The 70,836-nt window shown below is 35.3% G+C and overlaps 6 protein-coding genes and 1 long non-coding RNA gene across 10 annotated transcripts; 1 reads left to right on the forward strand and 6 right to left on the reverse strand.

The window, feature by feature from the left end:
- Positions 1-11,750: 11,750 nt before the first annotated feature.
- LOC120191996 (protein PHR1-LIKE 3-like) lies at positions 11,751-14,455 on the reverse strand. Of its 2 annotated transcripts, none has more exons than XM_039194844.1 (6): positions 14,095-14,455; positions 13,266-13,342; positions 12,825-12,879; positions 12,475-12,535; positions 12,324-12,393; positions 11,751-12,189 (listed from the first exon to the last, which is right to left on the reverse strand). In XM_039194844.1, exons 1-6 carry the CDS (start codon positions 14,282-14,284, stop codon positions 11,797-11,799), a joined length of 846 nt encoding a protein of 281 aa, XP_039050775.1. In that variant the 5' UTR covers positions 14,285-14,455; the 3' UTR covers positions 11,751-11,796. The 2 variants fall into 2 exon arrangements, with proteins under 2 accessions (XP_039050775.1, XP_039050774.1); XM_039194843.1 differs by having other exon boundaries at positions 12,475-12,550; positions 14,095-14,284.
- A 3,355-nt stretch (positions 14,456-17,810) lies between these two features.
- Positions 17,811-31,907, forward strand: LOC120192000. Its single transcript, XR_005522749.1, has 3 exons — positions 17,811-17,821; positions 19,101-19,105; positions 31,671-31,907. It is a non-coding gene; the product is annotated as an uncharacterized LOC120192000 (long non-coding RNA).
- LOC120191995 (probable pectinesterase 29) lies at positions 18,897-20,328 on the reverse strand. 2 transcript variants are annotated; one of them, XM_039194842.1, is made up of 5 exons: positions 20,111-20,328; positions 19,857-20,010; positions 19,558-19,764; positions 19,217-19,464; positions 18,897-19,130 (listed from the first exon to the last, which is right to left on the reverse strand). In XM_039194842.1, the coding sequence occupies exons 1-5, from the start codon at positions 20,272-20,274 to the stop codon at positions 18,962-18,964; spliced, it is 942 nt and encodes a 313-aa protein (XP_039050773.1). In that variant the 5' UTR covers positions 20,275-20,328; the 3' UTR covers positions 18,897-18,961. The 2 variants fall into 2 exon arrangements, with proteins under 2 accessions (XP_039050773.1, XP_039050772.1); XM_039194841.1 differs by having other exon boundaries at positions 20,078-20,328.
- On the reverse strand, positions 23,090-40,188 carry LOC120191999 (60S ribosomal protein L13a-4-like). The gene is made up of 6 exons (XM_039194848.1): positions 40,183-40,188; positions 30,735-30,739; positions 24,502-24,775; positions 24,025-24,141; positions 23,830-23,917; positions 23,090-23,278 (listed from the first exon to the last, which is right to left on the reverse strand). Exons 3-6 carry the CDS (start codon positions 24,771-24,773, stop codon positions 23,135-23,137), a joined length of 621 nt encoding a protein of 206 aa, XP_039050779.1. The 5' UTR covers positions 24,774-24,775; positions 30,735-30,739; positions 40,183-40,188; the 3' UTR covers positions 23,090-23,134.
- LOC120191994 (26S proteasome non-ATPase regulatory subunit 1 homolog A-like) lies at positions 25,489-31,630 on the reverse strand. Its single transcript, XM_039194840.1, has 13 exons — positions 31,461-31,630; positions 30,670-30,739; positions 30,051-30,156; positions 29,733-29,844; positions 29,483-29,651; positions 28,832-29,295; positions 28,585-28,720; positions 28,248-28,493; positions 27,799-28,019; positions 27,453-27,711; positions 27,064-27,296; positions 26,438-26,957; positions 25,489-26,067 (listed from the first exon to the last, which is right to left on the reverse strand). The coding sequence occupies exons 1-13, from the start codon at positions 31,613-31,615 to the stop codon at positions 25,738-25,740; spliced, it is 3,021 nt and encodes a 1,006-aa protein (XP_039050771.1). The 5' UTR covers positions 31,616-31,630; the 3' UTR covers positions 25,489-25,737.
- On the reverse strand, positions 34,108-41,719 carry LOC120191997 (cyclin-dependent kinase inhibitor 5-like). Of its 2 annotated transcripts, none has more exons than XM_039194846.1 (4): positions 41,155-41,719; positions 39,183-39,386; positions 38,989-39,065; positions 34,108-34,454 (listed from the first exon to the last, which is right to left on the reverse strand). In XM_039194846.1, the coding sequence occupies exons 1-3, from the start codon at positions 41,685-41,687 to the stop codon at positions 38,996-38,998; spliced, it is 807 nt and encodes a 268-aa protein (XP_039050777.1). In that variant the 5' UTR covers positions 41,688-41,719; the 3' UTR covers positions 34,108-34,454; positions 38,989-38,995. The 2 variants fall into 2 exon arrangements, with proteins under 2 accessions (XP_039050777.1, XP_039050776.1); XM_039194845.1 differs by lacking the exon at positions 34,108-34,454 and adding an exon at positions 35,655-35,666 and having other exon boundaries at positions 38,968-39,065; positions 41,155-41,717.
- On the reverse strand, positions 34,307-36,395 carry LOC120191998 (cyclin-dependent kinase inhibitor 5-like). The gene is made up of 3 exons (XM_039194847.1): positions 35,871-36,395; positions 34,676-34,888; positions 34,307-34,552 (listed from the first exon to the last, which is right to left on the reverse strand). The coding sequence occupies exons 1-3, from the start codon at positions 36,338-36,340 to the stop codon at positions 34,483-34,485; spliced, it is 753 nt and encodes a 250-aa protein (XP_039050778.1). The 5' UTR covers positions 36,341-36,395; the 3' UTR covers positions 34,307-34,482.
- Positions 41,720-70,836: the final 29,117 nt, after the last annotated feature.

Raw genomic sequence — 70,836 nt, forward strand, 5'->3', positions numbered from 1 at the left:
GTTTCAACAGCGTCGCAAAATCAGGGAGCCAAACGGTTAACAATGCCAACGACCGGCCGATAATCCCGGGACTGACCCATCCCAGGACGACCGGCTTCACAACGGCCACGATTCCCTTCATCTCGGGGCTAAATAACAACCACACCGAAGCTATAAAAGCCCTCGGTGAGAACGCTGGAGGGGGAACCATACCGAGGTACCACCACACCGATCACCAGAAACGGAGAAAACTACACAGAAATCACAAAGACAAAAGAACCATCGACCAACAGCAAAGATCGAGCCACAGTGAACACTAACCCCACAAAAAAACAACATATAGCCACGAACACAAAACAAATACAGTCGAAGAACAAAAAATCCAAACACAAGAAAACCAACAGATCTTTCGAAACCAACAAAAGCAAAAGCAAAGCAAAGAAAAATCATCGGAGCACGTATCGAAGAGGTTACCGAAAAAGCGAGGGGCCGCCGGAAAAGTAAAACCCGAAAGGGTTTTCGTTAGATCTACACTTCTTGGGGCATTTTTTTATAAATTTGGCTTCGAAATCGGGTTTGAGGTGTAGATGGAAGTGTTTGGTTAAATTTTGGGTCCTCCCGGCCACCGGCGGTGACGGCCGGAGCGGCATGAGACCATCGACGCGGTTGCCGAAAATCGCCTGTGGAGAGAGAAGAGAGATTTTTTTTCTTCTCTCATATGAGGAGAGAGAGGACGATTTGAACAAATGAGAGATGTGAGGGTTATGGGCCGATTTAGGTAAATATATACCCTCCCCGAAACTACGTCGTTTTGGGGAGGGATCTTCCCGTAATTTCGTGCATGGGTGTAAGTTGTATATTTTTCATGTTGGTCACTAAATTTAATTTTCAGCATTGCAATTTGGAATCCGAATTTAATATGTTTTTATTTTGGCCTCTAATTTATGCTTCATTCGAAAATGGCCCCGAAATGTCTTGCATGTTTTAATTGAGTCACTACTTGTTTTTCCTTTTTCTGATTTAACTACGGTTATTGCAAATTTTACATTTTGATCCCTTTTTTATTTTTATTCATTTTTCAGTTTCTTTATTTATAATTTTCTTAACATTTTCCATTTTTTCAAAATATTTAACCTCTTTTATTTTTTTAATAATTTTATTTTCTTTTGATTTTATTTCTATTCTTATTCTTTTTACTAAATTTTATTTTCTATTTTATTCATTTTTTTATTTTATGAATTATATTTTTTCTATTTTTATTTATTCCTTTGACTTATTATTTTATGTTTTTTCTTTTTTAAATTTTTTTCTTTTTCTCTTTAATTGATTTAATATTCGTTTTTTTCTCTCCCTTTGATTTATTATTATTATATTAATTTCTTTTTCTCTTTTATTTAATATATCTTCTTCTTTATTTCTAACATTTTTAGAAGAATTTCCAACCAATCAAAGGTAAGCAATTCGAATCAAAATTTTAAATTTAAATTCTTAATTTTCGCAATTAAAGACAACCGAAAAATTAATTGGTACCGAAAGGGCGGTTCAAGAGTGCTAATCCTTCCTTGACCGTAACCGACTCCCGAACCCGATACGTTTCTAGTACAACGCAGATCAGGTAAGATGGTATCCGACCTACCTAAATTTAGTTTAAAGTGGTTGGTGGCGACTCCAATCCGTTTAATCCAAGTCGAAGCCCAATTCCGGAGCCTAATCGAAAGACGGTTCCGACAACTTGGCGACTCTGCTGGGGACAGGTGAGTGAGTCATACCAGAATTAATTTTTGGTTGTTTTTTTATGCAAAAATGGTAAATTTAAATTTATTTATTCGATTCCAATTATTTATCTTTGATTCTTTTTTTTTCAAATAAATAGTTGTATTGACATTTTTTTACTGGTTTCAGATTTTTCAAAGTTTTCATCTCTAGCTCTATACCCTAGCTCCGAACCCTTTTAAGTGAGGGTGAAAGCGACGCCTTCGTGTGAATTTATTCACCGTGCGGGCCTAGCAAGAAACCTTCAGGATTCATGTACCTTATGTCTTCGTGTGAATTTATTCACCGTGCTGGCATAAGGGAATGTATCCTCTCGAGTTTAACTTAGTCCACACAAGCTTGTAATGGGCTTAGGACTAAGGGTCTGGCAAGCCCAATGAGGCACCGGTAAGGAGAACTCGAGTACCCTCTTTAGAACCTAAACCGGGAGAATACAAGGAATTAGAGCCTACCCCAAAACCTCATTCCAAACCCTAGGCTGCTTTGTTTCATGCTTTACTTTCATGTTCAAAGCATATGAACTATAAATGTATGCGGTTAGAACTTATTCAAAATCAACTTGCGGGGTAGAGATCATGTTCGGGTAGGAATAATAAGCATGTGGGGTAGACATCATGTGGGGTAGGACTTTTATTTTTCATGATTATTTTTTATTATTTTTACCTCACTAACTCTTTTTATTTTTTCTCTTTCATTTTATTTTCATCACTTGAATCATTTAAACGAGGTGTTGATCCACTAAAAACGTGTTTGTTAAACATGGATAGTTTATATTAATGGACAAAGGGGTTATAATACAAAGAGATAAAAAGCTCAGAAGTCCATCCGTGGTCAAAGAATACTCAGAGGCAAAGGTTCCAGGGGCAAGACGAGGAAAATGTCGCTGACCCAGACGCTCCTTTTGAAAACTAAGATAACAAGATGGTGAAACCCTAGCTAAGCTGGAGACCATTATTGACGAATTCCAGAAATAAGTCGATAAGCTTTGGATAAAGGGCTCCAATGGCGCTTTCGTTTGTATCAAGCTCGACATAGAGTGAAAGCCGGAGATGCAGTCATTCGAGACCTCTTTTGGGGTAAGCAGACCATCACCTGCACAAGTTTAGCCAAAGGAGCCGGAATGGTTCGACAGGATATTCAACCAGTGAAAAAGGCAGAAGACGAATCAACTTGTCAGAAGCTGTGTGAGATCTATACCATTAAAAAGTTTTTTGTCTCTTCAGACGTAACACTTTTGTCCCCAATAAGGATTATTCAGAATAACAAGTATATTTTTTGGATCAATGCCTCGGATATTCCATGCATCATGCATTTAGACATTTTGTATTTTGTTATTTTCTTTGCATTCACATTAACTAACGGAAACATGTCTCATCGAAAAGGAACAAATACTGGAGATACCACCTCAAGCTCAGGACACGTCCCATCCGCATAATACCTGCCTGAAAAAGAAGAATATGGAAGCAAGAATGGAGAAAATCGAGGAGAACATGGCAAAATTGCAGAAAGAACTTGAAGACAAGATAAACCAGAGTAGTCTGAGTACTCTGAATACAATCATGAAGAACCAAGAGTCTTTGGTTGATCAGATCGTTGCCAAGTTAGTTGGCTTACAACAGACTAGTGCGCCTGGGGCAGGTTCACCGGAAGGGGTAAATATACCACCTACCCCATAAGTAGTTGTCTCACCTGAAATCTTACCGGAACTTCGAGGGGACTCATATGCTAGAAAAGTGAAGCCCTCAATCTCTTTATTTAACCTTGAGAACAATTCGAGTTATTACCATATCTCGGATTCAGACGAAGATGACAAATCAAGGAAGATGGAGGAGAAAATCAAGAAATTAGAGGATCAAATGAAGGTAGTTAAAGGAGACCATGACTACCATGAAATTGATGTTGTGGAACTCAGTCTAGTCCCAGACTTAGTTCTTCCTCCAAAATTCAAGTCCCCGGAATTTGAGAAGTTTGACGGGAACAGTTGCCCATCCACTCACATAATCATGTTCTGCCGGAAAATGACATGATATATGGAAAATGACCAACTCCTGATCCACTGCTTCCATGAGAGTATGTCGGGCTCAGCAATCCGGTGGTACAACTAACTAAGTCGATCCCATATCAAGACTTGGAAGGACTTGGCCAAGTCATTTCTAGAATAGTACAAGCACAACAATGACATGAGGCCAGATCGAGTTATGCTACAAAGCATGAAAAAGAAGCATAACGAGAGTTTCAGGTAATACGCACAAAAATGGAGGGTTTGGTTGTATAAGTTCATCCGCCCTTGGATAAAAATAAAACCCGAAAGCTCTTCGTACAGACTCTGAAGGCTCCATATTTTGGGCACCTAGTTCTGATCACATCAGGAAGCTTTTCAGACTTGGTTATGGCAGGAGAAATGATCGAGTCGGCCATAAAGCAAGACAAAATTAAGGATGGGGAGGCCAGAAGGAAAACTCCTATGCGAGAGCGGGATGGAGAAATTAACAACATCAAACACATCAATAAAGGTGTTACAATCTCCGGCCTAAAATCAAATGCAGCTGTACCGTCAGGTACTTCTAAACAAGATTCCAAAGAACCCAAGAAGGAAAGGGAACATTTCGACCCTACTCCGATGACATACAAGGAACTCTATCAACAACTTCTTGACACCCACGTGGTGTCACCATATCTGGTGGAACCCATGAAGCCCCCATACCCCAAGTGGTATGATGAGGTGCTCATTGTGAATATCACAGCGGTGTCCCAGGGCACACTATTGAAAACTGTTACGCATTCAAGAGAGTCGTACAGAAGATGCGTAACCAGAACTGCATCGAATTTAACAACTTGGGGGCATCTAAGTGAGGAAGATCATTTCATCATTTGAGGCATTCTGTTTGAATTTGTTTTTTTTCCATTTTTTCTCAAGCTTTTGTAAGGACTTTTTAAAGAAATTTATGTTACTTTAAAGATGTTAAGCAATGAATCACATCTGCAAACTTGCAATTCTTTGAATATCATTTGAATTAAGAAACTCTGTAAATGGTTCAAAGTTACAGATCTATGACAAAGTAACATGATTTAAAATAATGACTTTTTACCTTACCCAGAATATACACTCTGCTCTTGCAATTAACCAATGTAACATTTTCCTTTCATAAGGTGCGGACAACATGGGGCATCATTTGCATATGACAATTACTATACTTTTTATTTAAGACATTCAGTGATGATAATGATCTTCACAGATGGAATAGTCGAGTAAGTGAATCTAGTGTCAGTTGCTTGAAAATTGAACTCTAAAGATAAAATTTTTGACTTTCAACAACACCTAGACTATAATAGTTTCTTCTTAACAATCTTAAGAAATTAAACCCGTAAAGCTGAACTATTCCACTAAGGTAATTGGTTATAGAGGAAACTTGAAAGCCCTGGCCTTATGAGTAGATTACGTTCAAACCATGACATTGCTCGAACACTTGGCAATTCGGTGTTTGCTCCATTGCTATTGTTCGGTCGAAGACTTTGTGATGAGATGAACCATTAAGTGAACTTGATAAAACTGATTATAATGTTAAGTTGTCCCTTTAAAGCAATTGGTTAAACGACTTTATGGATTCAGCTAGCCAGATAACGACAAATTAAATCAAATTTATCTAAGCAATAAATTTTCGGTAATGATGGACTAAGAGAGTTAAGGAACACCTGTTATAGTCAACTACACACGAGCACTCAAGAATTTCATTTTTAGACCGATATTTTTTGCACTGCCTTTGTTAAAGGAGCCTACAAGACTTGAACAAATGGAAGATTTCAGAGAACCGAAATAGAAGGTCTAGTAATTACTCAGGCTAGTTGCGTCATTTTGTCCGCATCCAATTAAAATGTCTGTTGCAATAACCGAAAAATGACCCTTTTATGGTTGAAACCTTAGGTCAACCTAAAGGCAACTCATCCATTCGAACATTTGTCAAAGAACTATAACTCTGAAAGCATTAAAAGAGTTATTGATTCCTTTGATATACTTTGAACTCATGTTTATAATTTGATTCAATTACGAGCATGAATTAAGGAGCAATATTTTATAACATTTTTTTATGCTTTTCCCTCCTAAAACAAGAAAAATATTTTCAAACAGAACAGTCTCAGATTTGAAAGGTCTGTAAAGCCAAAGCTCGAAAGAAGAATAGAACATGATCGATTTCAAGGACCAGATTGGCAGACAAAGCACGAGACTCAATCCAGAAGATAACACATAATTCATTCATGTTGCATGCATCTTAGACATACTTAGGTGCACCACATTCATCATTTTAGTATACATGATTTTTTGCAGCTTTTAGAGTCAAGTTTTGACTTCAGGATGAAGGATACTCAATTCGCAAGCGCCTTTAAAGAACGATGGTGGTTGCTTAACTCAGCAGTGAGAAGCTACACCTCAACCGACATGACATATCTACAGATCTCAGAATCAATTTCAGATAGGTTTGAGAACCAATACAGATCAAATTCGATTCAGCTTAACTCAACAATGAAAAACATGTTTCCAGTTAATGTCTTCAAACTAGATTTTAATTCCACGACGGAAGATATCTGACTGACGAAATTTATCAACGGACTTTCCTATGAAGGGAAGTCATCCAAAAATCATATTACTTGGTTCAGACCCGCTCAGAGGAACCACCTGAAGAACTATGATCAGCTTAGACTTGTGAAGGGAAGCCATTTTTTTTAAAAAGACATCATTTGCAGCATAACTCAAAGCTAGAAGGGTTATATGCCAACAAATACCTTCGAGTTCGACTACCCTCAACTCCAAGTAGGTATGGCAAATGGGTAGGTCGGGTGCGGATACCCCCTCCCCCATCCCCATACCCACCTAATATTTTTCAATCCACCACCCGCCCACCACCCATGATGGGTACAAATTTTCAAATCCACACCCGCCCACGCGGGTACATTTTCAAATCCATCCCCACACCCACTACCCACTAGTGACATACCCATCTAGACTCGCCTGACAGTAAACTAATGGGATGTTAGAGTTGGTTCCCAGACAGTTCGTGATGGGGTAGCAGCGCATGCTTCAATTTGTCAGGGGAGTGGCTCTACGAATGCTATGGAGACAGATTGTAGGGAGCATGTAGTCGCAAAGCTGGATTGTTGAGTTGCTTTCGATGTTAATGCTCATAGTGCACCTAATATGGGTTTTGAGGGGCTAAAGAACATGGAAACTGTTGCTTTTGATGTTAATGCTTATAGTACGGCTAATTTGTGTTTGGATGGGCAGCATGGGCTAAAGAACATAGAAAGTGATGTGGTTAGTGAGATTATGGGTTTAATCAAAGAGCCAAATATTTTTCTAATTAAAGACCAGATTAAAGACTAAATATCCTTAATATTTGGTTAAATTATATGTTATATATTATACAATATTAAAATTTATAAATTAGTCTCTAAAATTACACCTAAATTCATTATGGTCCAAAATTTAATAGATATTTAGCTGGGCGGGCGGATGTGGGGCGGATGCGGGGCAGGTAATGTCTCAAACCCATTACCCGCCCACCACCCACGATGGGTACCACTTTATAAATCCACACCCGCTCACTACCCACTAAAATTATACCCATCTCCGCTCCAATTGGAGCGGATGCGGTGCGGAATCCACGAAACTGTACCCGTTTGCCATCCCTAGCTCCAAGGCACATCATTTACAACATAGCTCAAGGAAAGAGGGTTATTTACCAACAAAAGACCTTCGAGTTCGACTACGCTCAACTCCAAGGCACATTATTTGCAGCATAACTTAAGTCGAGAAGGGTTATTTGCCGAAGACCCTCGAGTTTGATTACACTCAGCTTCGAGGGCACATCATTTACAGCATAACTCAAGGCTAGAAGGGTTATCTGTAACCAAAAGACCTTCGAGTTCGACTACGCTCAGCTCTAAGGCATATCATTTGCAGCATAACTTAAGTCGAGAAGGGTTATCTGCCAACCAAAGATCTTCGAGTTCGACTACGCTCAGCTCCAAGGCATATCATTTGCAGCATAGCTTAAGTTGAGAAGGGCTATCTGCCAAAGACCCTTGAGTTTCATTACACTCAGCTTTGAGGGCACATCATTTACAGCATAACTCAAGGCTAGAAGGGTTATCTGTCTCCAAAAGACCTTCGAGTTAGACTACGCTCAGCTCCAAGGCATATCATTTGCAGCATAGCTTAAGTCGAGAAGGGCTATCTGCCAAAGACCCTCGAGTTCGATTACACTCAGCTTCTAGGGCACATCATTTACAACATAACTCAAGGCTAGAAGAGTTATCTATCACCAAAAGACCTTCGAGTTCGACTACGCTCAGCTCCAAGGCACATCATTTGCAGCATAGCTTAAGTCGAGAAGGGTTATCTGCTAAAGACCCTCGAGTTCGATTACATTCAGCTTCGAGTGCACATCATTTACAGTATAACTCAAGGCTAGAAGGGTTATCTGTCACAAAAAGGCCTTCGAGTTTGACTACGCTCAGCTCTAAGGCATATAATTTGCAGCATAACTTAAGTCGATAAGGGTTATCTGCCAACCAAATACCCTTGAGTTTGACTACGCTCAGCTTCGAGGGCACATCATTTACGGTATAGCTCAAGGCTAGAAAGGATATCTACCAAAGACCTTCGAGTTCGACTACGCTCAGCTCCAAGGCAAATCATTTACAGCATAGCCTAAGGCAAGAAAGGCTATTTGTAAATAAAATTGTCAAGTTCAATTCCACTCAGCTCGATGACACGTCAATCGAACTACTGTCTGGTCGCAATCGAGGTTTTCAAGTCAAGAAGAATACATGGGTTAATTGTGCCTTAGTGACAAAAAAAACCGCCATCTGTCGACGAGGACCTTTCGAGTTCGATTTCATTAAGCTCAAAGGCCTATCAACTATACGTTGGAGTCAAGGAACTACTTTCCAGTCGAATTTTTAACCAAGGTCTTTAAACCGAGAAGAAGACCAAGGTTGACTACAATTGGGCAACAAGAAGCCGCATTCCGATTCAAATTTTGAATTACAGTTTCAATTCCATATCATTTCAAGATGGACTCAACTTCGCGACAGAGGAGCCATTCGCAACTCAATTCGACAGGGAGTTATTCTTCAACTCCACTGAACGAAAATTTGTATCTTTTTATCTTTGTCCTATTTTTCGTTCCACGAAAAAGGACAAACGAAAAATAGGACAAAGAGGGGCAGCTGTAGACACTCATTTTCGTCCCTTTTATATATATATATACATATATAAATACAGTATATAGTTTGAAAATATTTTTAAAATACATATATATAATATATAGTTTTGAAAAACATGTTTGAAAACATTTATATATTATATAGTTTTTAAAATATTTTGAAAATTAATATAATATAGTTTTAAAACATTTTTGAAAAAATATATATACAGTTTTTAAAACATTTTGAAAATATATATATATAGTTTTTTTAAACATTTTAAAAATAAATATAATATATAGTTTTTAAAATATTTTTGAAAATATATATATTATATAGTTTTTAAAACATTTTGAAAATAAATATAATATATAGTTTTTAAAACATTTGAAAAACATATATATATTATATAATTTTTAAAACGTTTTGAAATATATATATAATATATAAGTTTTTAAAACAATTTTTGAAAATATAAATTATATAGTTTTGAAAATTATTTTTTAAACATATATATTATATAGTTTTATTAATTAGTATATTATTATTTTATTTATTTGTTTTATTAATTAATTTTTTTTCTGAAAATTTTTTCCAGGTCCAAAATAGGGTCCAAAGGGAGTCCGAAAATTAGGCTTAACCCAGCCCGTAACCAACAACCAAAGACTAGGGTTTCTACAGTTTCAACAGCGCCGCAAAGTCAGGGAGCCAAACGATCAACAATGCCAACGACCGGCCGATAATCCCGAGACTGACCCATCTATGGACGACCGGCCTCACAACGGCCACGATTCCCTTCATCTCGAGGCTAAATAACAACCACACCGAGGCTATAAAAGCCCCCGGTGAGAACACTGTAGGGGGAACCATACCGAGGTACCACCACACCGATCACCAGAAACGGAGAGAACCACACAGAAATCACATAGACAAAAGAACCATCGACCAACAGCAAAGATCAAGCCACAGTGAATATTAACCCCACAAAAAAACAACATATAGCCACGAACACACAACAAATACAGTCAAAGAACAAAAAATCCAAACACAAGAAAACCAACAGATCTTTCGAAACCGACAAAAGCAAAAGCAGAGCAAAGAAAAATCATAGAAGCACGTATCGAAGAGGCCACCGGAAAAGTGAGGGGCCACCGGAAAGGTAAAACTCGAAAGGGTTTTCGTGAGATCTACACTTCTTGGGGCAATTTTTTGTAATTTTGGCTTCGAAATCAGGTTTGAGGTGTAAAGGGGAGTGTTTGGTTAAATTTTGGGTCCTCTCAGCCGCCGATGGTGGCGGCCGAAGCGGCATGAGACCACAGTGCGATTGCCGAAAATCGCCTGTGGAGAGAGAAGAGAGAATTTTGTTTTCTCTCTCATATGAGGAGAGAGAGGGCGACTTGAACAAATGAGAGATGGGAGGGGTTCTGGGCCGATTTAGGTAAATATATATCCTCCCCGAAACTACGTCGTTTTGGGGAGGGATCTTCCCGTAATTTCGTGCATGGAAAAACCTTTACCTAGTCCCTGTAAGTTGTATACTTTTCATGTTGGTCACTAAATTTAATTTTCAGCATTGCAATTTGGAATCCGAATTTAATATGTTTTTATTTTGGCCTCTAATTTATGCTTCATTCGAAAATGGCCCCGAAATGTCTTGCATGTTTTAATTTAGTCACTACTTGTTTTTCCTTTTTCTGATTTAACGACGGTTATTTCAAATTTTACATTTTGATCCCTTTTTTATTTTTATTAATTTTTCAGTTTCTTTATTTATAATTTTCTTAACATTTTCCATTTTTTGAAAATATTTAACCTCTTTTATTTTTTTAATAATTTTATTTTATTTTATTTTATTTTATTTATATTCTTATTCTTTTTACTAAATTTTATTTTCTATTTTATTAATTATATTTTTTCGATTTTTATTTATTCCTTTGACGTATTATTTTATGTTTTTTCTTTTTTAATTTTTTTTTCTTTTTCTCTTTAATTTATTTAATATTCATTTTTTCTCCTTGATTTATTATATATTAATTTTTCTTTTCTCTTTTATTTAATATATCTTCTTCTTTATTTCTAACATTTTTAGAAGAATTTCCAACCAATTAAAGGTAAGCAATTCGAATCAAAATTTTAAATTTAAATTTAAATTCTTAATTTTCACAATTAAAGACAACCGACAAATTAATTAGTATCGAAAGGGCGATTTAAGGGTGCTAATCCTTCCTTGACCGTAACCGACTCCCGAACCCGAGATGTTTCTGGTACAACACAAATCAGGTAAGATGGTATCCGACCCACCTAAATTTGGTTTAAAGTGGTCGGTGGTTACTCCAATCCGTTTAATCCAAGTCGAAGCCCAATTCCGGGGTCTAACCGAAAGACGGTTCCGACAAATTGATAATTTAAATTATTAATAAAAAAACTTACATTGATATTTTTACTAACATGAAATGTTTAAACCCGACATGTTTCTGGTACAACACAAATCAGGTAAGATGGTATCCGACCCACCTAAATTAATATTAATAAAAAACTTACATTGATATTTTTACTAACATGAAATGTTTAATAGATTAGAGTCGATCAAGCTTGTTTACCTAGTAAAAGATAAACTTGGTTCTCATTAGTTCGGATTAAGATTTTTCAATGCTAATTAAAAATAAAAATACCTACTCAAACTCCCAAGTTACTACAATCATCGGTTTCCGATCAATCAACCGATTCGATATTTTCGACACCGGTACGGGGGAATGGTTGTAACCCCACATTCAAAAGGATATGGGTGCAGTTGATAAAAGAGAAAAGGTAGCATTTCTAAGATGGAAATGTCCTTCAAATTTAACTAATATTAGGCATCACCCACTCTATTTCTGCCCTTAATTTGCCATCCAAAGGCAAAGGGTCACCATTACCAAACAAGGGTCTTTGCCTCTTCTTCAAGCAGCTTTCGACGGAGCAGTCGCCGAGTCGGGCCGGCGTATTGGAAGTAGTAGCTTTGTTCTCTAAAACCGCAGCCAGTTCGGGTAAGGAAGGCAATTTTATGTTATCGGGAGGGACCATCCCTTGATAATCGTTGGAAACCTTGATCGCCAGTTCAGAGAGCTCTTCTCTGGCAGCTTCAAGACTGGCGGAAGCAGCAGCCTGATCGTTCAGAGATTTACAGGCTTTCTCGAGTACTGACTGTAGATATTTTCTTTGAGCTTCAATCCGAAGTTGAAGACGACGTTGTACCTGCAAAGTGAAACCACAAGAATACGGAGAAATCATACATTACAAAAAAATTCCCAGACAGGAAACAGTCAACAATATACATGTCGATGATTAACCGTACAACGAACTACTGAGAAAATGCAACTGTAACCGACCTCTAACTGTTCATGTAGTCTTCGTTGCACTTCCATTTGTACTCTAAGAGCTTCCGTAATCTGGTAACCACTGTGCGGAAGATGAATTTCGGCATTAATCAAAAGCCGGAGAAAGTAATGAGATCGTGAAATGAGAGAAGAAATTACATACTCATTCAACTCTTGAGCTATCATTTTCGACAATATTGTCGATGAACTGGTGTCCTGACTTTCTGCAACACAAGAAGCTGAAACACCGATAAATCATCTGGTTATCAGTTAACTAAGAACACGATAACTACTATATCGGCATCTATTAGTTAACAACAGAATCCTCAGGACCTCCACCAAGAACCGTACGTAAGACATAAATGTGGCAGAAAGGAAAAACAATTGAGAAGAGGTTAAATGCAAAGTAAGATAGAAAAAAATTGGTAATTTGGTGCTCGACCATGACTCGTAAGTGCGTCAAAGGCATGAACTCTGAAGTAAATCATAATTTAAAGAGACAAAGAAGCTTACCATCCTTAGAATTATCGGTTGATTCCTTGCAAGATTGCTTCCCCAGCCGGTATTTCTGCAAGTAAATGGCATGTTAAGTCCATTCCTTCGAACACAAACGCATGCATATGTTAATGATGCATGGTAAAAACGCATTAAGGTTGTTAATTCTGGTCTATGTTGTTCCGACTCTTCATTATTCTTGAAATACCTGTTCCCGAACATATTTGGGCATATACGTATTAGGATATGATCCAAGGACCCTCCAAACACATAGGGAAAAACTTGGAAAGTTTGAACATACTCGTATGCGACATTCACACCAGTCCAAGTGACTTTGATTCTGGTAAATCTTGTTGCAACCTAATATCATTTTCGACTTACAAAGAGAAAGGCTTAAGACATGACAGCATGGAAAAACTTAGGTTAACAATCAATAAAGACATGACAACGATTACAAACCTGAAGATGTGATTTCACGTGATAGAGGGTAAGGGCTTTTACTCCCATTGTTCTCATGATAGTCTTCGGAGTTGCTTCTGCAATGCATATCAAAACAAAACAAGTGAGAAACATACAGGGGGCACGTAAATTCGAATATTACCAGAGAATTGTATAACCAGAAAGCAGTATTAGAAGATTAAAATGAAACAAAGAGCTCGATGACTGAGCTAAGTCAATGTCTATTCATTTATGCAATACATATGTTATGCATATGAAGGAAGTCCCTTCCGATCAAATCGTAAACTAAGATTAAAAGAATATAGGATTGGCTGATATCTTCTCAAGAGAAATGAGATAAAATTCCTAGATGCCACGATCGATTTTCAACTGATGTTTGACAGCATCAATAATCGAACATGGCCAGAGGTAGTACTAAACTGCGGCTGCAACGTAGCAAAACGTCAACATCGAAACACTTTTCAAGGTCACCATGACACCATCACCGGCTCAGGGCATCTGCAATTTAAAAACTTAGTTATATTTAGGAAAGAAGTCATGTCTTAACGTCCACAACATCCATAATAACGACACCGCAGCCTTTAGTACTATCGGTCAGAGACCAAATCTCATCACTCTTATATAGCATAATCTTAAGAACTAAAGCAAAAATTCAAGAAAAGGCGATCCACATTTTAAGAACTAAAAGCATTAGTGTGTGAAAAATCGACCCAGCATTCAAAAATTCACTAAAAAACACTTCGAAAACTTCAATTAACATCAAAACAATTCATTATTATCCAATCAAAACAAGCTCAGTATTTAGATAACCCAGAAAAGAAAAACTCACTGTCAGGGCCACCGAGTTGAACAACGGCATCGACGAAGCGTTCATGGAGCTCAGCCGTCCATCGGAGTCGGGGCTTCGGATCCTTTGTTAGGACCAAACAAGCATCGCCGGGCAAGTTGGTGGCATCAAACGACCCTTGATAATCTCCCACACTTCCATCCAACGGTAACGACCGAACACCAGAGTTCATTTTCTTCTCAAACTGCTTCTCTTTTTTCCCAGGAAAGTGATGGAAAATGCAAGGCCGACGATCAATAGGGGGCAAATGAAAGTTGGGTTTTCTTCGCTTTTCGGGTCGGGGCACGGAGCCCGAAATTTGAGACAGAGATTATAAAAGCCAAGTGAGTGAATTTAGAAGCATTCCAGAGGTTCAGACAGCGATGTCTTGCGTGTCTCTGTCTTTCACTTTCCAACTCTCTGTGTTTGGGTAAACGATAAATCTGGTTCCTAAACTTTTAGAAAACTTACATTATGGTCATTAAATGTTTAAAACTTATATTAAAATCATTACACTTTTAATTCACTTTCATTACTATCACTAGATTAAACTTGATGGATACTTTCTTTAGTTACAAGAGAAAAGTAAAACGGAAGCGGAACGTAATTCACTGTGAAGCTTTTAGGGTTTGGAAAGCCCCTGATATTAGGTCCAAGTGAGGGAAAATCTTCGTCGGCAGAGTGAGTCGAAGATCACTAGCTCCTCATCAATATTACATCTTATTTTCAAGAGAATGACCACTCGAACATCCTTCTCATACTCAATGTCTAGGTTATCATTAACCAAGTTTTAGTTGTATTGGTATGATATAAATTCTAGATAAACCATTATTTATAAAAGCTCTTGACATGATTAAAGAGATCGAATTGATTGGATCATTGATTTTCGATTTAATTCGGATTTGAAATCCATGGCCTCGACAGCTCTAAGGAAAGGAGATGAACATGTTTTACAGGTGAAGTGAAGCAGATTTTTTTCCCCAATAATAGAGAGAGTGTGTGTGGGGTTGCATTTGTTGTTGTAATGTGTGTGGTGTGTTGGACAATGACAACCTTTGTGTTTGATTGCAGTGTACTATGAAATGACATCACAACAAATATTACAACTTTCACTGTTTCGGCTTTCTGCATTTATCGAAGAAGTATAAAGAGCCATAAATTAATTTAAGATTAAAAAATAAAGAATTTAATGTAATTGAAAATGTGATAAAAATCATTATATTTTAAGTTAAATGTAATATAAAATATTATTTTTTAATATTTTAGGTTGAATTGAAAAGTATTAATAAAAAGATAATATTTTAGGTTATTTTAACTTAAAATATTATAATTTTTATCATATTTTTAGTTGCGTCCCAAAATCGTCGTTTTTAACCTTTAATTAGTATGTCACATGGCAATATCATCTGCATTTATCATGAAAATTTTAAAATACAACTTATTAATATAAAGTTAAAAAAAGTATAGAAATCAATTGTACTAAAAAATTATTAAGAGTATCATTTTTTTTAGGTTAAATAGAATAATATTTTTTATTGCAATCATAAATATTATCTTTTCATAATATTTTTAAGGGTAAAGTATAGTAATGGTCACTGAATTTTTTTAAAGCTTTCATTTAGGTCCCTAACTTTTAAAACTTATAATACAATACTACAATATTTATTCCGTTTGCAATATGGTCCACGACGTTACACTGCCGTTAGTACGTTTGCAATATGATCACTGAACTTTTCAAGCGCATGCATTTAGGTCCCCAACTTTTAAAACTTGCAACACAATCCTCAATTTCATTCTAAACCCCAAATTCCTTTTCGATATCAAATTTTCTTTAGAAAATAAATATGAAAATTTTATCTTAAATATATATAACCTACAAAACTTATTATAAGAGAAATAAAAGAGAGAATAAACTTTATAAATTCATATACTAAATAAAAAACCATGAAATTCCTTCCAAATAAAGTCAATAAGTTAATGAATAAAATAACAATTTCATTATGATAATCCCTAATAATTAATTAAGGATTATAGATATTTATACTTAATGCGTACATGTTCATAATTAATTAAGGATTATAAAACTTTAGTATGTACCTATTTGATTTGAAATATGCTACTCTTTGTACTTGTGTAAGTATGATAATCCCTGATAATTAATTAAGGATTATAGATCTTTATACTTAATGTGTACATGTTCATATTTGACTTGCATGTTTATGTATGTGAACCTCATAAAATAGTATAGAATAAATGTATACTATTGAATTTTATAAGCTAAACGTCCAGATTGCTTTTGTGTGCATGTTACAAGTTTCTTTATTCGCGATACGATATCAACATTAATGGAAGAGTCTCGATGAATCATTCGAGTACGATAAATGATTACTTAAGTGGGCATATAAATATTGAAATATTTTAGTTAAGTTTGTAAATTTATTTGTATATTTGTTTTCTTTCAAAAATAAAGGAGCTTCGTTTTTTGTATAAACAATTTTTTAACTTGAATTTTTTACGGATGTTTAACATATTTCATCATATTTCATTCAACGGGTTAGTGTCTGGTTCAAAAGACCATTACTTTTTTTTTAATATAAAGAGACAAGTTTGAACATACGAATAATAATGTGATCATTATGTAAGTTTTAATAGTTGGAGACTTGATAGAACAAAACTCTTAAGACATCATTTTGTAACTTTTAATAGTTGGTGAGACTTTATAAAATAATATCATGTAATTAAATGTCATTTATATATTTTAAGCATTTTTTAATTGACTTGTAAACTAGAAGTATTTTATATAAACAAAAACGATAAAATAAGTAAATGCACCTTGAATAGATCTATCTCCTTTGATTAAAGAACTTTTATAAAGGAAATTTGAAATCGAAAAGGAATTTGGGGTTTAGAATGAAATTAAGAATTGTGTTGCAAGTTTTAAAAGTTGGGGGACCTAAATGCAAGCGCCTGAAAAGTTTAGTGACCATATTGCAAACGTACTAACGACAGTGCAACGTCGGGGACCATATTGCAAACGGAATAAATGTTAGAGGACTGTATTACAATTTTTAAAAGTTGAGGGACCTAAATAAAAGCTTTAGAAAAGCTTAGTGACTGTTACTATATTTTACCCTATTTTTAATTGTAAGCCCTAAACTCCTTGCGGTATAATTTTCGATTGTAATCGAAATGTCATATTCTTCATACCATTTTAAGTTATAAGTTATAATCCCTTGTGATGTAACTTTTCAATTGCAAAAAAATGATATAAATTTATATAACTTTTTAGATTAAAAAAATTTTAGATTAATAATCTCGTTGTGATCCGTGAAAAATAACATATTATATATCAAATTCAAAATTTTATCTAAAAAAAGTGTTTAATTATTTTTATTCAGATTGATAGATTAACATGCAGAATATATAGAGTCAAATAAAGGCAAACTCCTTTGATTATTTCTTTTTTTTCTAGTGGCTGAAAAGTTGTAACTTGTAAGAAACAAATATCTCTCACTAACTCCACCCCTTCCTTATAATTTATTCTGAATTTCTAATAGGAGTGGGCCAAAATTATGGATTATATTATAATTAAAATATATATAATATGAAAAATATTAATATATAATCATGTCAATATATGACACGATTTTTTATAATATATATAATATTTTATATAAAAAAGTTAAATCATGATTAGAGTCTTATATGAAAAATAATTTATTTTTCAGAAGTAATCAACCGTAAACAGAATAATTAAGTAGGAAAAATTCGAAACCAACCATAGCTTATTTGGGTAACACTTACAAAATATATACAAATCATTTGTTTCTTTTATTATGATTAATAGTAAAACAATGCATGTAGGGTTGATTAGGTATGCCCAACCTCCACCACCTTTATTGGAAAATTGTCTAAAAACACATTAATGTGGATAGGGACAATTTTTTTTTAATATTTTGAGATGATTGTAGTATAGTATTTAGAATTTTAAAAAAAAATTGACAATATACATATTTTACAGATGTAGATGTTCAAACCCAAAATATCTAAAGAAAACAATATTCCTTGTTAAGATTAAGGACACTTGATAGTAATATATTTTGTACATTAAAAAATTCGTGTTATAATAATAATTGGGTAATTCTAAAAGTTGAGGTTAAAGTGAAAATATCATAGAACTGAAATATAAATGTTCTCTAAAAAGGTCGCTAGTTATAAATTGAACGATCGTTGATCAGTGTTTAAATGAGAAAGAGAATAGACTATCATAAGAAAGGAGAAAGTGGGTTGGCTAGTTTTGAGAGTATCATCCTTTTTTTAGTCTTGATTGAGAGCATTTACGTTGATATTTAGTCTATATGTTAGTCGCAAGATCATCATGATTATTTGTAGTTCTACCAATTAGATAAATTTAGTTGTCAAATTGAATTTCACTCTATTAAGACATATCATGGGTCTTGTCTAAATCTTATCTATCCATAGTAGTTAACTTGAGATCTTGTGTTAAGGAGTGCAAGCTTATTAAAGGCTTTGATAGGAATAGTGATTTGTATGAAAACCGATTGTTGATGAAGTTTTATAGATCTAATATGAGAGGTTTGAAATTTTTGGAAAATGTCTCAGAAGATATAACAAATATTATTTAAAAATATATTATACTAGCATTTAATTTTTAAAATGTCGACGCCACAATCTAAATTTTATAACTCGTTCAAGTGTATATATATACATAAAATTAAGTATTTTCTAAAGATTCTAAAATAGAAAGAGAGAATCAAGTGAAAATACTACAAAGTTGTGTGATATTACAAAAGATTACCGTATAGCTTCAATGAGAGAAACGGAGAAATAATCCATCAGAAAAGAAACCCTAAAAATACCGAGCAGGCATGCTTTGGAACCAGCCGTCAGTGTCGACGAACGACATGCTGGTTAGCTTCGCCACCGTCGGAGCATCCAGCTTCTTCACCCATTTCACCCTCTTGGACGTGTCTGCTCCAGGTCCATAGTTATTGTACTCGGCAAAAGTTAAGTGTTCCCTACACCATGATACCACAAATTTTAATATTACCATGTTTAAGATTCTAATCCCTAGACGTTTCGAGTGGAAGAAATCGAGGCTTACTCTTTGCCGACGTAGTTCCAAGCATCCCAACCACTAGGATGGATGATGTCGGAAAACTTGCAATTATAGAACAAGACCCTGGAAAAATCTCTCCATGGCCTGCCCAAGAACGTCGTCCCTTTGCCGTAGATGTCACAGTTCTTGAAAACGAATCCGTTCGATTCATACGGGTTGTTTCTTCCTTGTGCCGTGATGAAACCGGCAAGCCCCGGCTCCAACATCTCCCCAAGAAAATGTATAGAACAATCCTACAAAAACATAATCAACGGCACTCGTGTTCACATAATTACAAGACCAGGGACGAACGTATGATTTTAAATGGCTGAACACGATAAGATTACCTCATAGATAGATTGGCCGTTACCGAAAATGAAGTCCACAGCACCTTCGATGTGGCATTCCTTGAAGTAATGACGGCCGGTAGCATCCCACAAAGTATCTTGAACACTCGAGAATCCGCATCGGTAGAAGAAACTCTTGTCGCCGTTAACCATGGCGGACACGGCCGGAACCCTACTATTTTTGCTGTTTGGACCGTTGTATGAATTCTATTCATTTTCATACAAGATAAAAGGACATTCAATATTTTTAAAATCCATGGAAAAACAAAGGGAAAAATGAAAGTGATCAACTTACTTACCACGAAACTCATGGACTTGACAATGATATTATCAGCTAAAGAACTAAAAGTTGGGGATTGCAGATAGGGTTCATTCCAGACCACTATGGTTTTTCTTTGGCCGGAACCTTTGAGAATGATGTATGGCTTATCATATGGGATTTTCACCTTCTCCCTACACACATACATACATACACATAAACATACATACAATTTATATGTATTATGAATGTTATATTTACCTGTAAGTACCAGGATGAACATTGATGCAATACCAGAACTCATTGTTTGATGGAACGGAGTTTATAGCCGATTGAATAGTGGAAAAATCTCCATGGCCGGATTGATCAACCGTCACCGTTTTGCATTTTGCTGATATTTGATCCAAACTCAGCAAGAAAGCAATGAGTAGAGTGTAAAAGCAGTGGACCAGTGTCATCTTCTTCAAGCTTTAGTTGGTGTAAAAAAAAATCACTGATTAAAGAGAAGAAGATGAATGGTGAGGAAGAAATTGAAGAAGCGTTGGTAATATATAACGAAAATTTTGAAGGATGAAACTGATGATTGATTGGAGGGAAACTGAAAAGACAAATATAATAAATTAAATTAAATTAATATTTAATAATTTTAATATAATAAATATTAATATTTAATAAATTTGTACTTTGAAAAAAAATCATGTTTTCTGTTTTTTACATTTTTCAAATATAAAATATTAAATAATAGGTTGCATATTTCATAAGGATATGTTAATACTTTCTATTATTAATACATTTTGAGTCATAGAGCAAAATATCCAAAATAATAAAAAAAAATAAGAGAAATAAGTAAACAAGGTTGATGAGGGCAAATTAAATAAGATATTTTATATTAGTTTTAATTTTATGTTTAATCAATCATGGAGAATCTTGTGTACGTATGCAACCCAATTTACAAGGAAAAAAAATTAATAATATTTTATTCCCCATTTTTTTAAATCAAAAATAAAATAAAATTTTGAGTTAATTGTGTTACAATTCTCCCAACTATAACTTATTTTCTATATTAGTTCCTAAACTTTTGTGTATTCTAATTTCATCTCCAAAATCACGACTTTTATTTTGAATGTTCCAATTTCATCCCTAAACTTTTGAATGATTCTGGGGAATGTTATTGGAAGTTTAAAAGTTTGGGGACCAATTTAGAATGAGATTCATTTTTAGGGATGTATTTAAAATGTTAAAAAGATTGGGATGACTTTAAAATGAGGGTCATAGTTTGTGGATGAAATTAGAATATTAAAAAATAGCTATCACTTTAAAATGATAGTTATAGTTTAGGGATATGTTATACAATTAACTCAGAAAAATATGAACATTATATATTGTTGAGTGTATTTGACCTTTTAAAAAATTCGAATCAAACGACCTTAGTGGTTAAAAGACTGATTGGTATCCCTAGAGATCATGAGTTTGAATTGACGCTTGTAAAGTTGTTTGAGCGTTTATTTTTAAATGGTTAAGAATCTCCTATAAAATTATTTGGAAAAAAATAGTGTATTTGACGATTTATAATTTTATATTTTTTATACTATTTTTATCTCATATGTTACGATTTCACCTACCATCAATAACTATTATCTCAATTTTTCTCAACTACTATAACTAAATAAATGAATAAAGTCCAACTTTTTGGACCCAACAATTTCTATCTGCCCTTTATTTTATTTATTTTATCTTTTTTTTTTCTCAACATATTTGATCTCACGTGGTGCTATAAGTTTACGTTAGTTCACCATAACCTACATATGATTCTAGGGTTTTCTCTTATTAAAATTGACTTCCTATTCAAGTAGGTTTTTTTAATTATTTTAAGTTCGAAATTCTCTATTTTTAATATATTTGTTATTTTGTTAGATAATTTATGTTATTAGATTATCATTATTATAACTGTATAATAATTATTTTTAAAAAAATAATTGTATCAGGCATCTTTAATATAATGCCCAAGTTTCAAATTTAATCTTTAAAAAATGAATGATGAAAAATTAAAAGGATTAAAAAAACTAAAATGTTGGAAAATACATTTTTCTGATAGTAAAATTTTAAAAAATTAAAAAAATATATAAAAATTAATTTTCTGTAAATTGATACCTATCACTATATATATACAGAAATATTTTTAAAACCCCATCCACTTTGAATCGAAGAAATATTTTTAAATTAAATTTATTTTTATATTTTAGTTGCTAGTAATATTTTTTATTTTTCTTATGATTTTCTAAGGCTAGTAATACAAGATTCCTTTTATCAGGGGGAAAAAACCATCTCTATTTTAAGAGACGCTAAATTAATTAATTGTTATCATTTTAACATGTTAACGATTAATGAAAATTGTCATGTCAATCCCTAGATATTGTTATCTGTAATCAAGGCATTTTTTATTTAAAAACTTATTTGATCGTAAATTCTCAAATAAAGGCCAATTTGATATATATAATTTTTATACAAATATTTGACACACTTTCAAAAAAAAATTTAAAAATATGATACTTTAAATGATAAAAAAAAATTGTATTATTTATTTCAATTTTACAATTCATATTTAGAATTTTTGATTATTTATTCCAACAACACTATTTCTAATATTGAATATGTGTTCTTTTGATTCTTAAGAATATAGTTTAAATCAAACGACCTCAATAATTGAGAAATTTATTATTATTTCGAGCATTGCCTATGCTAAAAATAAAAACGTTTATTATTAAAAGGTTGAAAATCTTTGAACAGGTACTAATTATATTCGGCCCATATCTATCCAAATAAAAAAGGGTAAACCAGCCATTTCACACCCCCACTTTTTTAAACTTAATCACCAATTTACTTGTACATCAATAAATTTCATAAAAAGATTTGCAAATATTTTTCAGTTTTATAATTTTTAATTGAAGGACCGATTTACAAATTTTTTAAAATTAATTAAGGTCCAAGGAAAATCCTCACCAATTTTTCATTCGATTTATTTGAGTTGTAAAGTTCAACTAAAAAATAACCCAATTCAAAATGTTAGATAACTCAATCAACGAAATAAAAAAGATCAAACCCTAAAAACATTAAACATTCAAAAAGGAACTAGAAACCAGGAAGTATCTCTCAAGCAAAGATGAAAAAAAATAAAAACTCCGAGTAACATACGATGGTATATAGCATAACATCTACTTGAAACGATTACGGTAATAAAATTATGAGCGATCGAGCTGCTGGAAAGGCGATGTATCGAAATGCATCAAACTTAACCCGAACATATCAACTGCCCTCGAATCAGTATTTGATAGGAGCAATGACTTCCAACTGGGCACCAAGTTTCTCCTCAGCAACCTTCTCAGCTTTAACCCTAAGTTTTGTAAGTTGCTTCCTTCTCTCGTATGCCACTTGAGCTCTCTCCTTCCTCTTCTTCTCGAGTTCCTGGAAAAATCGTGCAGCCCAAAGTTAAAAGCTGTTGTAAACTTGAAGTGTAAAGGTGTATATAGTTGTATATATTACCCAAAAAAAAGGTGGAAAACAGTTCAAAATTGCATAACAAACAGGAATTCAAAGGAATATCGACACACACATCTGTCACATACGTGTGTTGAGCCAAACATTTCTTACCAGAGCACAAAACAATACTCTAGAGAGTACAAAACATGTAAAATGATGCCACTTTGTCCTCGATGAAAGATTTTATTTTCATAATAACATTTACGGAGTTTTATTAGGCACTAAAACTATATTGTTCTACACAGAGACCACAGTAAATATTGTGACCAAGTTAATCCACAGATTAAAGTGTTCAGCAAGTAAGCTCTTAACTTATAGTGATGCAAGTACTCATAAATTTTAAACAAAAAACGAGCGAGGCATTGAAATAAATAATGCATATATCCACACACATATAAACAATTCCGAAGAGTCGAGTGAAGAGCATCAAAACACAGGTCGTATTCGAAAACTTGAAAAGGGTAGCCGATTTTCACCTTGATAGTGTCATAGTGGTTCCATCCGACCTCGGATGAGAGCTTGCCCAACAAGCAGTACTTGTGCCCTTTCTGAAGCCTCAAAACCCTAATTTAAACCCAAAAGAACAAAATAAAAAACATTAACTAGCCATTGAAGCAACAAAATCCAAATTCCACCAAAACAATAAAGTTGCAAACCGTTTCGAAACTCACTTGAGGGCATCTGGAATAACCATCCGCTTCGTCTTATCATAAGGAGCTGGAACCCCCTCATACACCTTCAATCGATCAAGAGCCGCTGCTCCACGCTTGGTCTTGTGGGGAATCATCCTAAAATCCAAAACAGATATCAATAATTACAAGGGACGTTAGCCGAGTTCATACTTCGTATATACAATGAAGTAAAATACTCTTCTTCTACAGCATAAGATTCATAGATCTTTATAGCTTACGGTACTCACTAAGCTCAGCAATAATAACATTAAGGCATTTCTTTAATATATTTTCCCGAGAATCAAACAACAATGAGGAAACAGAAAATCAAATAACCAAATAATGGAACTAACCAAAAGTCCATCCAAAAGTTCAGAATAAACTCTAAACAACAAACCCAAAAATCGCCTTTCATTGACAACGTTGAACAACAACAACAACAAAAAAACCATCAAAGAAAAGAGAAAGAGAAATTACCCACGAATGGTACGCCAGAGGATCTTAGAAGGAGCGCGGAAGTGGATGGGACCATGAGAAGGCTTGGTGTTCATACGCTTCCTCAAGAACCTCATGTACTTCATCTTCTGCCTGACCAGACCGCCAGACATACAAATCTCTTCGCATCTAACGACGACAACCTTTTGGCCATTCAACAACTCCTTGGCTAAAATGGAAGCCAGCCTTCCGAGCATGTGGTGCCTTGCATCAACCACCACCCTCTTGGCGCAGATCCCTGATCCTGAAACCATCTCTTTTACTTTGTAATCTTTGCTTGATAGCTTAGGCCGCCTGCTGCTGCTACTTCAAATGCTTTTGTAACAAAAATAAATCGATTCCTGATTAGGGTTTTTAGGGATCGTGGGTTTTTTTTTTTGGAAGAATTGGGTTTTGGGTTTTGGGTTTTTTAAATATATCTCTTCATGGCCCAATTACTCTTGGACAGACCTATATTTTAGAAAGGGATAAAGCAACTTTCGGAACTTGATCCCCATCTTTTTTAGTTCACACTGATCCTCAAACTTGTACTTTGGCCAACTTTTAGTCCTTAGGTACACTAAAAGTGTTTTAAATGACTAAATTTTAAAGTGTTACATCATCAAAAAGATAAAATAAAATAATTGATAACTTTAAGAACAATTAAGAAAAAATATCAAATTTAAAGATTAAATATTATTTTATCTAGATCTTTTATAACATGTACAATAGAATCAAAATCAAAATTTTATAATTTGTAATATATATATATATATATATATATATATATAATTAACTCAAAATTAGAATTTTATAACTGAATCAAAATTGAAAATTTCATCCAGAATAATTGTGATATATCACATTCGATAATCGCATGTGGATTAATTTAAATTGTCTCGAAATCACATTAGATTTGGGACTAATCTTTATCGAACCGACCTAAAACTCGTAATTTCTTTTTACTATTACTCATTAAATCAAAAGTAAGATAAAGATAATATTTTTAAAATTTTAATTATAAAAATGACATGATAAATCCTTGCTTGAAAAGGGAAACCAAGACATCATCCAAAAAGGAACTAAATAAAGATATCGTGGGATTTAAGAATGTAAAACTAATTGCTCCGAAACTCCACACGTCGAGGATGGGAATCCAGCAAGAGTTGTCCTAGTTTTCCACTCTATCACAGAGCTGTAATGTTTATAAAGGTATTTTAGTTCCAGAATCCGGTAAAATCAGGATGTGTACTCGAATGCCTGAGGCGGCTGAGGTTCGTCATCAACTGCCATGGCTGATGAAGAACTCTGTTGTCCTGCAGCTGGTGCTGATCCACCGGCTGGGGATGCTGCAGATGTGGGTGAATCTGTTAGAGAGAGCACCTCCGGTTCATTGGGGCTCAGGTCTCTGAGAAGAACAAATCCGGATGGTGCCGACTTCACAGGCACGTATCGGCTGTCTTCCAAGAACTTGATGAACTTCTCCTGAGCAGGAACCACTCTTGCTGGGTTGGTCAAAATCTCAAATGATGGCTCAGGCTCTGATTTCTTCTCCGGTGGGTTATCAACCTGTCCAATATAAAGAACCATTGAAAGAAGGTTGGTATACAGAACATTTTCGGATTATTATCATCTGATATAGTATAAAAACAACGCAAATTTGCATCATAACGTAAGCAACAATGCACTTGAAGAGATATTTCATCGGTCCAACCGCGATGGAACCCGATTACAAGTTGCAGCAACTTCTACTATTCTGAAATTTTAATTAGATCACCAAGTAATTTAAATGATGGCCAGTCCACTAAGCCCCCGTAACACCAAAGTTTTAGATGATAAATTCTATAATCTAAACCATAAAAGATGAAAGATTTAAATAGTGTTCAAATAGACCATATAGATATAGCCAGAAAAATTCAGATAACTTCATAAATCTTACCTGCATGGCCTCCCCATCCTTCTCACTAGATGATTTCCCTTTTTCGGCATTTGCGGCAGCAGATGAGGACTCGGGTCCAGTTGATTTCTCAGCATTTGCCTTTTGTTCCGACTCTTTCTTAGCCCTAGCTTTAGCCTTTGCCGAAGTTGAGAGGATAGCAGTTGGAAGTTTAACAGCGGATGTAGTGGTGGGCACAGTAGTAGGTTTTGGATACTCAAAAAGCGATGGTTTTGCATGTGATAAGAACTCAAATTTTGGAACCTTCAGGTCGTAGTTCAGTCCAATAAGAGCTGTGGGTGAAAAGGACAAGCTTACAAAATAAATGAGGGGATACCAATACCAAAATTGGCTAAAAACTGCAAGACCAACAACTGCAGTGACTTTGTCATGCTTTGTCTTGGAAAGCAATCTTATGGTTACATTTCTTCCACCAGCATCAAGGATCCCAGCGGCCAGGATTGCTCCCATCTTGCTCATTGTGTCTTCGTGTTTATCAAGTATTATCTTTTCTAATTGCCGCCTAGTTTAAGGAGATAGAAAGAAGTTAGCTAAATAACACATATATGGACAATAGTTACACATCCAGAGGAAAGGAAGAAAAAGAACAAGATATAATAATAGCATACCTGAATGTTCCTACACGAGAATCACTGGCTTCATTGATCTGGACCATGACCATAGCCATTGCAATGAGGGCACCTTGACGAACAAAATCAACAACATCTGATGTTAAGGGTTCTAGCAATGATATGGCCTCGCTCAATCCTGTGCCAGCACATGAAATGCCCACTGCAAGTGCCGCACCATATCTAACATGTGGGTTGTATGACTCGGATAGTAAGGAAACAATTCGAGGAGTCTGCAGTAGTGAACAGGCAAAACAGTGAGATCTTCATAAATTGATATAGACCAATGAGAAATCACAAAGGTACATTAGAGTCGGAAATGATGGGGTAAAAGGTGAAACAAATATCAATCCCACCCCATCAAGACAAATGAGAGAAACAGCACCTACCTGCTCTGGCTCCGAGTAAAGGACAAACCCCAGAGCTAAGACAGCAGTTCTCCTAACATCATCACTCACATCTGATACAGCAAAGTGTAGCAGCTGACGAATGGCCTTGTTGTTAGCAGTTCCCCTATAGGCCAATGCTAGAGCATACATGCCACCATAACGTAGTATAGGATCTTGATCCCGAGTCATCTGCTCAATTAATGTATCTGCTTCTTCTTCCCTTCCATAAACTGTAAGGGCTATCCCCAATGCTAAACCCCTGAAACCATATGGGAAGAACACAAGTAAAGACCACTTCCGCAATAAAACCCATCTCAATACCAAGATCACAAAAAAAAAACTTTACCTGATAATTTTCTCATGCTGTGTCTCATGTGCATAAGCAAGCATCTCACTTGCTTTCTCAGTAGCAGTTCCGACCATAAGCAAACCCATACCAATGCCGGCAGCTTCACCAGCAACAGCACTGTCAGTATAAAGCACACTTTTGATGTCATCATAAATATCTTCATCAGCAGTTCCCAGAGCTGCTAAACCGAGACCTAAGCATGCACCATGTTGGATAACCTGCATAAGAATTATACCATATTTTAGTTCCAATTTACTTAAGGGTAAGGCCATTTTGTCCGACAATCGGAAAGTCCAACTATGCACAAATGGGATAGAGCTAAGGAAGAACAAATAGATAAGCATAAATTCTTGCGAGTAAATGTAAGTTGACACTTAATTTCTCTTTACTTAATGATCTATTGGTAATAAAGGGATAAGCTTTCATGGACCAAGGGATTCATATACCTCTATGTTAGTCCCGCTTAGGCTATCACGAAGGAATTGCTTAATGCTTTCACCGTGGTTGGCATGAATGAGACCTAAAGCATATAGAGCCCCGCCTTCAGAATATGGACTCCCACCACCAGCCCCACCTTGGGGCAGGTATGGAGCCATCAGAGACCTCCCCTGCTGCAGATGTCCTCTGTGAATAACACCAAGCCCAGCTGTTGCACTGAATTTGGCCCAATTGGTAGCTCTACTCAGCCAATCCTGATGATCAGAGTCTTAAAATTAAGTATGCCCAATATGTACATTAGTCTAAAACAGTAAAAGTAAAGATACAGCAAGGCAAAAGCTTTACCAGATTGTCCCTCAGGAACGTATCTACAGTTGTTCCAGCATGCATTATTGCATTAGCATAGATTGTGGCACTGTGACAAACACTATTCCTCATTTCAACAGACTGTTTTATTGTCTTCAAAATCAATAGATCAGATCTACAAGAAGAAAAATGAGAACCAGTTGATAGCTTGTAATGTAAATATAAATAAGAAACATGACAAGTTAGTTCCACAGGAAGATGGGGGGGGGGGAAATCAATGCCTCACTTGTTGCAACTGAACAAGAATTGTAGTGTCAATTGTATGGATGTCTCTCCAGACAAAATCCCTTTGATTTTTGTCAGTCTCTCAGAATACATAACTTCATTAGGATCTGCCTCATGAACAGCAGAAGATCCATCTGTCATCTGAACATCCTCTGGAGCAGTAGAATTTTCATTTTGAGCATGAGCAGGATTGCTGGAGCCTGGCTGCACTGATTCTGAAGGAAGAGATTTGGGAGCTGAAAGGCGATCTCGTACATTTAAGAGAAAAGCCTGGTGCTCATTCTCCACAAGGTCAAATGCAATTTGGAAAGCATAAAGAGCATCCTCCTTATTTTCAGAGCGGAGAAGTTTCTCCAATATATTTGCAACACCTTCAGGTTCATACAAGAACATGAGACACTGACAAATGCTCAAATAATCAGGAGAAGGAAGCTTCTCATAAACTTTAACAAGAAGCCGAAGCACCTGCAAGAACGAAAGATCAAAAGCATTAAGGATCTTGCAGAATTTGCGAGGTTGCACCAAATTCCAAGAAAAGAGCAACTGATAAAGCAATATTAATTGTTGTAATAAAAATTGTCCGAGAAACTACTGGCTATGCAATTTATACAAACTATAGATGTTTTGTGAAATACTAAAAGAAACTCCGTACATCTTGTCGATATTCTCGACGATAAACAAACGAATGAGAGGCGTTGATACAATATGCTAAAGTCCCATGAACATTATCACTCCTTGTTATTGCTTCCTCAAGTTTATCCAGTCTCCGGCACTCAATTGAAATTCCCATGGCTTGTTGGTATTTTCCATCCAGGATACACCTAGAATGAAAATAATATATAGTTAGATAGCAAGGAAAACCCCAAAATATGTCATCAGATAAGAAAGAAAATTCTACATACTTATCCAGCATTCTCTCTACAATGCCTTCCAACCTAGAGTCAACCTTTGCTGCGTCATCACTTGATTCTGCTGCCTTTGAACGAAGGCTGACATACTCATCTATTGCCTTGGCTAAAATTAAGAACATAACCCATCAGCTGTTTGGTATATCCAATAAAAACAACTGAAATAATTATAATAAACAGTAAAGAGCCACTTAGGCTTGCCTAATAAATAGTTTCAGCAAAATACAACCATAACCGACGTACTAACAAATTTCAATTAATCAACTTGTTGTTAATGATCACAAAATATAGAAAATGAATCTAAGTTCTTACATAGGAGAGTACGAACATAATCGGAATCCTCAGAAACATCAAATAGAGGCCCAGCTCCAAGAGCATAAGACAGTGAATCATCGAGTTCACCCAAGTAATAGAAGACCTGAAGGAAATAATAACATACATTAAGTGAAAGTCAAAATGCCAAAGTTAAAGAAAAAAGCAATAAGAGATAAGTAATCTACTTCAGTAACATCTCATTACAAATTGCAAAAGCAGTCCTAACAATGTTCCACAAACTAAACAGCAGCATTGTTTTAACATGATGGAATCTGATAAAAATTATAAATATTACATACATATTTTTACCTACCAACATACATATATAGAAATATATGACCTCTAATAGATTATATTAAACCAGACTCTTTTTTTTTGTTAGTCTTCCAGAAGTTGACTACTTTTGTTGGGTTACTAACATTTGCTAAATCAGTAAACTCAATTAGGAAAACTTATCCAGAAAAGGCAAAAGATGCGGTTCAAGGAGTGCAGACTTTCCCCCTTAACTAAAGGAAGGCATTGGTTCAGTTTCCAGAAATTATGCTAGTTGCAAGTATTTGGTTATGAGCATGCATATGCACATGAATGCAGACTGAGATGAACAAGAGAGGAGGACCTTCGAGACAAGTAATGCAGCAAGTTGTCTCTGATGCTGACCAAATTCCTCATCTTCATACAAACTTTCTCTGAAAAACACAAGCATAAGATCAGTATCCGGATCCAAAACTCATTAAGTACACTATTTTGAATTGGAATCACTCCTATTTACAGCCCACATAACCTAAACAAACTACCTATGAATGTAATAAATCTTAACAGAATAAATTTATAAGCTGGAAGCAGATAAGTAAAGATAAACCTAATATCCCCATCCCTATCTCACCCCCAATGCAAATCAATATGCAATTTCCAAAATAAAGTGAACATAAAACTTAATCTAGTGGAAATTTTCAAAAAAGAAATAAAAACATTGTCCCCAGTGTTTTTATTCACTCAAAAGCTCAATTTCCTAAGTGAACAAACTATAAACTACATTACGAAATGATTGATTTTAGTTCTTCCCAATCTGAAACTTACTTATGCAAAACATATAGCTTAACTAAAGTAATCAATTATCACATGCCCAGTATTGCCACAATCTAACTGTTGAATCCAAATTCTCACCCTCTGCCAGCTAATAAAAATTCGAAAACCGAAAGGTTGAAACAGGCCAAATCTCCACGAACAAGTAAAACAACCCAAGCTTACTAAAATTTGAAATTTGCAACACTTAACTTACTGAACTTCAAACCATAATTTTCTCCACTTCGTTTCATTCAATTTGCCCACCTAGCAATCAGATCAAAACAACCAAAACCTAAACCCTAGCTAAACCAAAGAAAGTAGTACAGAAAAAAAAAAGCTTACATGATAGGAACGCTGGTGGAGATCTCAGGCCAAAATTGGTCAACGAAGCTAATTAAATTAGAAAGAGCATGATATTTCAACTGAGGATTGCTCTCGTTAAGCATCGCCAGTAACCCTCCAGCCGAGCTGACCATGGTCGCCGCACCAGCCGACATTTTAATTCTTCCCCAAAATAAAAATAAAAGACCCTAACTTCCCTTAATTTTTAAGTCGTAAATAAACGAAGAAAAAAGGAGAGTTAAATTAGAGAGTTTAGCTTCAGTATTTCGTCGGCAAAAGAGAAACGGTGACGTTTCGAAGACGTACGTCGACGAGGATGCGACGACGGAGAAAGAAGGCGACACGATGAGAAACGCTTGCCTAGATTTAGGTTAAAAAAGGGGGAATTTCTTTTCCTCTGAATCTGATCGAAGAGGGAAATATGAAACACTTGTCTTGAAGGAAAAGAAATCGATTTTTATAACTTTTAAAATTTAAACATTAGCCTCGAAACTTTTACCTTTTTACATGATTGGGTCCTTTGATTTTTATTTCATTTCGATTGAGTTTATTTTTCTATATACTGTGTTATAAAATTAAATTAATTATTAAAAATATAAAACTAAAATATAAGTTAAAAATTCACTTTTAATAAATTATGATAAAAATATAAAAGTAGTTATAAAATTCAAAAGAGGAATATGCTGATAAATATATTTATATATATGGAGTTAAGGTGAGTCGAAATTTAAAGTATGTTTAATATTTGAGAGGATTTAAAAAAAATATATTAGATCCTAGAAATACAAACCTCTAGAGTTAAGTGTTGTCTATTTTTAAATTTTATAACATAATAATTTATTACTATTTTTAACCCTAAACCCATTAATATACTTTTTTTCTCTTAAATTTGGACTTGATTTGAACACATTTTTAGAATCAAATATTGGGAAAAGAAAGTAAAGAAAAAGAACAATAATTACATCATTTGACCTTAACGATTCCGACTATCTGAGCAGTCAAAGAGCCAATAATAATAAGGGGATCCATATATACGATACGGAAAGGAACTCAAATTGACAATTTAAATTGATAAATTTTCTTACATAATGTAATTGAAAAAGATCTTCACATCCGGGGTATAGAATATGTCCGGATTATCTACGATTTCTAGAAGATGTTGCTTACGGGCATGCATGCATTTTGGGAGACAATGTCGGATCTTCCGTTCATCTTCGTGAAGATATAAGATAGTTCATGTCTAGAAACTTCCTTTCAACGCTATAGAGACATTCCTATTTGAGAAAATAAATTATGATGGTCATTATATAAGGGAAAAAATCTTCCCCCAACATTATTTGGGTAATTTTGTCATTTAAATTCGAGATTAGGGAATGTTTGTTGTTTCTCCTCTTCGAAGTCTTCTTTTTGAGATTAAAATAACTCGTATAGTTGAATAATGCTTTTAATCTCCGAATCTAGTAACTTTTTTTTTCTTCTATTTTTAGTCTTTTTGATGATGTTGTCCTCTGAAATTTATAATATGGTTTTCGTCCATTTCCGATTTCATTCGTTGTCCCGCTGCTATTTCCATCAACATAATCCCAAAACAATGACCGGTTGCTGGTTCATGGAATACTCCTGCGCATAGTACGTTTAAGTTTAATGTCGATGCCGCAGTTCAAGGAAAGTTTGGTAACGCTGGAATTTGAGGCTTGCTGCGCGATCATAATGGTGAGTGCTTAATCCGCTTCTCAAAATCAATCGGTGTATCGGATTTTCAAGTGCAGAGCTCCGTGGCAATTTTGACAGCTTGTGAATTGTTCCAGTCGTCAAGATGGTTTGCAGAGATAAACTCTTGATTGAATCAGATTGCAAATTAGCGGTCAGCTGGATCCATAATCCAAGGTCCCCTCCTTCCCCGTTTGCGAATCTGGTAGCCAAATGCAAAGCGCTTTGCGTATCCAACTCTTGGAATGTCAGTTTTGTATTCCGAGAAAGAATCACAGATGCGCATGCCTTAGCTCAAGCTGGCATTGCGAGATTTCCTTCACTCGAGTGGTTTAAGGATAGTGGGCAGTTTGTTAATGTTTGAGTTTTGCTACATTTATGGTGCTTTTGCATGACTTTCGTGGGTAAAATTAAAAGCACAGGTCACTGGTGAATTTAAATTTGGTTTTGTTTTGTGCTGTACGTTGGCTGCTTGTGATTCTCTAGGTGCTATGTAATCAAAGTTTCGGTTCGCCGCATTCTTTTTCCTCCAAATAGGTGTAGGGAGGTTTTCTAACGAGGTGCGGAACCAAGCTATCGTTCACTGCCAATACCAATTTCAGGGACTAAAAGATACTTCATCCCTTGAATAAAACATACCCCTTTGTCCTCCCTTTTTTTAATATTCTTTAACCCTGTACAAATTGACAATTCTCCCAAATAAACAAGTGCAGTGTATGAAACAGTTAAAGTTCCTTTCAATACACATTACCAACAATAAAAGTTTACCCCATCTTATACACTAGAGGTTTATCGGAAGCAGCCGGTCATGACTCGATGAAACGATATCATTTCCGATCATAGTGAGGGGCTGCATCGTCGTTACCTTTGAGTTCATGAAATGACCAAAGAGTGTCTCGGAAAGGGATCATGTATAGTCCAACGAGTGTCTCGGTCCTCTCGGAAAGGTTCCATCATTACAAGTATAGACAAACGAGGGGAGGAAAATACAAAGCAATTCTGTACCAGATCAACTGACCTAATTGACTGACCCTAAAGTTACTAAACTCTAACCTACACCTTCATTCCCTTCCCTTCTCAGAAAATCTGTTAGACAAAGGACTTCGATTCATATCTTTTTTTTTCTGGTGTGCGTGTGTGTAACTTGTTACCATTGTTATGTTACAGATTGTTAGTCGACACATCTTTTAACAGTCCTACTTCTTTCTTTACAAGTAAAAACTAAGGGTGATGGAAAAGGGAACTAACACCGTCACCATCACAACTGATGTATTGTCAGGAAATACGAGTCCTGCTGGAAAACTAATGGTGTCTAGGGATCCACTTTCTCCCATTGATAACGTCCAGGAAGAGGCTTATCCTTCGCAGGATCGAAGTTGTACCTGCAAATAAGCCCACATCTTTTATCAGATCATAACCACAATATAGTGTTATACTAAAAGAGAGTTGTGCAGAAATTTCAAACAATCATAAAATTGAGGAACAGGGTGAAATAAATAGTGTACTTCTCAATGAATTGTCTTCGCTGGTCTACTTCTGTGGGAGCAAAGAACTCGTCCATTTCATGTGATGTCGGGATGTGTGGCCGTGTTGAGTTCCGTACTCTCTGCCTAGTATCTGCCGAGTTGGTAGGCCTAGTAGTGGAACCCAAACCCGGGGTTCTTATACTCTCTGTTGGGTCCCTTATCAAGCTGCAAGGAGTTGATTCCTTAGTGCCCCTGCACCAAAAACAATAAGAGGCTTTGTATAAACCAAAGATTTTTCCATGTTTTCAATTTGTTTCGGATCCTCTTTCCCCATTGGCATGCTCCAAACACTGGTTTTAGCAGAAAAATACATGTTCATGCAATATACACATTAAAATCATAGTTAAGCAACTCGGATAATATCAAGCAAAGAGCACGATCAGAACACTTGGATAATTTCATAGTTAAGCAACTCGGATAAAATCATAGTTCAGGTTTATAGAACTGCCAAAAGATCAGATTAACTAACATCCACTAACTAAACACTCTTGGAAGGTTGGTAATGATAATTTTATTTCAGAAACAAGGGTTTCTTCGACGCAATAAATTAAATAAAACACGAGCACGTATCGCTATCAAAACACGGATACAAAACTGTCTTGAAATCGATATAACATGCCTTAAGCACCATTATGACAGAACACAACATAGTACCAGACAACTTATCAGAGGTCTACTTCCATCAAAATAAGAAGTAACTAAAACTGTAAGAATCAATAATGACGAACTTTAGCTTGTGAAGCAATTAATGACATAAACCAACTGATTTGATTTCTCAGCAAGACTGCAGAAAATAGATTAAGAGATTAAGAAATGCATGGTTTAACAAAAATATATGAAATAAATGTCCAAGTACTTGAAATTCTCCCCAAAACATTAAAATTCAAGAATTCAGCGAAAAGTTAATATCAAACATGAAATAATTTGAAGACGATATTGAACATGGTCAATTACTTAATTATCAAGAAATCTTAATAACCAAACAATCTTCCACCATTAGAATTACACTGAAATCGAATTTCAATTGATAACACTGTTATATATTCTCAATTAAATCATCAAACACTCACAATAATTTTTCATTAAAAGGAATAATCAATAAAAATAATAGTAATAACCCAAAACTTGCAATGAAATGAATAAAATAAATCAAGAGTAGAAGAAAAGAACTAACCTCTCTTTGGCTTCAATGTCCAAAATGTTTTCTCCAAAAGAAGCTTTATCACTAATATTAGCGTAGTTAACAATATTATCATTTCCATTATCTTCTTGCACCAAGTCTTCTCTTCCACTTCTCTCACCCGTTTTCTTTTCCAGAACTGAGTTTGATCCGCAACTCGCCCGAGCCCTAGAATCTGAATTAGGGTTAAGATTTTGTCCACAACTAGCCTTCTTACCTCCCTGTTTCTGTTGCTGCTGGCGTTTCTTCGAATCATGGTGGCGCACCACAAACGGCGGCTTCTCTAACCGTCGACTTCGCAGCTGGAGATACGAGCCGGCTCCATTAGCCGGAGAAGCGGAAGTCTTGTTCTGGCGTCGAAGGGCGAGTGTTTTGGATCGGGTCCGTACCCCGAGGGGGTACTGGGAGAGTTCCATTACAACAACTTCCGATGCCGTTTTGGGCTTCTTAATGAATTTTCCCATTCGGAGGGTTTTGGAAGAAACAAGGGTTGAGGCTTAAGCTCGAATATGAACGAGAGAGAAAGACGAAGGCGAACGTATAAAGGGTAAACTACACTAATGGTCACTAATTGTTTAGTAATTTTTCTTTTTCTCTACTAAAGTTTAAAAAATAACAAATTGATTACTAATATTATCGATTTGTAACAAAATAATCATTCTACCGTCATCTCCGTTAAATTGATGATGTGATAACGTTAACAAAAAGTTTAATTTTTAGTTCTACTTCTAAACTACTGCTAAAACATTAAATAGATCATTGAACAATGATTTTATATTTAATTTACCCTCAAACTTTCTAATATCTATTTTTTTCCCAACACCACAGCTTCCACTGTATTCCAACCACAACTTCCATCATATCTTCCCCACATTGCTGCTTGGCTGTTGGAGCTCCCCACACTCAAAACACACAGTTCTTGTATTAATCTTTGTTGAATGTCACTACGAAGCTTTACTCTATTTCAAGTTTCAAAGTTCAAACCTCACATGTTTTTCAACTAGAATTTTCTTTTAATTCATTGGAATTTGTAATGACTTGCTATTTTATTCATGGAAAGCCCATAATATATAAACCTTGTCTGTTTCCTTGCTGAATTTGTAGGCTAGGCTTTCTAAACTGCTTAGTGGCCAAACTGTTTGCATATTATCTGAGTTTTTTTTCCAGATCTTTCTTGTTGCATGCGGTGCAAAAATGTTTGCTTTTACAGGGTTGAACTTTTTGAGTATGCCTTAACTGGACAAACCGATTCGTTTGTTTGTTTAAAGTTGACTTGTAATGATGAAAATAATGGTGTCTTCTATGTATTTCTATTGTTAATAAATTGATAAATATCACATTCTAAATCGAACTTTTGATTTCGTTTCATGTGCTAAGATTGTGTTTTTAGTGTTCCATCAACTCAATTTCTTCAACAATTGCTTGTTTGGTTCTGCACATGACTTAAACATCTACTACTCATTATATATATATTTTTAACTCTTTTAGTAGTTGATACTGGAGTGCGAGAAAGAGGCTCTGTTTGTTGATAAGGATTGTCTCGATTAGTTATATGGCTGTTCAGGTTCAAAACTTGTCAAAGAAACATTTCGATGGGGAAGATATGGCGAGGGTTTGTTTGAAGTGGTTTTCCTTTTGTAAGGAATGTAGTTCGAATATAGTGGAGGTGGTGGGGTGTTTGGAAAAAATTGAAATTAGAAAGCCTTTAAGGGTAAATTAGTTATAAAGTCATTATTCAATGACCTGTTTGATATTTTAAAAGTAGTCAAGGGATAAAATTAAAGATTACCTTTTTGTTAACATTGTCACATTATCAATTTAACGGAGACGATGATGGAGTGATCATTTTGTTACAAACCGATAATATTAATGATCAATTTGTTACTTTTTAAACTTTAATGGGAAAAATGAATACTTACTCAAACATTAGTTATCATTGGTGTAGTTTAGATAATATTAATGATCAATTTGTTACTTTTTAAACTTTAATGGGAAAAATGAATACTTACTCAAACATTAGTTATCGTTGGTGTAGTTTACCCAAGTATAAAACCAAAAATCGAATTTGGAAAAGGACGGGAGATTTTCAGGTAGCTACGGCTTACGAGTAGCACTTTTCAATTTCCTTATCGTGTATATCTCGTGATATTATTAATGTAAAACTTTTGGGTAAATTGTCCCATTGATCACCACATTATAGAGTCAATTACGATCATTGAATAAAAACATTATCAATTAAATCATTAAATTTTGTGTAAACTATATGTTTAATATTTAAACTATTATTTTTATTCCATTTTAATACCTAATTTTTTTTTTTAAATTATACGTAACTTTTAATTTAAGTTTCAATTTGATATCCGCAACCAAAAAAATAACATAGCTGCCGACGTGATAATTTTTTATTTTTTCAATGATGACATGACATTACGTTATGATGACACATCAACATAATCGACATCCAAAAATTAAGAAATGGATCGTATATCAGAATTTTCGGATCGGATTTTTTTCACACCTCTAGAAACAAGTGCAGAGTTTATGAAATGATCCAAAGTTCCTTTCAATACAAATTAGCAACAAGAAAAAGCTTACCTGCTACCCCACGAGTACCTGAAATGTCACCATCCGTCTTATACATGAGAAGTTTAATGGAAGCAGTCAGTCATGACCATCATGACCATGAAATGTCACCATCCATCTTAAAGAACGCAAAAATTTAACTGTGAAGGTTGTAACCAAAAGACAAGATAGGAGGAAATGGGTCATGTTTCATCCAAAGAGTCTCAATATAGACAAACAAGGGGAGGAAAATACAAAAAGAAAAAAAAAATCTGTACTAGATCAACTGGCCTAATTGACTGACCCTAAAGTTCTTAAACTCTAACATACACCATCCCCTTCCCTTCTCAGATGATCTGTTAGAAAAAGGACTTTGATTCTTTCTTTCTTTTTTTCATTTTCGTAACTCATTACCGTTATGTTACAGACCATTAATTGACACATTCTTTTAAGAGTTAAGGGTGATAGAAAATGGAAATAAAACCGTCACCTTTACTGCCAAGACTAAATTCCTAGTAGCTAAAACTACCTAAGTGCTAATGGAACACTGATTGTGTCTAGGGATCCACTTTCTCCCATTGATAACGTCCTCGAAGTGGCTTGTCTTTCACCGGATCAAAGTTGTACCTGCAAATAATCCCACATCTTTTTTCACATCATAAACCACAAATATACTTTGAAATTTCAGCAAAAGTTTCAGACAATTGTACAAGAAACAGGATGAAAGGGGTATAGTATATATACTTCTCAATGAATTGTCTTTGCTGGTCTACTTCTGCAAGAGCAAAGAACTCATCCATTTCATTTGATGTCGGGATGTGTTGCCTCGTTGAATTCTGTACTCTTTGGCTAGTCTCTGCTGAGCTGGTTGGCCTAGTAGTTGAACCTGGGGTTCTTATACTCTGTGGGTCCCTTATCAAGCTGCACGGAGTTGACTCCCTAGTGCCCCTGCACAAAAACAATAGATATTGGTTAATGAAAAGTGAGAAAATCTAGACGTAAACACTCAATACCAAAAGAATTAACTATTCCTTTTTTCATCTTTACAACCCCACCCCCCAAAAAAGGAACAACTTTGCATGTAGAAGCGGGACCATACCAATCATTTGAAGAATAAAGCTGACAATGTTTAAGCATAAGAGTTCCACAATGTACAATAAAAAGAAGACTTCATCAACGTTCAAGCAAAAAGACTGTGAACCAGGGGGAAATAAATGAAAGATTTTCATCTGTTCATTAAAATCACAAAAGAGCAGCTCAACAACTTATTTCTGCAAGGATAAATTGGACTGACAAAGCCCTTTTTTTCCGTATGGTTGCTTAATCAAGCAAATAGTTAAAAGGAAAACAAGCAAAGTGAACTAGAAAAGTATCGAACAAAGAAGAGTAACAAAAACAGATTTTCTGGTTATCAGAATGTCCAAAAGATCAGATTTAACATCCACTATATCCTATACTCAAAGTATGGAAATATAAAGTAGATTAGAACCATGTCTTCCAAAGAGATAAGCTCAATTAGCACATTAACGCCCACGAATAAAGAAAAGAAACGCAAAATGGTTTTGTAAATTTTTATCTTGAATAAGTCATAGCATCCACCACATGCCAAAAAATAAAACATTTTGTTTCTTTCCATTAGAAGAATAGGCAGTATAGATACCTAAAAAGGGTCAGAAATCGATTATATTAACAAAACATGAGTAATAAGTGACAAGGAAAGGCTGGTAATTTATGTTCTTCGAACTCTCCATTTTCTTGAAATATTTGTGTCTGACATTGGGCATATTGATATGGATATGATCTTTCAAAAACATAGAAAGTTTAAGAAAAAAATGAACATAATATATGTGCCGGCCACATAACCATATCCAATACTCACACCCGAGTCCTAGTAACATAGCTAGTAATGGCATAATTTTATTTCAGAAACAGGGGTTTCTGCCATAATACAACTACTTACTTCCATCAAAATCAAAATATCAAAATTCAGAAATATCCAAAACAGTAATGAATAATTAATAGCCAACTTTTGTTTGTGAGGCAATAAAGGTCATAAGCCAACTGACTTAAATTGTCTGCAGGGGAAAATACTACAGAAACAGATCCGAGAGATAAAATTAAAACAATTTCAAACGAATAAAGAACACTTCTTCTCTGCAATTGATTCACAAAAAATCTTATATCGTAAGGAAAATTTCTAAACCTTGCCAGAAAAAGTACTGGAAAAACTTAGGGGGAAATAAAACAAAATTAGAGTCTATAAACAAAAAGAAATATGGAAAAAATGTGTAAACGAAAGTAAAAAGAAATCCCATTAGTTAGCAGATATTTTCTTTATAGCAGAATCCCAACATGAATTAAGGTTTCTCTTTTGCATCTTTCATGTTTGTGTTGAAACTAGGTGTCTAAGACATCAATAGCAAGAGAGAGAAAATGCATGGTTTAACAAAAATACATGAAATATAGTCCAAATATTTACAATTCTTCCTCCTAAAACTAAAAAACTCAAGAACTTAGTTGAAGTAAAAATATCTACGTTTCATGGGTTCTAAAAATCAAATAACAAAGAGAAAATTTCTAAGTTTTTTTTATTGTCAAGAGTTTGTGTTTTCTTCATTCAAAAGAATAGGCAATTAAAATTATAAAAAAAACCCAAAATACCAAATCCAATGTATATAATAAATAAACAAAAATAGGAGAAAAAAACTGAACCAACCTCTCTCTAGCTTCATTATCCAAAATATTTTCCCCAAAAGAAGCTTCGACACCTCCACAATCATTGCTCTCATTATTATTATCGTTAATATTGATGCAGTTGATAACATTATCATTCCCATTATCTTCTTCTTGTGCAATGCCTTGGCTTCCAACTCCACCTTCTTTTTTCTTTTCCGAATCCGTGCCGCCAACCACACGAACCCTCGAATTCGAACTGGGGTTAAGATTCTCTCCAGAGTTATCCTTCTTACTCCCCCGTTGCTGTGTCTGCTGCTGCTGCTTGTGCCTCTTCGAATCATGGTGGTGCACCACAACCGGCGGCTTCTTTAACCGTCGACTCCGGAGCTGGAGATACGAGCCGTCTCCTTTAGACTGAGCCGAAGCAATCGTAGCCGGAGGAGAAGCCGAGGATTTCTGGAGGCGTTGGAGCGCGAGGGTTTTGGCTCGAGTGCGAACACCGAGGGAAGCCTGGGAGACTTCCATTACGGCAACTTCCCCTGCCGTTTTGGCCTTCCTAATGTACTTCCCCATCTGGGGTTTTGGGTTTTGGAGGAGAGATGAGAGAAGAGGAGACGAAAAACAAAGAGTCAAATGTGGGTTAGCAGTTGTTTGTTATAAGAGAGTAAAGGGAAACCAAAATTATAAATATTTGTTTAAAAATAAATACCTTTCTAAATTCTATTTTTAAAATAATTTTACGTTTTATATATAACAATTTTTATACATTAAATTAGACCTGGGTTTTTATTTTAATATAAAAGATTAATTTTTTGGTATAACCAGCAGCTTTTAATCTTGTGATCGACTAATCCGAATCGAATATTATAAAAGTAAAAATAACCCCCAATTTAATTTACTACATTTGTAAAATTTTAATTAATTTTTAATCGTACAATAATGAAGGAAAATAAAATACAGAATATTGAGGGAAGTAAATAATATAATTAAAATATTCATATAGCTATACGAAATATCAACCTTGAACAAAAAAAAATGTGTTTTTAAAATATTAAATTAAGGAAAATTGTGAATATGAAAAAAAGGAAAATAATATTATCAAATAATTGTTTAAAAAATAAGATAATCTTATCGTAATTAACTAAAGTTATCTTTTGATACGGAAAAATGATTACGTGTGGCAGTCTTAATATATAGTTAAAAAAATATATTATCGGTTTTGTTATTATTTAAATAATAAAACCGGTAAAATATTATCGAAAATATTATTATTTCTACCGATTTTGTTATTATTGGGCGTTTTACCGGTTTTATTATTTTTTACTACTGATTTTATTATTGTTTCGCACTTTACCGAAAATATTAAAAAATATTAATGTTTTAGATAGAAATAATAATGTTTTAGATAATATTTTTATTGATTTTGTTATTTAAATAATAACAAAATAATAATATTTTTTTAATTATATATTAAAGATGCCACAATATAAAACTTCTTGTACCTAAACTTTAAACTTTAAATCATAAGTATAAAATCGTCATGTAATCAGTGAACGTCAAAATTATCGACAATCGATGATAATTTCTATGACATGTTTGAAATTCTAAATCAATCAAAGTTATAATTTATGTTCGCGTTAATATAACACATAATATGATTTTTTTAATGAAATTTCTCTATTTTCCTAAATAATTATCTGAACATCCTATTTCTCTCATTTCTCTATTTTCTATAACAGAATATTCTTTCCCTTTGTTTGGATAATTCATTTCATGTGGTAAAAAATAATAATTGTGTAGATACTCATTTTGTCCGGGGTGTTCTTTTGAGTTCATATGCATATTTTTAATTATTTTCTTTTTTGGATTTTATTTAAGTTATAGGCTGATTAGTTGGATTATATAGTGTTACGTGTTCTATAGTAGTAATATATATGAATATATATATTATTATGAGTACATATAAATAATATAATACTAATATATATAAATATAAATAAATAAATACTAACTACTACTTTATTTGTTTTGTTACAGTCCAAATTACAACCAGCTGGATCAAAGTGGCCCAAAAATCAGAATAATCAGGCTTGGATGTTCAAGCCCATTTGAAGAGGCCCTAAACCCGTTAGGGTTTTCCCTTGAGAGGTTCCCAGTGCCGCACGCCATGGACCATTGGATCTGTTTGTCATCCAATGGTCCAGATCGAAGGACCACTAGGGTTTTGCCCTATGCCCAGCGCCGTCGAAGCCTACACTTTTGGATCTTATGAGATCCAACAACTCTCAATGATCACAAAGTACCAAGACAGCACCCACCATGCATTCCTCGGGACAGCACGAAGCCATGCCTGTCGACCATCCATCAAAACCGAGGTCACCGCCATCTTTGCCCGTGCTCACCATGTCCGAGCCGGTATCCTGCCCACCAAATAAACAGAACACGAGGAAGCAAAAACGAGGATTTTGACTAAAAATAACGGGAAATGAAAAAGGGGAGGGCCATTATCAGTGAGAAAATATAAAAACGAACCAACAACCAAAGGAAAAGGGAATCAATAGTTATTACCCAACCAAAAAAAACAGTCCATCAAAAAAAAGAATAAACCATCAGTCCAAAAAAAACGAAGAGGAGAACTTACCTCTTGAATCCATGAGTTTTTGTTGCCTTTGCTAGGAACCCACAACCCGTGAGAAGGTGAACCCTTTATTTTTCATTATTTTCTAGTCATGCATGTCGATTTTAAGCCATGGATTTAGGGATTTGATGGGTTTTAATCTTGAGGGTTTGGTCAGAATCTAGGCCTTGGGGTTATGGTTTAGTGGATGAGAGGCTCGTTATCGGGGTAGTTTGGGAGGTGGCAGTTATGGTGGCTGCTATAGTTGGGGTTGTGGCGGTAGAGGGTTTCAAATAGGGTTGGGAAGAGCTGAGAGAAGCGGTAGGGGAGAGGTTTACTAAAAATGAAACTAGGTTAGAAATAAACCTAAGACACATAATATATTCAGTGTCCAAAATGGCGTCGTTTAGACCCTGCATCTAGGTGGGATAACCGCGCGCGAGCTCCCTGTATTTCTCGGTTGTTCTATTTTAATCCTCGCTTTGTTTTGTGTAACTTTCGAATTTGGCTCTCAATCTTTATGTTCGTTACATTTCAGTATGAGTTATGTTGTTTTAAGTTTTCATAACTTTATGTATTTGACTCTTAATCTTCAGAATGTTTCATTTTAATCCTTAATTGAAGGTTCCGGTGTACTCAATTTAGTTACTTTGTTTTATCCGCTTTTAAATCTAGTCCGATCTGTGCTTGTATAATTTTCGTAGTTTTAAGAATTAGACCCTTTATTTCTTGCATGTTCCTTCTTAGTCCCATACATATTTAGAGTTTATTTCAAAGTTAATCCTTCGTGTTGTTATTTTGCTTTGTTTCAATGGCATTATTGTTTATAGTATAATATTTATATTTTTATCTTAATAGTTATTTTCGTTTACAGAGCAAATTTTATCTAGTATTATTTAAGCCTTTGCAATAAGTATATTATTTTATTTATTTATTAGTTTGGTGTGCTATGTGTCATTTGTGTATCTAAGTTATGTTGGTGTATTACATATTAATATATATATGGGTTATAATATATGGTTGAAAGATATTTCTCTATGTATATAATTCTGGCATTAAAATATTATTGTATGATAATTATTTGGTAATTAGGGGTTATAATATTTTTATTTAATTTTCCGCATGACATCTTTTTTGCATATTATGTATGATAGCCTCATGTATATAACTCGACTTATTTACATAATTTAATTAAGGGTAATGTCCTTTTAATTTAAAATTGCTGAAAGGGGGTTGTCTTAACTGATTAGATATCCGCTTTTGATGATTTTAAATTAAAAGTATATCTCATTATTGACATTTTTTTTAAAAAATTGATCTATCATTTTAAAATTTGGGAACAGAAGAAAAAGAAATATTCGGCTATTTAAATTTATCGAGAAAAGATAGTTAGAACTTATCTAAGATATGGTCTCGATATTTGTAAATAATCGAATATTCTTTATCTTTCTAAAGGCTTGGTAATTTTAACTTAATCAATCTTGTCACTTTTGAATAATGTAAAATTCATGTATTGTTGTTTTGTCGGGGATCTTAAACCAAATTAAACTCGAATTTGTAAATTTCATTGCAAAGATATTAATTAATCGATGAGGTACCAACTTAGGGCGCTGTGGGGGTGCTAATCCTTCCCCACGCGTAACTGACTCCCGAACTCATTTTCTGGTAACGTAAACCTAAATTTGTTGTTTTAATTAAAATTAATTTTTATTTAAAATGACAAAACATTTTTGGGTGTCCAATCACACCCTAATCAAAGATTGGTGGCGACTCTTTCAACCTGTGTTTTTATCGTGAATGAATTCTCAACCTTTCGAAACGAGAGGTTTTCTAAAATCATATTGTTTTTATTTAAAAAATCAATCGTAAAATGGATAATTAAAAATGACGTGGCTTTTCAAAATCTCGCTTCCCCACTTCAAAAATCGTTTCAACAGCTTGGCGACTCTGCTAGAGACGTTTTTTTATAGAGTCAGGCCTACATTTGATTAATTGATCGTCTTTGCAATTGAAAATTATAAATTCGTTTTAATTTGGTTTTTGATCCCCTGTTTGGTTTTAATATCGTTGTTTGTAATTTGATCAACAAATAAATAGTTGTATTGATCTGTTTGTTAATGGTTTCAGATTAATTATGTGTTTAAAGAGGATTGATTTTTAAGTATTTTGTGACTGTATTGTTGTATTTTCGCTTTTCCTCACATACTGTACAGTTGCATTTACATAACATGAGCTAAAACCCTGCTCTGTCCTATTTAAGTAGGAGTGAGAGACTACTCCCTCGTGTGATTTTCACCTCCGCATGGGATAGTGAATCGCTCCTGGAGCTCACGCCTTATGGTCCTCGTGATGGTAATCACCTCCGCATGGACATAAGGAGGTGTGTTCCCTCGAAATTGAACTCGATCCCAAAAGCCTGTGATGGGCTAGGATTGAGGGTTCGACAGCCCAAGGGAGCACCGACAAGGAAAATTTGAGAACCTATTACTTTAGAACCGAACCCAGCATATAGTAAACATAGAGCCAGAATTTAGGTCGAACCTAACCCGAACTTTAAGAGTCCCGTGAGGAGTGTACACAAGGAAAAGCTTTTTAGGTCATTTATTTTCGTTTTTATGAATAAGTGCATGCGAACTAGAGATCATGTGGTTAAGTTGAATTAGATATCATGCAGTTAGGTTTTTTTTTCGTGAATAACAAAGCATGGGGGTAGATATCATGTTGGGTAGGATCTACTAAATATGATTGGGTAGTCAGCATGTGAGGGTAGGTTTCTTTGACAAGTTATTAGCTTTGATTAATTGAGTTGTGTTTACTAACTGATTTCCTTTTGTCTTTGTTTTAATTCTTTTTGTTTTGCATTGCACTATCCATTTCATGGTGTTGATTTGGGGGTCGATGTCCATATAGAAGGCCAGAATATGGAACGAAAGGTTCACAAAGAGGTTGCAGACAATGCAGATGTTCTGAGATGGTCGGAACAATCACAATTCACCAATGGAGACAGTTTGACGCCTGGGCACATATCAGAGTTATTTGACTACACTCACATCAATGTACGTCAGAATGTTTTGAATGAGCTAAGGGATATATGGGGAAGATGCGAAACAACCGACAAAGAGATGTTCTGTCAATTATATGGTGATATACCTTATCTTCTGGAGGTTCTAGTTGATCGGAATCTGTTTAGAGCCCTGTCACAGTTTTGGAATCCCGCTTATAACTACTTTACGTTTGGTAAAGTGGATCTGACGCCGACAATAGAGGAGTATCAAGCTTTAATCCGGTGTCCGAGAGCCCAAGTGGATAGAGTCTATACCAAGCCCCCAATCACTTCTTCATTCAAGAAGAAATTGTTATCGATAACTGGAATGAGTGAGGATTGGGTTGTTAAAAATATTAAGAAGAAAGGAGACGGTGAGTGCTTTCCTTGGTCCGCTCTGAAAGAGATAATCAATCGTCATCCTGATCAGAGAAAGAAGCTTGACATGCTGGCTTTAGGACTTTATGGGCTCGTTATCTTCCCAAAGGTGCTAGGGTACGTAGACATATCGGTTGTTGACCTGTTCGAAAGATTAGACAAGCATATAGACCCTGTTACCGCCATCCTAGCGGAGACGTTTCGTTCTTTGAGTTCTTGCAGGTGAGAAGGAGAATGGCGCTTTATAGGATGTGCACCCCTGTTGCTAGTATGGATCCTCAGCCATTTCAAGTACGTCGAAAGGGCACCAGGTCGTGTGTTTCTAGATGGGTTTTCACCTTTGAAAGATTTCCTTTCAAAAGATTGGCCTGGAGGCTTTACCGAAGAAAAATGAATGGTTATCTTCAAAAATATCAGAGATGGTGATGTTTTATGGCGAGATTCTTGGAATGTCACCTCAGACATACTTTACAGGTGTGGAGAACGGGGTTGGGTCTCTTTACCGGGTATATGGGGCTCTGTTGGATATGCGCCTCTGCTAGTTTCCAGACAATATGGGTCAAGACAATTCATTCCTTTTACACATGACTTGTCAAGATCAGATTTTGCGTTTAAGGGAGATCAGTACAAGAGCAGAGTCAAAGGGGTAGCTGAAGCCTGAAAGAAAACTCATCGGGTAAACCTGTTCACCTTTGATTTCGAACTATCACCAGAGTACGAGCAGTGGAGAAGTAATCGAGTAAACGACAATATCCCAATGGTGAATCCTGAAAATATTCAACCTATGGAAGAGCATTTGAGGATAGTGCCATCTCTATTAGAGTTAGCTAAGCGTGATTTTGAGGCAGAGAAAAGACAGTGGATAACTACGCTGCAAAAGCTAGAAGATGAGGTGTATCAGAAAGGGTTAGAGATCGATATCCAAAAAAGTAGAGCGGATTGAGCTGAAAAGGCAGAGAAGCAACTTTGGTTAGATTTTTGACGACCTTCAATCAACTTACCAGCGAATGGTGAAAGATGGAGCAGCCTCCAGTTCAAGCAAATCACATGTTGAGTGGAGGCGTGAAGTAGCTAGCTTGAAGAGAGCGGCCGGGGATAATTAAGAAGAGCTCAAGCAAACCAAGCATCAGGTCAAAAGTTTGTTAAAAGAAAAGAGTTGTTTAGAGCAACGATTACAAGAAGGTCAAGCCCAGAACGAGAAGTTGAAAGGAAAGATCTCCAGTTTAGAAGTTGTATTACGACAGTACCGGAGCCGAGAGGGTAGCTCGAGCCGTGGAGAAGTCGAAAATCTAAAGAGACGAGTAAGTGAGCTAGAAGCAATGGTTCAGGATTTCCAAAGACAATCAAGTGAGTTATCAATAGTCCCTTATGAAGGGGATGTTCAATGGCGGTTTCTATGGGAGTAAGCTCAAGCGAGAGTCAAACGAGGAGAGGAGGACCTTATTGTTTGTTACTTAGGACATGCTCGGGGGATCGCACAGTATTTGGTCGACCTATCTCAAGAAGCTGCTACTGTAGGCGAAGAACTGGATCCTGAGGCTGAAGAAAACCAGAAGATCATGGAATTGATAGCACTTGTGCATGAAATAGGAGAATCAGTGCAGATTTATCTGTGATATGTTTCAACCTTGTAATCGAACATCGTTTCTAATATAAAAAGTTATTCTAAGGAGTCGCTCCAGGATCAACACCTCGCATTTTGCTTATGCATCATTTTATTATTTTTGCAAAGCATTTCTATTTTTCTTGCACCGCACTTTATTCATTCATAATCATATATTTCATAATATAGACATTAATAAAAGAATTGTGTGATAGAGGAATTCTGAGACCTTCTAAGCATCCATACAACACGAGAAAGAGAGCAATGGAAGATAAGATTATTCAAATTGAAAAAACTCAGCTGGAGTTACAGGAGAATTTAAAGAAGATGCAAGAGGACCTGATCAGCGCTCAAAATGATATGCTCTCTAGGCTAGCAAATATGTTAGAGGGGAGAAATCCGGAGCATGGAAAGGCCCCTGAGCAAAGAACTGAAGAACCCCTTTATCCTCCGAGGTTTACCCCGGTGCAGTCTCATAATGGTTAAGGAACGTCCATCCCTACCAGAGTACACATAAATCCTGGCAGCGCTGCTGAGAATCTACAACCAGGATCTGGTTCAAATCCCAAGGAAAATCCGTATCACCCGGTCTCGGACCTTGATGAGGGAGAAAAGAAGAATGAAAACAAGCTATTACAAGAGCAATATAAACAATTAGCCAGTGAAGTCCAAGCTATGAAAGAAGACACCAGCCTGTACGGACTTGACGCTAAGGAATTGAGTCTAGTTCCTGATTTTATCCTGCCTCTCAAATTCAAGACTCCCGACTTCGAGAAATATGACGGTACCAAATGCCCTTCTGCCCACATTACGATGTTTTGCAGGAAAATGACTGGGTATATAGGGGATGATCAGCTACTGATCCACTGTTTTCAAGAAAGCTTGACTGGTTCAGCATTGCGGTGGTATAATCAACTAAGAAGAGCTGATGTTAAGTCGTGGAAAGACCTGGCCAAATCATTCCTTGACCAGTACAAACATGTGAAGGATGTTAGGCCAAATTGAATGGTGTTGCAAACAATGGAGAATAAGCATAATGAAATTTTTAGACAATATGCTCAGAGGTGGAGGGAGGTAGCAGTGCAAGTCCACCCACCGTTGGTAGAGGAGGAAACAAACATGCTTTTTGTTAATACTTTGAAGGCTCCGTTTTTCTCACACTTTATCAGTAATCCTTCTCAAAGTTTTGCTGATATAGTTACAGCGGGAGAAATGATTGAAATGGCGATCAAAAGTGGGAAGCTCGAAGAAGGAGAGTTCAGCAATAAGCCTCCGATGAGGAAGAAGGAAAACGAGGTGAGCAACGTAAGGCAATATGATTCCCATAATATCACAGTCTCTTGACCTCAGGGGACGACAATACCATCCCAAAATAATAGCAGGCAAGAGGCAAGGGATCCAATGAGAGAGAGGCCTCAATTTGATCCAATTCTGATGACCTATAAGGATTTATTTCATGAATTATACGAACAACATGTGGTCTCACCGTATCATATGCCACCTATACAACCCCCATATCCCAAATGGTACGACGCTAGTGTTAAATGTGAATACCATACGGGGAATCCTAGATATTCCATTGAAAATTGCACTGCGTTCAAAAGGGTCGTCCAAACATTGAGAAGGAGGAATGTCATCAATTTTGGTGACAGTGAACAACCGAATGTAGCCCGAAATCCGTTGCCCAACCATGCAGGGGTAGGGATCAATGCAGTTACTGAGGAAAAGGGAAGGAGGATTATAAAGAATGTTGGTGAGGTGGTATCACCTATGTCTTGGGTATGGAGCCAAATGGTTAAAGCGGGATTGTTGAAGCCCAATCTGTCAGGTGACCAATATAACAGTGAAGAGGTGTGCCACTACCATAATTGCACAGGACACAATATACAACAATGTCCTGATTTCTTAGAGCTAGTGCAAGAAATGATGGACAACAAAGAAATTAAATTTTTAAAGAAGTCGCTAAAGAAGAAGAAGCAGAAGTTTGCACTTCTGAGGGATCATCCAAAGGGGTCTACAGTGTTGGTCGTCCTCTCATCATTACCCCTAAGAATCGAGTGATTGAGAAGATAGCTCCAAAGGTGATTATTACACCTCCATCTCCGTTCCCATACAAAGATAATAAACAAGTACCTTGGAGATATACTTGTCAAATAGGAGAGGTGGCAAAGCAACAAGAAGAAATAGACGAAGTGGGACATATGACCAGGAGTGGTAGATGTTATTACAAAGAGCCGAAAAAGAAGACTGTTGCTGAGAAAGGAAAAAATATTGACTTGTAGATAAAAAAAGATGATCCCGTTGTTAATGAGCCGATATCGGAGAATGATATTCGATATAATTATTCGAATATCAAATATTAAATCCAAATCTAAAATGTCATTTTTAATCCTTACTCAAGTGTAAATTAAGTTTTAATATTAAAATAACTTCAAAACGATTTTACAAATATTTCGAACCATTTCAAAGCCAAAAATTCCAGATTGCTCAGAGGGAACCGATTCCCCCCAAGGGGGTACCGATTCCCCCTGATGGTTTGGCTCCAAGAATTCCAGTATGTTCGGAGGGAACCGATTCCCCCCACTATTCAACGGTCGAATTATTTGAATTTTACACTTATGGAACCAATTCCCCCCACGCTCCAAACTGTTTTATTAATTGATTTCACACTAAAACGGCTATATTATCTTCATTAATGATCCCCAACGTTCAGAGTGATTCAGGTGTATTTACAAGCTTATAAGCCATTGATCAAGAACAAGAAACATCAAGCAACTATAATCAAGAGAGAATCAAAGAGAAAACATTAAACCTCAAGTTTGAGCATTTCAAGCATATTTTTCATCCAATATTCATTTTGCTTTCAAGAACACTTATTGTGCTCAATTGTATTCATTCTTGAGTGTTATTTTTTTTGTTCTAGAATTGTGCAAACAATCTACCTTGTGAGGATTTCCTTATAAGTTTGCAAATTTGTATTGTTCTCTTTGGGAGAGAGTGTTCTCAAGAACTTGGGGTATAATTCTTGAGGGTTTGTAAGGTTACTCTTTGTCCTCAAAAGAAAGACAAATTAGTGAATTTGTGGAAAATCCTTAGTGTGGATAGCTAAGGTAGTGGATGTAGACTTTGGTTGAGAAGTCGAACCACTCTAAATCGCTGTGCAATTTCTTTCAATTTTCTGCAAAAGCTTCCACCAAAATTTTTATTGCTAATTTCTCAAGAACTTGGGGTATAATTCTTGAGGGTTTGTAAGGTTACTCTTTGTCCTCAAAAGAAAGACAAATTAGTGAATTTGTGGAAAATCCTTAGTGGATAGCTAAGGTAGTGGATGTAGACTTTGGTTGAGAAAGTCGAACCACTCTAAATCGCTGTGCAATTTCTTTCAATTTTCTGCAAAAGCTTCCACCAAAATTTTTATTGCTAATTCACCCCCTCTTGGCCGATTCCATTAATCGATTAACTCAACAATTGGCATCAGAACCTAACTCATTTGAAGGTTTAATCGCCTCTTGAGTCGATTCGGAAAGAGTTACATCGATAATCAAAGTCATCAATGGCCTCTACTTCAAACTTTGACTCTGGTCTCGATTCGATGCCCGTCAACAAGCCTCATTTCTTCAATGGGGCTAATTATACCTATTGGAAAAATAGGATGATGTACTTCATTCAAGCAAGTGACATGGGAGCATGGAATGTCATAGAAGAAGGATACTTCAAGCCTCTCACTCATCCAAGATTATGGAGTGAAGGAGAGACAAAAATGTTCCAGCTCAACTCCAAAGTCATCCATATCATATTTTGTGCTTTTGGACCAGATGAAAACGGAAGAGTTTCATCTTGTACAACCGCCAAAGAAATATGGGACAAACTTCAAGTAACTCATGAAGGTACCGATGAGGTAAAGAAATCTAAAATTAGTATTCTAACGCATAGCTATGAAAATTTCAGGATGAAACCAAATGAAGATATCAAAGCTATGACGGATAGATTCTCAACGTTTTTCAATGGTCTCAAATCATATGGAGAGATCATTTCAAATGAAAAACTTGTGAGGAAGTTAGTCTACTCCCTCCCAAAATAGTGGCAATCAAAGAAGACGGCAATCATCGAGTCTAAGGATCTAACATCCTTAACTCTTGAAGAGCTAATCGGTTCACTCCTCACTCATGAAATGATGCTTGAAGATGAGGTGGACCTTGATAAGATTGAAGAGACAACAAAGGAGAATGAGAAGAAGAAAAACATTGGAGTTTCTCTCAAATCCACAAAAAATGAGAGTGATTCGGATGAAGATGACGATGACGAGGAAATGACATTGTTTGCCAAACGATTCAGAAAAATGATGAGACCTTACCGAGGAAGAAAATTCAAACGAAATGAAGGCTTCAAAAATGAACCAAAAGAGAAGGACCCGATCATTTGCTATGAATGCAAAAAGTCGGGGCATGTCAAATATGATTGCCCATAACTAAAGAGAAAGGGTCAATAAAGAATAAACACAAGGCTCATGTGGCTATATGGAGCGATGAAGAAGGTTCCGATGAAGAGGAACTAGAAGTAGCAAACTTGTGCTTGATGACATTCGGGGAAGATTCTAAGGTAACCTCTAACTCATCTAATTTTGATGATTTATCCTATGATGAGTTATTAGAGGAATATAATGGGTTAGCTACGGATTATAAGAAATTGTTTTTAAAATATAAAAACGATGTTTCAAAATTAAAAAATGAAAATAAACTCATATCCAAAACCAAACAACGATCTTGAAAGTAAAATCAAAGATTTGCAAATCAAACTAGAAGAGTTTGAAAAGAAAAATTTGGATTTGCAAAATTTACTTTCAAAGGTCAATGATGATCATCAAAAGAAAATTGATGATCTTAAAACTTCTTTTGATAAAGTTGGAGCAAAACGTTTTGAAAATGGAGAAAATTCAAAATCCAACTTTGTTAGAAAAAGTTTTAAAAACTACAATCATAGAGGTCCCCAAAGAAACTCTAATGGAAAAATCGTTAGAAGTATATGGGTTCCTAAAGAGCTCATTACTACTAAAGATAAGGATATCCTACACAAATGGATACCTAAGGGGACTAGTATTTTGGAAACTAATGAATATGGACCCAAAAGAATTTGGGTACCAAAAATTAGAAATTAATCTATGTTTGTAGGAAAAAGAGCATTGCTACAAGGCACGGGAAACAAATCCAAATTCATGGTACCTTGATAGTGGATGCTCAAGACACATGACCGAAGACAAAAACCAGTTCATTGAGCTTAACGCCAAAAATGGAGGAGAAGTGACTTTTGGTGATGATTCAAAAGGTCACATTGAAGGTATTGGTATTATTGGTAATACCTCTTCCATACAAATTAAGAATGTTTTATATGTGAATGGATTAAAGCATAATCTATTCAGTATTAGTCAATTTTGTGATAAGAGATTCAATGTCATGTTTGATATTAATGGTTATAAAGTCATTGACATTGCATCTAATCGGATTATGCTTGTTGGTCATAGAATAGGAAACATATACATGGTGCACTTAGATTCTATTGATATGACTAATTTGTTCCTAGTTGCTAAGGATGAACATGATAGTTGGTTATGGCATAGGAGACTAGGACATGCTAGTATGAGTGTTTTGCAACGGCTAATTCAAGGTGATTTAGTTCGAGGGTTACCTAAGCTTAAATTTGATAATGATAAAATTTGTGATTCTTGTGCTAAAGGAAAACAAAAGCGAGTTTCTTTTAAATCCATTAATGACGTATCAACTAGTAGAGTATTACAATTGATCCATATAGATCTTTTTGGGCCAACTAGGACTACTAGCTTGGGTGGAAAACAATATGCATTTGTCTTGGTAGATGATTATTCTAGATATACTTGGGTTCTATTCTTAAGTACTAAAGATGAAGCATTAGAAAAATTCATCACATTTTCAAAAGTAATCTAAAACGATAAAGGTTACTCTATAACTAGTATTAGGAGTGATCATGGCACTGAATTTGAAAATCTTGGATTTATTGAGTTTTGTAATTCTAATGGTATTAGTCACAATTTTTCAGCACCTAGAACCCCTTAACAAAATGGAGTTGTTGAGAGGAAAAATCAAACTTTAGAAGAAATGGCTAGAACCATGCTTTGTGAAAATAATTTGCCAAAATATTTTTGGGCGGAAGCCACAAATACCCGCTTGTTATGTTGTAAATCGAGTAATGGTTAGGCCAATTTTAAAGAAAACTCCATATGAAATTTTCAAAAATAAAAAGCCTAACATTAGCTATTTTCATCCTTTTGGATGTAAATGTTTTGTTTTGAACAACGGTAAAGAAAACCTTGGCAAATTTGATGCTAAAAGTGATGAAGTAATTTTTCTGGGTTATTCCTTAAATTCTAAAGTTTATCGAGTATTTAATAAAAGAACTTTAGTTGTAGAAGAGTCTATACATGTTGTTTTCGATGATAATCCCCTTCCGAGAAAGGATTCTTGTGTTAACGATGATGTAGGGATTATAAATATAAATGACGTTAGACATGACGTTGGAGAATCATCATCAAAGGAAGAAACGAAAGATGAGGAAACTCATGATCCCCTCGAGAATCCAACCATTGAAGAAAGGGAAGTATCTTATCCAAGAGAGTACAACTATTTCAAGGATGGTGAGATTATAGGTGATCCATCCAAAGGGGTAACAACTCGATTTTCTCTTAGAAATATTTGTAATTATGTTACATTCATTTCATGCATAGAGCCTAAGAATATTAAAGAAGCATTAAATGATGAACAGTGGATTATGGCTATGCAAGAAGAATTCAAACAATTTGAGAGAAGTAAAGTATGGACATTAGTTGAAAGGCCTAGTAATAAATCTATTGTAGGTACTAGATGGGTGTTTAGGAATAAGCTTGATGAGAGTGGTAATATAGTGAGAAACAAGGCTAGACTTGTTGCTCAAGGGTATACTCAAGAAGAGGGCATAGACTATGATGAAACATACGCTCTAGTAGCCAGGATGGAAGCAATTATAATGTTATTAGCATTTGCATGTTTTTATGAATTTAAATTATATCAAATGGATGTTAAAAGTGTGTTTTTAAAGGGTTTTATAAAGGAAGAAATGTATGTGGAACAACCTCCAGGTTTTGAAGATTTAAAATTTCCGGATCATGTTATTAAATTGAAAAAAGCACTTTATGGTTTAAAACAAGCTCCTAGAGCTTGGTATGAAAGATTGTCAAATTTTTTAATTGAAAAAGGTTTTTCAAAAGGGAAGGTTGACACTACATTATTTTTAAAGCATAAAGGTAAAGATTTATTAGTAGTTCAAATTTATGTTGATGATATAATATTTGGTTCTACTAATGATGTTCTTTGCCAAGAATTTTCTAAGCTAATGCAAAGTGAATTCGAAATGAGCATGATGGGGGAGCTCTCATTTTTCTTGGGACTCCAAATCAAGCAAAGAAAAGATGGCATCTTCATCAATCAAGCTAAATACGTCAAAGACATGCTCAAAAAGTTTGGACTGGAAAATGGCAAACCGCATGACACTCCAATGAGCTCTTCAACAAAGCTTGACTTAGATGAAAAAGGTAAATGTGTAGATGTTAAATTATATAGGTCAATGATTGGATCTCTACTTTATCTAACTGCAAGTAGACCAGACATTATGTTTAGTGTTTGCTTATGTGCTAGATTTCAATCATGCCCTAAGGAATCACATTTACTAGCTGTTAAGAGAATCTTTAGATACCTTAAGGACACTCCTAGTTTAGGACTTTGATATCCTAGAGACTCTAGTTTTAGCTTGCATGCTTTTTCTGATGCGGATTATGGATGATGCAAATTAGATAGGAAAAGCACCTCTGGTACTTGCCAATTCCTTGGAAATATGCTAATTTCTTGGTTTTCAAATAAACAAAATTGTGTTGCATTATCTACCACTTAAGTCGAATGCATTTCAACTGGTAGTTGTTGTGCACAAGTTTTATGGATGAAACAACAACTTTTTATTATGGAATTGAAGTTGGTACCATTCCTATCAAGTGTGACAATACTAGTGCTATTTGTCTCACTAAAAATCCCATCTAACACTCTAGAACTAAGCACATTGAAATAAGACATCACTTCATTAGAGACCATGTCACTAAGGAGGATGTAGTTCTAGAATTTGTTGATACTTTGCACCAATTAGCGGATATCTTTACAAAACCTTTAGACAAGGAAATATTTTGGACACTTAGAAGAGAATTAGGTTTGACCAACCTATCTTAACTTAGTGTTTAAAATAATTTTAGCACTTTTAAAGACCAAATGAAAAATGTTTATAGAGGTGGGTATACGGGTAGCCCGCGGGTTTTGACGGTGCGGGCTTAAACGGAGCGGGCTAAAAAGCCCGCATTCATAAACGGTTTTGAATTTTAAGGCTCGCGGCCCGTCCATTTAATCCGCGGGCTAAACAGGCTTACCCGCGGCCCGTTTAATAAAAATAATTTTAAATGTTTTAAATGCAATAAAAAATAATGTTTTAACTTACTACACCTTTAAAAATGATCGAGCAACTTGAAAATGAAGGTAGCACCGTCAAAATAATAAATAATATTTAATTTTTATTTTAAATAGCCGAAAATGATTATAAAATAATTTTTTTTTAAGTTTTTTTAATCATTAATACATATATATATAATGATATAATTACTTAAACCCAAATTAAAAAAACAATATTCACCTATATCACCAAATTGAAAAACAAATAAAACAATAACCATATTACACTTTTATAAAACACGATTATTCAAGGCTATAATATGAAGACACAGAAGTGTCTGAATTCTGAAAGCATAAATTTAAACATAAAAATTCAACAAAGTCAAACATTATACAAATCTAACAAGAAAGTTGTCAAGTGGTCATACCAATTGTATTTTATGGATATTTTAGAGAAAGACTAAAATATAATATGAAAATATATAAAATACTTACAATATAAGAGTAAATTTGAAAGATAAAGTTATACTAAAATTGATAAAATATAAGTCATTAATTTGTTAAAATATATTTATTTTGTAAAAGTCTTTAAAAGTTGAAAAGTATGTTTTCAATTTTTTTCTTACTTTTCTTTCTTTTTAATCCAAATATTACGTGTCATGTGATATATTATTAGAATATCACGTGACTTTTTATAATTAAAGAACAAAATGGATAACATACTTCATGAAAAAAAATGTTAAAATTAAATAAAATAAATCTTTAAATACCAAAATGATAATGAAGTATATTTAAATGGAAAAAATATCAAGTATCGGTAAAATTATGACTAACGCCCTAATAAATTTAAGAACTACAATAGTTATAAGTAACATCATATTTATAGGTAATTTATTTTTTTCTATAAAATTCTTTAAGTTTATTTTATCTAAAATTTTATGAATTTTAAATTAAGCAGGCTTTAGCGGGTTTCGCGGGTAGCCCGCGGTTATACCCATTAAACCCGCGGGTTTAACGGTCCGGGCTAAAAGCCCGCAATTTAAACGGTCTTCAATTTTTTAGGCCTGAAGCCCGCACGAATCACGGGTTAAACGGGTAGCCCACGGGCCTTAGCCCGTATACCCAGCTCTAAATGCTTAGAATAGTAATTTTTGATTGCATTCATTGGTATTAGTTAAGGGGAGTTTATGATTCTTGATGAAAAATTAATTTTATGTTCAAATATCGTTTAAGGATTAATTTAATTGTTTGAACATGATTAATTTTCAATATATGAGTTGTCAATACCACTAGAGAAAATTAATTTAGCATTTTGTGTGTTTAAAATCTGATTTTAGCATTTTGGTGCAGAGGGAATCGATACCCCCATGAGGGAACCGATTCCCCCTTTGAAGGGGAACCGATTCCCCCCCACAAGGGAATCGATACCCCCCTGGGGTACTGGTTTTAACACGGGTAGAACCCTTAAAACCTCAAACTCTCTTCTTCTCTCATTCACGCTGTTCCCCTATCTTTTCTTTCCCTATCTCCAATTTACCTCAAAACAACGTTTTTAATCGGAATTCTCTTCAAATATCATCTTCTAAACCTACTAGCATCATTAAAATCATGCAAACAACATCAAAATCCACTCAATCTCATCTTTCAAGGTAAATTTTTCTAATCTCTCTATTTCATTGATTTTGAACATAGGACTAGTTTTAATTAGTTCTAGATAGAAATAGTGATCGGGCATTGATTGTTTAGTAATTAGAAACTAGATATTACAACTAATTTCATAAAAAACACAATAATTTTCCAAAAATTTTAAAATTTTCGAAATAAAAAAAATGTATTTTTCAAATTATTGTGTTTTAATTTAATTATGTTGTTGTTATGAAAACTGTACATATATTGTTTTTCAAAATCTTATTTTTCAATAGTTTCAAAACTGCCCATTAGGATGATTTAGAGAACCTTGAAATATTGAGGACTCAATTGAGTTTTGGGATTGATTGAATTGCATACATGTGTTTTCGAAATTACAGGTTATCCATTTTATTCTGATTTCCTAAACCATGTCCAATCCTAAACGTGCTAGGTCATCATCTAGTCGCTCACACCGTCAACCAAATCCACCTCCAAATCCTCCTCATATTCCTGAAATTCCAATTCCTAATCCTAATCCAGTTGATCCCAATTTAACTATCCAAAATTCATGCTTCAATCATCCTGGTCCCAGAAATCATCGTTTTTGGTATTATCAATATTTCGACTTTTACAAAATTAGAGAAGAACGTATCCCTTCTCGTCAAGCTATGTTAGATATTAATTTTAAATATCTTCCTCTTTTACAAGAGTGGAAATTTGATAAACTTTTTGACCTTGAACCTATAGCTTATCATCAACTTGTTCACATATTTTATTCTAATGTCGTTTGTGTCAAAAACCGAGCTCAAACTGAAACCATAGAAGTTCGTTCCTACCTCCTAGTACAATTCTTACATATTAACTCGGCTTACATAGCCAAGGCATTAGGATTAGATAACGATGGTATTTCAAATGAAAAACAAATTTTAGGATCTCGTTATAAAAGAAGGGATAGTGCGAATGTCTTAGACCTTCATGAACGTTTTCTTCATCTAATGATTTTTTGGTGGTTTCGACCATCCGAAGGTCGTTATTCTACTCTTAGAGCCTTGGATCTTTGGTGGTTACATTGTTTCGAAAACAATATTAAAATTAACCTACCTCAGATCATTTTTGCTGAAATTGTTGAAACCGTAAATCTTGTTCCTAACAAGAAACTTTGTTCATCTCTAGTTTACGGTTGCATTTTGAGTAATCTATTTTCTAAAGCCGGGCTTAGAGTAGGTCTAGATGCCTCATTTACTCTAAATAAACAAATTAATCTTCTTTCCTTAACGAGAGTGGGATGGATAAAGGATAAGGAAACCGGTGAATGGGTTCGATCTTCTGAAAATACTCCGAGAGCTGGTTCTTCACGAGCTCCACCAGAAGCCGACGACGATCCCGAGCTTGAGCAATTAATGCGAGACATCGATGAAGCCAAAGATGAGCCTGAGCAGCCCGAGGAGCAAGCACAACAAACGCATCAAATGCCTCCATATTTTCAATCCTTTATTGAGACATTCGATTTCCGATATGCTACCATGGATTCGCGCTTTACTTCTATAGAGTCTCATTTATCCACAATGGGAGCTCAACAATTAGAAATCCTCTGAGAGATGCGCACAAACAACGCTTTAATGAATGAACATATTGATGCACTCTCACATGAGATGGCCGCTATGCAAGCTCGTTTTCCTCCTCCCAATCCGAATGTTTGATTTTGTGTTTAGCTTTAAAACTTTGAACTAAAAGATTATTATTTCAACATTTTGAATATTTTGGATTGTTTGATTTTGTGAATTGTTAGACTTGGATTTGTTTGGATGTTTGAACTTATATTCTGTGTGGTTAAATTTATTCATTATTGCATCATTTACATCATGTTAGATATATGACCAATTTTGTCATGTCACATTAATTATGAATATTGATTATGAAACTAATGGCTAACGTTTCTCTTGCTTGTGACCTTAGCAGCTTAAACTATATAATTGGCTAAATGATTTGAAAACCTTATTTAAATTCTTTTAAAATGTCTTTTTGATTTAACAAAAAGGGGAGAAGTGTGTTAAATGTTTTAAATGGGAGAAGTGTGTTAAATGTTTTAAATGGGAGAAGTGTGTTAAATGTTTTAAATGAGAGAAGTGTTAAACTAAGGGGGAGTAATTTCAAAACTTTATTTCAAAATCTTAAAATTACTAAAATGTTTTGTTATATCAAAAAGGGGAGATTGTTGAAAACATTTTGATATTTCGATAGAACAAATTAAGTTAAATGAATTTTAAGATTTTCCAAAAAGATTTTCTAAGTATATTCGATATAATTATTCGAATATCAAAATTTTACTCCAAATCTTTCAAATGTCATTTTTAATCCTTACTGAAGTGTAAAATTAAGTTTTAATCTTAAAATAACTTCAAAACAATGTTACAAAATATTTCGAACCATTTCAAAGCCAAAAATTCCAGATTGCTCAGAGGGAATCGATTCCCCCTGAATGGTTTGGCTCCGAGAATTCCAGTATGCTCGAAGGGAACCGATTCCCCCCAGGGGATACCGATTCCCCCCACTATTCAACGGTCGAAATATTTAAATTTTACACTTAGGGAACCGATTCCCCCTATGGGGTACCGATTCCCCCCACGCTCCAAACTGATTTATTAATTGATTTCACACTAAAACGGCTATATTATCTTCATTAATGATCCCCAACGTTCAGAAGTGATTCAAGGTGTATTTAAGCAAGCTTAGAAGCCATTGATCAAGAATAAGAAACATCAAGCAACTAGAATCAAGAGAGAATCAAAGAGAAAACATCAAACCTCAAGTTTGAGCATTTTAAGCATATTTTTCATTCAATATTCATTTTGCTTTCAAGAACACTTATTGTGCTCAATTGTATTCATTCTTGAGTGTTCTTTTCTTTGTTCTAGAATTGTGCAAACAATCTACCTTGTGAGGATTTCCTTGTAAGTTAGCAAATTTGTATTACTCTCTTTGGGAGATAGTGTTCTCAAGAATTTGGGGTATAATTCTTGAGGGTTTGTAAGGTTACTCGTTGTCCTCAAAAGAAAGACAAATTAGTGAATTTGTGGAAAATTCTTAGTGTGGATGGCTAAGGTAGTGGACGTAGACTTTGGTTGAGAAAGTCGAACCACTCTAAATCGCTGTGCAATTTCTTTCAATTTTCTGCAAAAGCTTCCACCAAAATTTTTATTACCAATTCACCCCCCTCTTGGCCGATTCCGTCAATCGATTAACTCAACATGAACAACTACACAAGTTGTCTGCCCGTATTTCTGTCCTATCATTTCTTCTGAGTTCAGAGGCTCATCGCAACGCTTTGTTAAAAGTTTTGAACCAAACTTTTGTCCCGAAGGAGATACCAACAAAAAACTGAACCGCATGATTGCCAATATACAAGCCGATAACTTTTTATCTTTTTCTGAGGATGAGATCCCTACAGGGATGATTGGAAATCATAAGGCTTTACACATTACAGTTCAGTGCAAAGGGTATTTTTATCCAGAATGCTGATAGATAACGGTTCGGCGTTAAATGCGATGCCCTTGGTGACTCTAAAAAAATTGCCAGTTGATAGTACCTTGATGAGAAATTGTCAAAGTGTGGTTCGAGCTTTTGATGGAACGAAAAGAGAAGTGCTAGGCAAGATTGATATTCCTCTGACTATTGGTCCAGCGATATATAAAGTGGAGTTTCTTGTGATGGACATTATGCCTACATACAACTGTTTGCTGGGGAGACCTTGGATTCATCAGGCCGGTGTTGTTCCGTCAACTTTACACCAGAGGTTAAAATTTGTAATTGATGGGAGGCTTATATGAATACATGCTGAAGAAGACATTATCGCTTCAGTCTCGACTACGACTCCATATGTTGAGGTGGAAGAGCATGTTGTTGAATGCTCTTTTAGATCGTTAGAATTCGTTAATGCCACATTTGTGGGCGAAGGAAAGAAAATCCCAAAGCCTAGATTGTCAAACTACACCAAAATGACACTTAAACTGACTCTTGGAAGAGGAGCGAAGACTGGCAAAGGGCTTGGATGCCAATTGCAAGGACTGGTGAGTTCGATATACCCTACAACTAAAAGAGATAGGTTTGGTTTAGGGTATCAGCCAACTTTAAAGGAAAAGCTGAGGGGCATCAAGAAGAGTCAAGAATTGAGAAAAACAAGACTGACTGGTGAAGAACCAAGCTGGGAACCCATGACCTTCCCACCATTAAGCAACACTTTCGTGTCAGGAGGGCATATGTTTCAAGGGACTTTGGGAAGTGGTAAAGTAATAGTTGAGAATGCCTTGGATGATTTAGGCATTAATGTTATAATCGACGAGGGTTTCGAAGAAATGAGAGCTATGGGCATTTACCCTGCGCCACCGGGCTTTGTGTTGAACAACTGGACTGCGGAGGAACTGCCTGTAGTTTATAAATCTTTTGCAGAGTAATACACTAGAACTCTTCCCTATTGTTCATACCCTGGGGCAATAGGTGATTTTATGTAAAGGGTTAAGTTGTGTGTTTTTACCTGCTTTCAATAAATGATGTGTTCTGTTAATTCCCAAATGGCAAATATTTTTCATGCATATCATTCTTGGTTGTATATGTATATATTATTTCTTTCTATCCATTTATATGGGAAAAGATTCTCCCATATGCATATATGTATATATATCCTCTTTTTCGTTATTCTTTTAGGAATTCAGATATCAATTATGCAAATACTGATGACCCTGACCCGGAGATTAATTTCGAGATGCCCATATGTCAAGGGGAAATCGAAGGTTGTGATGATGATGAGGGATGTGAACTACCTTATGAATTACTAAAGATAATGGAACATGAGGATAAACAGATTCTGCCTCACGAAGAGCATACAGAGATTTTGAATTTGGGTACGGATGAGGATAGAAAAAAAGTAAAGATTGGTATTACCCTGTCTATTGAGGGAAGACAGAGTTTGATAGAATTACTTCAAGATTTCAAGGATGTATTTGCTTGGTCGTACGAAGATATAACTGGTTTGGATACAGAGTTGGTTATCCATAAACTGCCGATAAAGCCTGATTGTAAGCCCGTTCAACAGAGACTAAGAAGAATGAGACCGGAGATGCTGCTCAAAATTAAAGAAGAAGTGAAGAAATAATTTGAAGCTGATTTTCTTACGGTGGCCAAATATCCTGAGTGGGTAGAAAATATTGTCTCAGTACCGAAGAAGGATGGGAAAGTGTGAATGTGTGTCGACTATAGAGATCTTAACAGAGCCAGGCCGAATGACAACTTTCCTTTGCCTCATATAGATACGTTGGTGGACAATACTGCCAAAAATTCCTTATTCTCATTTATGGATGGATTCTCTGGCTACAATCAAATTAAAATGCACCCTGAAGATATGGAGAAGACAACATTTGTTACTATGTGGGGAACATTCTATTATAAAGTCATGCCATTTGGATTGAATAATGCATGGGCAACATATCAGAGGGCCATGGTGACGTTATTTCATGACATGATGCATAAAGAAATTGAAGTCTACGTCGATGATATGATCGTCAAAGCCAAGACAGAGGAGGAACATATAGAGAATTTGAGGAAGCTCTTTCAAAGATTAAAGAGGTGTCAACTAAAACTTAACCCAAATAAGTGTACTTTTGGGGTGACCTCGAGAAAACTGTTGGGATTCGTAGTGAGCAGAAGGGGAATTGAAATAGATCCTGATAAAGTAAGAGCCATTCAAGATTTGCCAGCCCCAAGAACACAGAAAGAGGTTCGAGGATTTTTGGGAAGATTGAATTATATAGCCTGATTTATCTCATAGTTGACAGAAAAATGTGATCCCATATTTTGCCTTCTTCGGAAGAATGATTCTGTAACACCCCAACCCGTACCCGACTCGAATACGAGTCTGAGGTGTCACATTGACTTTTCAAACCTTGACACTTAAAGAAAAACCTCGGGGAATTTAAAACTTGTTTAAAACAAAATAATTTAATTTACATAAAAGAGACCACAAAATACAAAACTTGATCAGAGTACTCATAATTAACGACTTATTACATGACAACACTCTATACACAACAAAATACATACTTTGTCGATTACTTCTGATCTGATCTTCTAGTAATAATACTGTCCTTGCCACTTCTATTCTTGCTCTTCACGTTTCTTGGTACCTACGTGTAAATCACTTACACGCTAAGTCATAAACTTAGTGAGGCAATAAATAAACATGTAACAGATTCATGAAAATGCATTCTTACCATTTGATCATGATATTTCAATGCATGGATATATTTCCTATGACATATATAATCAAGTCATGCACACATGAAACTTACCTTTTTGCATCACTTTCACTTTAATTTATATTTCAATTGCTGTTGTTGTTGCCCATGTATATTATTGAGAATAGAGGTATGTGAGTACATTGAGGTTGTGCACCAATGCTGTCACACAGCTCGTATAAATTCCCTCATGGGGCACCGAACATTTGTTCAGTATTCGTCCCGAAGGACTGCTATATGTCCCGTAGGACCACTACGTCCCGAGGACTACAATACCCTCGACTCTTGGCATGCCAACTATACCTATAGCTCTCGTATCATATACTATGGGTATTTATTATGAATATTTCTCATCACTTGTTCTTCTCTTCTGTCACATACCACATATGTGTAACCATATATCATATCATATCACATATGCATATCATATGTCATTTATATTCACATAGCTTATTTCATTTCACATTGGTCATATCTCATAGCTTATACATATATAATCATGTATATCATATCATATATCTTATGTTTCATGCTCTTATGTTTATGCATATCATGTATTCATGCACATATAAGAATCACATATCAAATAACATTTTAGGAGTCACTTCTTACCATAGTAACTCCATCATTGGCTCATCGCAAGCCAATGTCGTTCAATAATATAAGTACAATTAAATTGCACTCACCTTAGCTTTTATTGATTCGATTATAATCCTTTGATTATTCCGAAACTTGTTTAGGCTCATATCTACATAATATATCATTTCAAAACAACTAGCAGAAGCCTAAACGTTAAACTTGATGTAATAACTTAAACCGGTTTAATGAATCAAATTCTATTTTTCATTTGGGGGAATCGGTTCCGAGGAATCGATACCCCCCAGGGGGGAATCTCTCACCTTAGCTTTTATTTGATTCGATTATAATCCTTTGATTATTCCGAAACTTGTTTAGGCTCAATATCTACATAAATATATCATTTCAAAACAACTAGCAGAAGCCTAAACGTTAAACTTGATGTTAATAACTTAAACCGGTTTAATGAATCAAATTCTATTTTTTTCATTTAGGGGGGAATCTGTTCCCGAGGAATCGATACCCCCCAGGGGGGAATCTATCCCCCCTGCACATACTGGAATTTTCGTCCAAGAGGGGGAATCGATTCCCTTCATAGGGTATCGGTTCCCTCTACCCATAAATTGTATTTTAAAAAATCATCAATTCTTCACTTAATTCTTCTATTTTAAAACCCCTATCATGTCATTAACTCAACTACCATTACTTAAACCAACTATATCCATGAAAATCATCTATAACTTCAAAATCCTATCCTTCATATGTAATTCAAGAATCATACTCAAATTTCAATATGTTCTAAATACCATTATAATACTTCATATTCCTTAATTAGCATGATGACAAGTCAAATTTAACTTCAAATTCAACTTATCAACTCTTTTCCATGATTTCATATAAAAACTCGTTTTCTTAAATCTCTTATATCATTTTTTTGTTTTAGAACAAATTAAGCTTTCCTTAAGCTTAATTATCATCTAGTGATCATAACCTAACTTTTAAAACAACAAATAACCAAGAAAATAGAAAACTCACCTTTACTGTGGCTTTCTCTCGTATGGAAGAACAAAGAGGAGAAGAAGAGATATTCTTCTTATCCCTTTCCCCCGTGTATATCCTCAACATAATACAATTTAATCATTTAATGGTTAAATGACCATTTTGCCCTTTAATTCTTTTAATAATTACTAACAATCCTTCCAGATAAATTATTGAATTATATAATTATTCTACTTTAATCACCAAATTCTGAAGTTTTACAATTTAGTCACTAACCCTATCTCAGTAAGAAGTTCACTGAGTGCGAGACAAGATACTCACCAATTGAAAAGTTGTGTTGCGCTTTAGTATGGGCTACCAGAAGACTTAGACAGTATATGTTGTACCATGCTACTTGGTTCATATCCAAACTGGACCCTTTGATGTATCTAATGGGTGTACCTACTTTGTCAGGAAGATTAGCCCGTTGGAAAATCCTGTTGTCCAAATTTGAGATCCAGTATGTAAGCCGGAAGGCGGTTAAAGGGAGCGCCATAGCAGAATTCATTGCAATAGGGCTTCTGAAGAATATGAACCATTGAACTTCGATTTTCCAGATGAGGATTTAATGGCTATCTCAGAGGAAGAGACAATTGCACCCACCGGTAAATACTGGAAGATGAACTTTGATGGTGCTTCAAACGCCTTAGGGCATGGGATTGGGGCAATTTTGGTTTCGCCAGATGAAGATCATTATCCGTTTACCAGTCGGCTTAATTTTGATTGTACAAACAATATGGTTGAGTATGAGGCCTGTGTTATGGGTCTTAAAGCTGCAATTGAACTCAGAGTAAAAATGCTCAAAGTATACGGGGATTCAACTTTGGTAATTTACCAACTCAGAGGAGAATGGGAAACAAAAGATCCTAAGCTTGTGGAATATCGTAAATTAGTCTTGGAACTCATTGAAGAATTTGAAGAAGTGACTTTCAATTACCTCCCCAGGGAAGAAAATCAAATGGCAGATGCATTGGCTACTTTGGCAGCAACCTTTAAGATGAACGAGCATTCAAATATAATGTCTATTGAGATGAAGGCTTATGAGTATCCAGCCCACTGGTTTAACATTGAAAAAGAGGAAGATGGAAGACCTTGGTACTATGATATCTTGCAATATATAAGGTATCAAAGTTACCCCGAACAGGCAACTGAGAATGACAAAAGGACTATTAGGAGAATGACAGCAGGATATGTGCTTAATGGTGAGACATTGTATAAGAAAAGCATAGATCAGGTCTTATTAAGGTGCGTGGACACTAAAGAAGCCAAAATGATCCTTGAAGAAGTACATGAAGAGATATGTGGCACCCATTCTAATGGGCATGGAATGGCCAGGCAGATTATGAGATTTGGGTATTATTGGTCAACTATGGAAACTGATTGCGTTAATTATGCCCGAAAGTGTCACAAGTGTCAAATTTATGGGGATAGAATGCATACCCCTCCTCATCCGTTGTATGTGATGACAGCTCTGTGGCCGTTTTCTATGTTGGGCATGGATGTTATTGGGCAAATTTTACCGAAAGCATCAAATGGTCATCGCTTCATTCTGGTAGCAATAGATTATTTCACCAAATGGGTAGAAGCAGCTTCCTATGCAAGCGTTACCCAGTCAACAGTATGTAAGTTCTTGAAGAAGGAAATCATCTGTAGATATGGCTTACCAGAGAGGATTATTTCTGACAATGCATTGAACTTAAACAACAAGATGATAGACTCTGTCTGTGAGCAATTCAAGATAAAACATCATAATTCCACTGTTTATCGCCCAAAGATGAATGGGGCAGTAGAGGCGGCAAATAAAAACATTAAGAGGCTTATAGAGAAAATGACGAAAACTTATAAAGATTGGCATAAGAAGTTGCCATTTGCTCTGTTTGCCTATTGGAATTCAGTACAAACATCTACTGGGAAAACTCCGTTTTCTTTAGTTTATGACATGGAAGCCATCCTCCCTATTGAAGTGGAAATTCCCTCACTTCGTGTTTTGTCAGAGGTAAGGCTGAATGAGGCAGAATGGGTACAAGCCAGATATGACCAATTGAATTTAATTGAAGAAAAAGATTAAAAGCTATTTTTCATGGTCAGATGTACCAGAAGCGGATGATACGAGCACACGACAAGAAAGTTCGCCCTCGAGAAATTCACGAAGGAGATCTGGTGCTTAGGAGGATATTGCCTATTCAAAAGGATTTCCAGGGAAAATGGATGCCCAAAAGGGAGGGACCCTATGTTATCAAGAAAGCCTTTTCTGGGGGAGCTTTAGTCTTAACTGAGATGGATGGGTCAAAATTACCCTATCCAGTGAATTCTGAAGCAGTTAAGAGGTATTTTGTTTGAAGATGAAAAAGATAAAAAAATAACAAAAAAAAGGAAAACAAAAAAGGAGAAAAAAAAAGAACCAAAAAGAACCAAAAAAAAAAGAAAGAAAAAAAAGAAAAAGGAGGGTTCAAGATGAAAACTTGAGAAGAGCGTCTTGAAACCAAAGGAGGCCTCAAGTTGAAAACCCGCAAAGGGCGGCTTGAGTTTTAAGATTCAGAATTCATGCATGATGGAGGTTCTGAATTGTTTTTGGAAGTGGAAAAGAGATCCTCACACGAGTAACAATGACAGTGGGTAAGCAGGAATGAGACCAAAGATTAATGAGTCTCGATGGAGACAACCAGGGGAAAAATTGAATACACATGAGATTCAATACTGGTTTAGGGCATCCAACAATGGGATATTTGGGGAGTTCAGAAAAAGTTTCACACTCTTAGGCATCATCACAATTTTGGAAGTCCTTTTGACAGAAGCTACGCTCGAGTCATTCTAACAGCGTGTCTGTTCAAAAGCATTCGTGTCATTAATATTTGAAGATGCCTATCCTTTTGTTTTGTTTCCAATTAAAAGTTTGCCAAGTAGTCGCCTAAAAATTCTCTGTATTTTTATAAATAAAGAGATATTTTTCCTTTTCAATTTCCCTTTACAAGCATCTAATTTTGAAAAAGTTAAAACACATAGCTTAACTTGTGGTACATGAGATCATTGTATTCTGAAGCTAATAATGGTTTTGATATGTAAGCTTGTATGGTTGTGGGAAGCTAGAACCTGGGAATTCATAGAAAATCCCAGTCATTAAGAGACGAATCAAAGAGATTGTTATTTATCAAGAAGTGGTCCTAAATACTGACAGGTTTCAAGAAGGAAAGAAGTCAAAGTCCTGTCAAGCCGAAAGTTATGGTATTGATATTGTCAACTGGGGTGAACTGGCCAAATGTTATGCGCCCAAGACGAAACCAAGGTCCATCGAGATTAAAGAAGACGGTGTTCCTTTGAAGAAGAAAGTGCATTAAATTGCATGATTGCATACATCGTAGGCATAAATAGGATAATAGCATTGCATGATGATATAAATGTCTACAGGTTTCCCAATAATAGTTGAAGATTGAATATATTGAAGCATGAAGATGAGGATGACTAGTTTGGTGATCATGAAAAGATTGATGACGACAATTGAGCCAGAATGGATTCTCGTATCTAAGGGCTCTTAAACAAGTTTCACGATGAAGACAAATTTTCAAAAAATTTCTTAAACTCTGAATTGTTGAGTATAATATTTTGAAACATACATTAATGAGTGATAACGTTTGATTTTCAGGTTTAACCTTCGAAGAAAATCAAACTTAAGCCTTCACAAGAAAGTAGTGAAGCAGAAGAAGATGTTCGAGTTTCTACTCCCTAAAGAAAAAGGGAGCGAACCCGTTGACAGAAGATTGTTCGAGTTTCTACTCCCTAAAAAAAAGAGGGAGTGAACCCGTAAGCAAAAGATCGTTCGAGTTCCTACTCCCTAAAGAAAGAGGGAACGAACCCGTAAGCAGAAGATCGTTCGAGTTCCTACTCCCTAAAGAAAGGGGGAGCGAACCCGTAAGCAGAAGATCGTTCGAGTTCCTACTCCCTAAAGAAAGAGGAAGCGAACCCGTAGACAGAAGATTGTTCGAGTTCCTACTCCCTAAAGAAAGAGGGAGTGAACCCGTAAGCAGAAGATCGTTCGAGTTCCTACTCCCTAAAGAAAGAGGG

This window comes from Hibiscus syriacus, unplaced genomic scaffold (assembly GCF_006381635.1).
Source record: "Hibiscus syriacus cultivar Baekdansim isolate YM2019G1 unplaced genomic scaffold, ASM638163v2 tig00116971_pilon, whole genome shotgun sequence".
NCBI classification, from domain to species: Eukaryota; Viridiplantae; Streptophyta; class Magnoliopsida; order Malvales; family Malvaceae; genus Hibiscus; species Hibiscus syriacus.

What these genes read in the sequence shown, in the direction of transcription:
- LOC120191996 (XM_039194843.1), bottom strand. Translation starts at nt 14,284, where the DNA reads ATGAACTCTGGTGTTCGGTCGTTACCGTTGGATGGAAGTGTGGGAGAT. An exon ending in TCAACTCGGTGGCCCTGACA is followed by an intron (nt 13,343 to 14,094) that starts GTGAGTTTTTCT and finishes TATGCATTGCAG; the next exon opens with AAGCAACTCCGAAGACTATC. An exon ending in AACCGATAATTCTAAGGATG is followed by an intron (nt 12,551 to 12,824) that starts GTAAGCTTCTTT and finishes TCGGTGTTTCAG; the next exon opens with CTTCTTGTGTTGCAGAAAGT.
- LOC120191995 (XM_039194841.1), bottom strand. Translation starts at nt 20,274, where the DNA reads ATGACACTGGTCCACTGCTTTTACACTCTACTCATTGCTTTCTTGCTG. An exon ending in GTTCATCCTGGTACTTACAG is followed by an intron (nt 20,011 to 20,077) that starts GTAAATATAACA and finishes GTATGTGTGTAG; the next exon opens with GGAGAAGGTGAAAATCCCAT. An exon ending in TGGAACTACGTCGGCAAAGA is followed by an intron (nt 19,131 to 19,216) that starts GTAAGCCTCGAT and finishes ATCATGGTGTAG; the next exon opens with GGAACACTTAACTTTTGCCG.
- LOC120191999 (XM_039194848.1), bottom strand. Translation starts at nt 24,773, where the DNA reads ATGGTTTCAGGATCAGGGATCTGCGCCAAGAGGGTGGTGGTTGATGCA. An exon ending in CTCTGGCGTACCATTCGTGG is followed by an intron (nt 24,142 to 24,501) that starts GTAATTTCTCTT and finishes TTTGGATTTTAG; the next exon opens with GATGATTCCCCACAAGACCA. An exon ending in ACCACTATGACACTATCAAG is followed by an intron (nt 23,279 to 23,829) that starts GTGAAAATCGGC and finishes CGATTTTTCCAG; the next exon opens with GAACTCGAGAAGAAGAGGAA.
- LOC120191994 (XM_039194840.1), bottom strand. Translation starts at nt 31,615, where the DNA reads ATGTCGGCTGGTGCGGCGACCATGGTCAGCTCGGCTGGAGGGTTACTG. An exon ending in TTATGTTCGTACTCTCCTAT is followed by an intron (nt 29,845 to 30,050) that starts GTAAGAACTTAG and finishes TCTTAATTTTAG; the next exon opens with CCAAGGCAATAGATGAGTAT. An exon ending in AGGATGGGGAGGCCATGCAG is followed by an intron (nt 26,068 to 26,437) that starts GTAAGATTTATG and finishes TATATTGGACAG; the next exon opens with GTTGATAACCCACCGGAGAA.
- LOC120191998 (XM_039194847.1), bottom strand. Translation starts at nt 36,340, where the DNA reads ATGGGAAAATTCATTAAGAAGCCCAAAACGGCATCGGAAGTTGTTGTA. An exon ending in GACATTGAAGCCAAAGAGAG is followed by an intron (nt 34,889 to 35,870) that starts GTTAGTTCTTTT and finishes TTTTTGGTGCAG; the next exon opens with GGGCACTAAGGAATCAACTC. An exon ending in CGAAGACAATTCATTGAGAA is followed by an intron (nt 34,553 to 34,675) that starts GTACACTATTTA and finishes GCTTATTTGCAG; the next exon opens with GTACAACTTCGATCCTGCGA.
- LOC120191997 (XM_039194846.1), bottom strand. Translation starts at nt 41,687, where the DNA reads ATGGGGAAGTACATTAGGAAGGCCAAAACGGCAGGGGAAGTTGCCGTA. An exon ending in GATAATGAAGCTAGAGAGAG is followed by an intron (nt 39,387 to 41,154) that starts GTTGGTTCAGTT and finishes GTTTTTGTGCAG; the next exon opens with GGGCACTAGGGAGTCAACTC. An exon ending in CAAAGACAATTCATTGAGAA is followed by an intron (nt 39,066 to 39,182) that starts GTATATATACTA and finishes GATTATTTGCAG; the next exon opens with GTACAACTTTGATCCGGTGA.